The 63,404-nt window shown below is 41.6% G+C and overlaps 4 protein-coding genes and 1 long non-coding RNA gene across 7 annotated transcripts; 1 reads left to right on the top strand and 4 right to left on the bottom strand.

Annotated features, from left to right (window-relative positions):
- The first annotated feature begins 5,289 nt into the window (after window positions 1-5,289).
- On the top strand, window positions 5,290-7,011 carry LOC121055777 (F-box protein At1g67340-like). Its single transcript, XM_040528995.1, has 3 exons — window positions 5,290-5,586; window positions 5,700-5,862; window positions 5,964-7,011. The coding sequence occupies exons 1-3, from the start codon at window positions 5,354-5,356 to the stop codon at window positions 6,627-6,629; spliced, it is 1,062 nt and encodes a 353-aa protein (XP_040384929.1). The 5' UTR covers window positions 5,290-5,353; the 3' UTR covers window positions 6,630-7,011.
- Window positions 7,012-10,469: 3,458 nt separating this feature from the next.
- LOC102715252 (cytochrome P450 78A5-like) lies at window positions 10,470-13,546 on the bottom strand. Its single transcript, XM_040528916.1, has 2 exons — window positions 12,195-13,546; window positions 10,470-11,290 (listed from the first exon to the last, which is right to left on the bottom strand). Exons 1-2 carry the CDS (start codon window positions 13,242-13,244, stop codon window positions 10,685-10,687), a joined length of 1,656 nt encoding a protein of 551 aa, XP_040384850.1. The 5' UTR covers window positions 13,245-13,546; the 3' UTR covers window positions 10,470-10,684.
- A 4,108-nt stretch (window positions 13,547-17,654) lies between these two features.
- Window positions 17,655-19,408, bottom strand: LOC107305280. Of its 3 annotated transcripts, none has more exons than XR_005812785.1 (4): window positions 19,077-19,408; window positions 18,771-18,979; window positions 18,077-18,470; window positions 17,655-17,974 (listed from the first exon to the last, which is right to left on the bottom strand). It is a non-coding gene; the product is annotated as an uncharacterized LOC107305280 (long non-coding RNA). The 3 variants fall into 3 exon arrangements; XR_005812786.1 differs by having other exon boundaries at window positions 18,252-18,470; XR_001551411.2 differs by having other exon boundaries at window positions 18,771-18,969.
- An 8,012-nt stretch (window positions 19,409-27,420) lies between these two features.
- LOC102714966 (6-phosphogluconate dehydrogenase, decarboxylating 2, chloroplastic) lies at window positions 27,421-29,296 on the bottom strand. Its single transcript, XM_015842604.2, has one exon. The coding sequence runs from the start codon at window positions 29,227-29,229 to the stop codon at window positions 27,709-27,711; it is 1,521 nt and encodes a 506-aa protein (XP_015698090.2). The 5' UTR covers window positions 29,230-29,296; the 3' UTR covers window positions 27,421-27,708.
- A 10,893-nt stretch (window positions 29,297-40,189) lies between these two features.
- On the bottom strand, window positions 40,190-41,515 carry LOC102714690 (cytosolic sulfotransferase 12-like). The gene has a single exon (XM_040528539.1). It carries the CDS (start codon window positions 41,513-41,515, stop codon window positions 40,379-40,381), a length of 1,137 nt encoding a protein of 378 aa, XP_040384473.1. The 3' UTR covers window positions 40,190-40,378.
- Between the last annotated feature and the right edge of the window lie 21,889 nt (window positions 41,516-63,404).

Here is a 63,404-nt window from a genome sequence, read left to right as displayed (position 1 = left end):
CTGTCAATGTAATCATTGAGTGGTCTGAGAAATTAATATCAACTTGTAGCAGATAAAACAAACCTACCTGCATGCATGGTTTAATAATTAACCAAGATCAAAGCCCTCCAATATGATTTGTGGAACAATTATAGAGGTCGATTAGCTGGCCAGCCTTTTCTTAATTTGTCCGGCCATCCGACAAATAAAAATTAACTTCCTCAAAAAGTATGTAAATCATATCAAGTTATCAACACTTAGATTTTAAATTAAGCTGTTCACCTTTTCAGCCTAGGTCCTATATATCGAAATTAGACTGGTGATATGGTGCAAGGCTGAAACTGTTATTGAGTTACAAAAATTAAAACGTACATCGATCAGGAAGATTTTTTTTTTATCACAGCATTAAGTTCATAAATAATCTTGATAAGTTCTGTATGAATTAAGAAATGAATAATTGGGTGCTGAAGATAATTTTTAACTGAAAAGAAATAAAAACCTTTGATTTGTTTTTGGTTTGAGTAAATTTTATTTTGCCGTGAACTTATTTATATACTCCATTATCCAACCGGGTGTTCTTTAAAAATCATGAAATTTTATCCTTGGTATGATATTTGATTTTTTTCGAAAACAGGTAAATGGTATCAAAATATTCTGATAAAACTCTAAAATGTACAATGATAGTAAATAATGATTTGAAGTGAAGTAATGTATTTTGTTCTATAAACATAACCTTTTAGTTTTGAACTATTTTTGCACACCTATTATTTCTTTACTACTTGTTAGGGGCGAATAATGGTTGGTATTTGAATTTAAATAATTGTTCTTCAGACTTTTGTAAAATTAAAGTCCAATATTGTAGAATTACTTCTACTAAACAACTGGAAAAATAAAATAAAATTTGGCCTATAACTGGAAATAGTCCTGAGGTGTGGATCTAGAAGAAAGCACGTGATACAACTACCTTTTTTTGCGTGTGTTTTCTTAGGGATACAGTGGTTGCAACGTGAGAGGGAGGGGGGGGGAGCTTTTTAAAGCAGCAAGACATATTTTAAAGAATGAATGGACTTCAAGCATTTGAAATTTTCAAAACTTTCAGCCAATTATTTAAACAAGTCCCTTGAATGGTGACTTGATGGCTCTCATGAATCCTCTGTTACTTATTTAAACAGAGTCCATTCTTTAGATTATGGGAGAATATACTTTATAGTTTATACCATTAAGTTTATCTCAACGATTTGTCATTGGCATTGCCTATTTTTAAAAATGTAATGGCTGGTTTACTAATTGTTCTACAATATATCTTTGGCCTGAGTATTTGTTTTTTTTCAAAAATGATCAAAGTTCTCTTACAGACATACAACTTAACCATTGATTTTTTTCCATTAGAAATTTTGAAAAATAATGAAAAAATGTTTTTGTAGCATCCTTACACAATACGGAAGTATGTATATAAGTTTCATGAATTTTTTCAATTATTAACTTTTATAAAATAATTTATTTCATGTGCTATATAGAATATTTTTTATTGCCATTTTAATGTAAGTCATCTTTACCATGCTACATGAAACTTCAATGTCGTGCAAGAACATTACACAAAAAATTTCATAATTTTCTGACAGTTCTATCAGGAAAAAAAATAATTGTCAACACTTATATTCTCTAAGGGTACTTATGGTATTTATAAAAAATAGTTGTACAATGACATATTGTAAAATAGATGGTAAATAGGCGGTATATTAAACAAATGGACATGCAAATCGCTAAACTAGGACAAACTATTTTTAACACATAAAATTTTATTGTCACCTACAACTTATATATTACATAAACTTTTAACACATATTTTTTTTAAAATTACACGCAAACAATCAACGTAGATAAAAAACCGTATATGACAACAAACTTACAGGTATAATGAACTAAAATTAAGCATTTTGTAAGCACTGCAATTTTGAACTTAGCAATAAATAATGTTAGAAGATTGAATTTATAGTTTTTTAGGGATATAAAATCTACTCCCGCAACCGGATTAAGAAAGATTATGATATCTTTTAATAAATAAAGAACATATTAAGGTAGGATCAGATAATACATGAAGATAAAATAGAAAAAAAATTAAATGATAAGCGATTGTCGGATAAGCATCACTGCAAATCGTGTTAGGAATACAAATTATTATGACAAAAGGCTCTCATCGTTTCACTTTTTTAAAGAAAAAAATCTCCCATAGCGACCCAAAACCCAAAAGCAAAAGATGTAAAGCAAACCACGGTAAAAAAAGACATAACATTAACTCCATTAAATTCTAAAATTTAAATTCTGGCTTATAAGCAGTTACAACTTGAAAACGATGAGAGCCAAATATTCAAATGCTTAAAACATTTATAAATTCTAGCTTATAAGCAGTTACAACTTGAAAACGATGAGAGCCAAATATTCAAATGCTTAAAACATTTATAGTTAAAACAGAGTGGGTAGCAAAATCGAGTCGAGTCGATCGATCGCAGACAGAGTGGGTATTCCATCTAGGTAAGCAACCCAAGACAGGAGGCCATGTTCTGCGGCGGTTGCTTAATTGCTGCTGTCTTTTCGGTCTGCTTATCTAAATCCACCTTAATATACTATATTATGTCAACCTGCGCATGCCGTTGAAACTCTTGTCCTTCGCTAAAACTACACGACAGCATTCAATTTATATTTGATAATTAAAAATCTATGTGTAGTGTGGTGATATTCTTTAAGATGGCCATCTAATTTCGATCTTGCCAAACACGATGGAGACCTTAATTAATTTAATTAATTAATTTGGTGTTAATCAAGCTAGCCACCCAACCAACCATGCATCTACACACCCCCTGCGTGATGGATCACGGATGGAATGGTGCCAACTTGGCTAAAAAGTGTCAAACTGGAAAGTTACTGCTCCTGGGCTCTTATCTTTTCGCTTCTGCTCGCTTATGTTTGTAAGATAATTTAAAGTTAATTTTATAGTTTTCCATCGTATTTTATTTTTGGGTTAATTTGATCCATGCCATTATAATTTTACTAGGTTTGAAATATGTCATTATTATTCGACTAATTATAAGGATGCCATTATAATTTCAGAACTATTCGAAATATTCCACTCTATACTCCTTCAGTGTATTTTTAAAAAAAATTGGACCATATTGCCCTATGATATTCACTGCGCCCTTGATATGCGCAAGGCAATATGGTCCAAGAATAACATATTTGAAATAGTTCTAAAATTATAATAACATCCTTATAATTAGTCGAATAGTAATGACATATTTCAAAACTAGCAAATTTACAGTGGCATGAATCGAATTAACCCTTTATTTTTTTTAATTTTGGTTTTTAGATCGCTAAGAACATGTATATATAAAGTTTTATTTATAAATTATTTTTTGTTTGCAGAAATACCGTCCAATGATCACCCCTTCTTATTAGAGGTTTGACTTCGACTTAATTCGACCGTAATTCCCTCGAGTGGTTTTTAGGAACAAGTTAAATTGTGAAACTTTACATCTTCATCTGTCCTGCACACAACTTTAGTCGATTAACCATTGCTGTTTGAGATGGAAATATGGAGTAGATATGTTAGTGAAATATCTGTGAAACTGATATACCACCATTAAAGTGTTTGTGTAAATGAAATTATACATCATATAACTTTTTTTTTGGATAAAAACCGGAGTCATCATCGTTCCGTCCCATCTTCCCACTACGTTCATCCGTTTGTTTCTTTTCATATCAAGAGTTCATCCTACTACATGATGCTGTGCTTTATTCTCAATGCACACTTCCAGCCAATCCCCAATTATGACACGGGCATGTCACTAGTTATTTTGGATAAAAATGGATCTTATTTATATATACTGTCCATAGGTTCCCATTGGCTTGCTTATGTTTTTGTTGTTAAGCCAAATTTTGATGTTTAAATCTTTACTTTAGTGTTTATTTTGTATTTTTTTTATCGTAGTTTATTTTATAGCATTTGATTTTTAAAACACAATGAATATGTTATAAAAAGTTTACCAATGAATTGTTTTTCTTCGCTAATAAGTTGTCTCGCTTATTCTTCCGAGTCTTAGGGCAAAAGCAATTGATTTATACTAAAATTAAAGTGGCAAACTCTTTGATGCCAAAACGTGAAAAGAAAACGTTGTTTTTTTGATAAAATTATTTTTTATTTTATTAAATCCACACAAAATTTCCAACATGAAATTGAGAACGAAAATTAAGCATGTATTACTAAGATATGAAAAATATTAATATTTTACATGTGAAAAATGACGTTACATACTTGTCATGATAAATATTCCAGTGCAGTTAGATTTATTTGTGTTCTATATATGAATATATAATTAAAAAATCAATTTCCAAATATTTGTACTGTATATACAAAGTCAAGAAAAAAACGTTGAACTGATCGACGAGTTGTTTCCGGAATAAGATTGCTTTCTTCTTTTGATCAAAAGAACTAATAAGATTATTTTCATAGTAAGAAAAGGAGAAGATTATGGTATTTTTTTATCTATAGTAATTTTTAAGATAGAATTAAATAAATAGAAAATGAGGATGCTATTTTTTTATTAAAATTAGGAAAGAAAACCATCGGCTATAGCTTTTGATACAAAAGTAAGGACTGTTTCCTTGGTTGCTTTTAACAGAGCGCGGTAAAAGATGAACACCCTGGTCTGGTCTGATCGCTCCGGTTTATAATTCTAATTTGTAGTTTTTTTAGATAGTTTATTTTCCGGTCTTTATGATTAGATATATAAGAACTTATATAATAATCTTATTTATAAATTATTTTATTTCTAAATATACCAATTAACAGCTTTCCGAAATAAACTAAATAATAGTTTCCAAAACTAAGCCCGGTTCTTTCCTCCTACGAATAACCCAAATACCTTTGTTTTTCGCATACACACGTCCAAACGATTTTTAACTAAAATTTTGTATGAAAAAGTTGTTTTAAAATTTTATTTAATTTATTATTTTTATAATTAATAATTAATTAATTAGGTACCAATCTATTAGCGCGTTTTTAGCCCCGGTTAACAACCGGCCTGCGCAACGCAGCCTAATTGACCTAACGACCACGAAGGCTGCGGCGGTCAAACTCCAAGTCCGGTGACGCCGGCGACCTCCCCGCCGGCGGCGGCGGCGTCGGCCGGTGAAAGTGAAAACCCCAAGGGCAAACCCGTCCGTCCACCGCAGTACAAAACGCGAGGATGCGTGCGTGCGTACGTATACTTGTGTGTATATATATATATCATATATGTGTCCCTCTCCCCGATCCGTCTCTCTCCCAGCTCACTGCCCCGATCACCGCGCCGCGCGCCGGCCGCCGGCCAACTTCGCCATGCGGAGCCCCAGGAGGCGACGTGTCCATCCCACGGCAATGGCGCCGTCGCGTTCCATGGCGACCGACCCTCACCCGCCGTCGCCGGCGGCCAAGTCGAGGAGGCTGGCCGATGGTGGCGCCGGCGGCGTCGACGTGTTCGACCGGCTGCCTGACGATGTCGTCGTCACCGTGCTCGCCAGGCTCGCCGCCGCCGCCGCGTCCCCCGCCGACATCGCCTCGGCGGCGCTCGCGTACGTGGCTGCTCTGGTTTTTTTCTTGCCATGCCGTGTTGTTTTGTTGGTTGGTCGTCGTCGTGGTGGTGTCGTGAGGAGATTGTGAACGGTGTTTGTGGGGGGGCGTGCAGGTGCAGGAGGTTCCGGGAGCTCGCGGCGCACCCGGCGGTGCTGTCGCGCGCGTCGGCGGCGGCCGTCGCCGTGCGATGGGCTGCGTGGTCGGAGACGGCGCAGAGGTTCTTGCGGCGGTGCGCGGCCGCCGGCAGCCTCCACGCGTGCTACTTCCTCGGCATGGTGAGTAACGAACGACCCAGCCCGTGCTCTGCTTCTCTGCTGTGTTTCTCAGTGATCTCGTCGGCTCACTTGGTACGTCTTCGATGGCGGCGGCGGTGCAGGTGAGGTTCTACTGCCTCGGGAGCAGGGCGACGGGGGCGGCGCTGCTGGCGCGCGCGGCGGGCGGCGGCCACGCGCCGGCGCTGTACGCGCTGGCGGTGATGCAGTTCAATGGCAGCGGCGGCGGCAAGGGCGACAAGGACCCGCGCGCGGGCGTCGCGCTGTGCGCCCGCGCAGCGTGGCTCGGCCACACCCCGGCGCTCCGGGAGCTCGGCCACTGCCTCCAGGACGGCTACGGCGCGCGCCGCGACCCCGCCGCCGGCCGCCGCCTCCTCCTCCACGCCGCCGCGCGGGAGCACCTGTCCTGGAAGCACAAGCACAGGCACCACCACCACAGCGGCGGCGGCCACGGGCACGACGACGGCAGCGCCGCCGAGGACGCGGCCAGCCGGTTCATGGTCGACTGTTGGGACTCACACAGCAGCAAGACGGCAGCTCGGGGATGCCTCCCCGGCCACCACGCCGACGCCGCCGACGACGACGACCTGCGGCTGTGCTCCCACGCGCGGTGCGGCCGGCGGGAGACGCGGCGGCACGAGTTCCGGCGGTGCTCCGTGTGCGGCGCCGCCAACTACTGCTCGCGCGCGTGCCAGGCGCTCGACTGGAAGCGCGCCCACCGCGCCCAGTGCGCCGCCGCCCGCTGGCTCGCCGCCGGCGACGCGCACTGAGCGCACGACATGTCGCGCCACACCGCCACCTGTACATGCCACCACTACAACTATCTAGCTAGCTAGGTTTAATGATCTGATTAGTGAGGGATAATGACGAGTTAGCCACTTAATCACACCCCCATAATTATAATTAATTTCTTGTACATATTTAGCTTCAATTAGTCGCTTTTGGTTAGTGGTTAGGGATAGTGATTAGTGAGCTGTTTAGATGTTAATGATGATGGTGTGTGTGTGTGTGAGCTAGCTGTCTTGATGTTAGGCGATGCATGCCATCGGCGTGTAGGGTTTTCTTTTTTTCGTGTAAAGGAGAAGAAAGAAAAGGTTTGTGTGTTGCATTTGCACAACATTTATATAATTAATATGGTTTTGTTTGTGCAAAGGACCAACCTATGTAATGTGTGTGTGTCTCTTTCGATCGAGTAGACATAGGTTAGATTTGGTGTTGTCTCTCTCATAATTTGTTTGATTAATTTTCTCTATAAGAAAGTATAAAAGAATAATTTGCCCTTATATAGTGTGGACTGGGTTTTTTTGACCATATCTATAGGGTTAAGTATAAAGTACCTAATTAAGTTATTATATGATAGTGCCATCTCACATTAATATTCATATGTGGTCATGTGGAGAGCATATAGGAACATGTGTGCAAATTTGCAAAAATGCATGAAACTTATGATAATGTATGTGTACACCACAAGAAACATCAATTATAAATGGTTGATCATCATGTGACATTTTATTTTTCAGATACATGGTCAAGGGCTCAAAGTTTTTTTTTCTGAAACTCATGTCTATTACATTCATGAATGTATTGACATTTTTTTTGAAGTGCACAAGTGTACAATCCTAAAAAGAAAATTCCAGCTATTGCACAATGTTCCTACATTTTCAGTTTCCAACTTTAATTTCCCATGTGGAATACAGCAAACTCATACAAAGTTACCCAAGATTCAACAATTAAAATAAAATAACTACATAAATTGTGTATCCACTTGGTTTACACTTCGTGGTCAAAGACAACTTGGGTAGCGAAACTACCGAGAATGATTGGAACACTAGCATTCTATCAACAACTTCACTATTCATACAAAGTCGACTAAGATTCGACAATGAACTTTAGGATAACTACACGAATTATATATCCACCTGGTTTACACTTCGTGCTCGAACACAACTTTGGTAGTGAAAGTATCGAGCACGATGGGTACACTTGAATTCGAAAAACAACTTTATCATTCATACAAAGTCAACCAAGATTCAACTATTAACTTGGGTAACTATACAAACTATGTATCCACTTGGTTTACACTTCGTGGTCGTCAATTTTAAAAGATGGAGAATACATGTCCAAACTTCATGTGTTTAAATTCCAAGTTGGAATCGAGTTTTCGAATTTCCAAGTTGTAAACTTTTCATTGAACCGTTCCAAACTGAGGGCTTTAGGTTTATTAATCATATGCTAAAAATGTCTTGAGATCCTTGTGTTTGCTTTGAGATAAAAACTTCTATCTAAAACTTTAAATATATGTATGTGTGATAACAAACCTTCTATTATATTTTTTAACCATGAGACCTAGTGGGAAAAAAACTATATATGAATCCTTCTATCCTGTTAGGTAGAGGATACGGCTGGTAGGGCCTCCCTTTCGTTAATCTTGTTTAGGTTAACTTCATGTTCACAGCCTAATTATAAATTAACTGTGAGGCTTATCCACAATTTTTTAGCATGTAAGTGTTAATGATTATCGGACTATATGTTGATCGACTTTTTGTCTCATACGGTTTAATTATGGGACATGTTGATCGACTTTTGTGACTTTTCTCTCATAGGGTTTGTTTGGTTTGCAACCAATTTTTAGCGTACAAATTTTAGTAACTTCAATACTGAATACTGTCAACTAGTGCTTTGCTACCAATTTTTGCTCACACTAGTTAAAATTCTATAGAATCAAATTTGGTTGTGCCAAAATTTGCTAAGTTTTTGACACTATCAAAAATTTAGTAGGGCATAAATTAGCTCCAAACCAAACGAGTCCACAAACTTTGGTGGATCTTGGGTACGTTGACCTATGATATCTAGGTTTAGCTAGCTCCTTCCTGCTACATTGACCTATGAATGATCTTGGGTATTCACAGGCATGCTTTCCAAGCTTTTAAAATGTGTGTTTTGCGTAAAAAATTTATACCTCATATGATTTTTTTTCTAGAGCAAACGTTTAAAAGGGTGATTGTTTGGCTTTTTCATGGAAAAAGTCAAACGACATATTTATAAATAAAAAATAATTTATGATTAAAACTTTTATATATGTATTTTTAGTGATCTAAAAGTCAATGGTAGAAAATAAACTTCGGTGAAAAACCTCAAAATTAACTCCAAATTGAAGGTTGAGAATTCAAATTTTGACATATAAACGTAAGCAGAAGTGAAAAGGTGGAGGGTGTAAGTTTGTACTAGTTAAATCATCCATTATACACTCAAATAGCTACAAAAATCAAACAACTCTATAATCCTTCGATCTTAGTTATCTTAAGCAAGGTTTTTATTATAGAAGTGCAGAAGCCTCTTCTGATTGAGAAACCGTGGATGCAGCAGAATTGCAGATGCATGCATGGAATGCTGTTTGGCTAAGGAAACACCTTTGTTAAAAGAGAATGAGCATCTGATTCTGTAAAAAAGTGTGACTCATTCGTTTTTCTTTTGTGTGTGTATTTGGGTGAAAGCAAATCAAATCTATTAATTTCTTACATATACACATATGCTGTCTCTCTTAATTTCTTTTCTAGACTTCTCTCTCTAACAAGGGAATAATTCCTCACTTTTGAGGTTGTATATATATCTGACCATTAATTCTTAATAATGAAGAACCTGGTCTGGTTCTGGCGTGTTGGTGTAGCCATGGAATGATTCTGAGGTGAAGTAGCAAGCTAGAGATTATATGCTCTAAAGATGTTCTGCTCCTATGCAGCTGATCTGAACAGTGAAGGAATCAATGGTGTTGGGAGAACTATTTATATAGAGAGATTTGCTCCGATCCAATAAAAAGTATCTCAAGGTACCAAATTATTTCTCACCATTGGATCTAGCTGAGTAGGATGTGCACTGTTAGATCCAACAATCAGAAACGATTTGGTACCGTGAGATACCGGTATCTCGAGGTATTTTTTGTTAGACTGAAGTAAATCTCATTTATAGAAGGCAAAGTGATTATGTTACTGTACATGTAGAATTTCCTATGGACTTTAAGACCATGCATATTCCATGAATATCATAATATTCTTGCACTAGAACAAACCAAAAAGTAAAAGGGAGAGAGATATATTATATTCTTGATTTTAATTTGTTTATAAAAAAAACTTGTGCTAGATGACATGATTAACGACTCCTTCGATCCGGTTTCAATTATTACAAGGATAAAAAGGTGTTAAGCCAAATAGCATGATGTGGCATGACACGTCATCTATAGGTGGCATATTTGGCAAGAATCTTTGATTAAGGATGCACTGGCCATTCTAAAAGGAGGAACCAAAAAGGCAAGCAAAAAATTGGATCCAAAACCAAAACAGGCTAGATCATGACATACATATTTGCAACTAAAAAATCTACTAAACAAAGTTGCAACAAGCAAAAAATGTTATACCTTGTGTTGCGTCTGAAAGATTATCTTATTTTTGTGATAGTCATTTCATGGTATAAACAATTGAAATAATTGCTACAAAGTTGAACATGTACTTTAAAAATATGAGATTATTAATAAATATAAAGTTGAAAATCTACTTTAGTATTTTTTGAAGCGTGCGTGCAAAAGCCAGGGGAAAAAATGTAGCCAAGTGCAAAACTTAGTAACATGCCGCGATTCATATATAAAAGGCTGATTACACACGGAATAAATTAGTCAGCCCTAACCACCTTTTAATTCCATGTTTACTCGACAACTTCGTCAAGTCATAAACATGGTTTCGCAAATATATATTAGCAAGACCATCCATGTAGATATGTCTAATTTACATACACAGCATTTAGTCTTCGGTTAACACCACCCATGCAAACCCAGCTAATAGACTGTTTTGTTACGATGAACCGCACGACAAACCAGAGGTTTCTTCATCTCCATAGAAAGACGGAGGCACTCTGCAAGCTTAACAGGCTGAGCCATCAACCACTTATACTCCTGCAACAGCCGACCGAACCACAAATAGGCGGTGGAGAGGCCCATCATTCGGCCAGGGCACACTCGGCGACCTGACCCAAAAGGTGCCAACCTCAAGTCCGATCCCAACACATTAACGTCTTCCTCCATGAACCTCTCTGGTCGGAACACCCATGGGTCACCCCATATAGTCTCGTCATGCGATATAGCCCACATGTTCACCATGGCCGTGGTCCCAGCGGGAACAAAATACTTCCCCACGCGAACATCTTGCACCGCCAAACGGGCCCATGAAAGAAGTGGGCCTGGCGGGTGCATCCGAAGGGTCTCCTTGATGACACAATGGAGAAAGGGGAGGTTGGGGATGTCGGAGTCGACCATGGGTCGATGGCCAACCACCATGTCCAGCTCTTGTTGTACCTTGGACTGGATGTCTGGGTGAAGTACCATCCTGGCCAAGGCCCATTCCAGGAGTATGGCCACCACATCTGTCCCACGAAAGATCATCTCCTGCAGGAACCAAATTATGGACATGATCGACCAAACATTAGAAGAAACTAATAGTGATGTTCTAGCTCTCTACATGAAGAAAACCATGTTTCTTTATTTATTTTGCTATTAGTGTTTGAAAGTAGAAACGTCAAAAGGACATATATTAGAGTGGTACTAAAGTGCTGTCTGTCTCTTCACTCAATCTTGTCTCCATGTCTCAATCGATCAATTGGTCGAATGAATTTGCTCCTAATAATTAGGAGCTTCTGCGAGATGACCCACCCATTATTTTTGCCTTTCGACGTGTAGGTCAGTTGATTGCATGTATTATTGTAAAATAGTCTAGATCGTGTAAAAAATTGCATGAAAGTACAAATTTAGGTTAGAAAAGCAATAACAAGCTAGTGAGTTAAGAGAATACTGATTTATTATAGGTAAAAAAACAAAAGATCAATTACTTAATGTAAATTAAAAAAGACCAATAAAATTAAGTAACAAGCTAGCTTAAACTAACTTTGATGTTTTGACTAAACTATTAACCTGATTGTACATAAAGTACACTTTTACTGTACTACCTTGGATATATCCAACTTTATGCATATTATCACTTATATTTACTAGGTGCACTATGCACTAATTTATGCAACAATTATCAATACAATATGAACACCCATGCCACCACCCTTAACACACTAAAAAAAGAAGAAAACAATGGCATAAATAATTTGATGCATAAATAAATTAGCTCAGCCCTTGAATACCACATTTTGTCACACACACATAATATATATATAAATATATATATATAAATATATATATATATATATATATATATAGTGTGTGTGTGTGTGTGTGTGTGTGTGTGTGTGTTAGCAAAAGAAGATAGAATTAAGGTGTGTGTATAAATATAAATATAGCTTACCCAGAGGACAGCAATTAGATCAGAGTCCTGAAGCCTTTCATCCTCAGGCATGGCAACCATGTAGCTAAGAAGATCATCCATCTTGTGCAGCTCATCCTTGTTGATCCTCCTCCTCTCCTCCACCACCCTCCCAAAGAGAACCCTAACCCTAGCTGCCAGCCTCTGACACCTGGGCCCCACCCCATGGAAGTCCAGCAACCCCCACAGCCACATGCTGCTGCTGAAGTGGTCTCCTAGGTTGAACATGCCCACCAGCTCATACCCTTCCTTCACCATCTCACCCATCTCCTTTATCACCATGCTCATGCTCATGCTGCTGCCGCCATGGCGGCCATCTTCTTCTTGTTGTTGTGGGTGTTGTTCTAGCCCTAGCACGCTGCCGACCATGTTGTCAAGGGAGGCGGCCTGGAGGAGGGCTCGCATGGACGAGGCCTGGCCGGCGGCGACGTGGAGGGACACGTTCTTGGACATGCGGTCGGCAACGCGGGCGCGGAGGGCGGCGAGCGCCGCGACGCGGCGAGGGGAGAGCATGCCGGCGCCCGCGGCGCGGCGGAGGAGGCGCCAGTAGCCGTCCGCGCCGGCGGCGGCCGGGGCGAAGCCGATGGAGCGGCAGAACATGAGCTCGCGCGCCGCGGCCTTGGCGGGCCGGTCGCGGAACGCCGCGCCGGCGAGGATCTCCCGCGCCGTCTCCGGGTGGCTGCTCACCACCACGGGCGTGGCGCCGAGGGACAGCGACATCAGCCGCCGATCCCCGTGCGCGTCGGCCAGCGCCGCGAGGCGGCGGTGCATGAGCGGGCCGGACACCGCCGGGAGAGAGCCCAGGAGCGGCCACCCCCGCGGCCCGGGAATGGCGCCGCCGCCGGCGCCGCCATTAACCCGACGTCGTGCATCATGCGCATGGCGCTTCAAAAGAAACCGCAAGGCGAGCAGCGCCATGGCCACAGAGAGATACAGGAGAGAGAAAAGCCATGAAAGCTGTGCAGAGCTAGGGTTCATGGTGGAGAAGAAGATGAAGAGCAAGGAGATGGTGGTGAGTAGTTCTGTCCTCATGGTATATAAGCTATAGCTAGCAAGATGAGGAGGAAGAAGAAGAAAAAAAGACAAGCTATATATAGTTAGGGTTTAATTCCTCTCTAAGCACTATATCTAACCTTAACTTCTAGCATAGTTAATAACTAGAGTGACTAGTGAGTGGTGATAGATCTCAGTTACTAATGGATGAAGCTAATGCTAATTAACTAGTGCAAGAACTATGCTACTTAGGAGGGAACAAGCTAGCATTAGCAAGCACAAGAGAGAGCTAGACTATAGTTAATTTGTGTGTTGGTTAATATTGTTGTTTGGTTGGAAGCTAGAAGTGGGCACAATTGAGCTTTGCTTGGGACAAATGGGCCTATTTATAGTGAGAGGGAGGGGTTGTGGTTGGTTGGGGTAAAGCTCAAGCATTTTTGCTAGTGCTCTCTCTTTTGGGGTTTCATTTTCTATCTAATGGTTGGATATGTAGGCAGAGATAGTAATGTCAATTGGGCCTCTAAGGCTCAACACTACATGTTGTGACCATCCATGGATATGCAAATGCACTTCTAGCTAGAGCAAGTTACTCCATTTTCATGGCAGGCACAAAGACAGGGTAGGGTAGTATCAAGGACATCTCATCACATATGGTTTCTTGGAGCTATCTTAAATAATTTTATTATGGATGATTCATGATGATGAGCCATGTTTACATGAGCTTTTCAGGGAAACTATCATCTCTGAAGATGCATTTTTACAGACAGTTTTTTTGTTTGGATATATAGCTATCATGCATGCATGTATGCAAGTCTTTTTCTCAGTGCTAATATCCTTTTTTTTTGTTGGATGGAGGCTTTAGGGAGAGATGTTTACATTTCAAAAGAAAAAAAGAGTTGAAGGTTTTTTTTTCTCTTCAAAAGAACGGTGTTCAAATCTAATTTTCCATTATTACTTTGGATTTTGTGGGTTATCAAATTTGAAAAGGAAAAGCATGAGTACAAAGTGTTGCCTACATTCCTTCCCCTGCCTAGAGCTTAAACGCCTTGAAAAATCATTATAAATTTGAAAGATTTCTTTTACTACATAACTGATTTTTTTTGTGTGTATTTATATAATGATGTCCATCACTACACCCATAATGCAACGGTTGCAATTGTCTTTAGTTTTATTCCCCTGAGTGGCTCTTTTCATATATCTTTGGTTGAGCACAATACAATTATGGCATAACTTGGTTGCTAGAATTGTACATATTAATTTAAATGATAATAAGTATTTGTTTAGAGGAAATTTATATCAAAATGGGCATTTGTCGATCCATTCTTTGTGTAGAGCAGTGATTAATAATGGTTATATAGACAATAATAAGGTTATGTGGAAATTGACGATGCATCTTATAATTCAGATTTTTATGTTATATTTATATTAGTATGCTGACTAAAGATAATTTAAATGACAGAATCGGAATGGGAGTACGTACATGGTGTTGCTTTTGTATACGTAATGAGTCAAATCAATATTTGTTGTTTGATTGTCAATCGGCTATTCTTTGGAGAGCAGCCCAAATTGATTTTGGTTTAAATCCACCAAATATTATCTCCAATATGTTTCAAAATTAAATCTTACGTGTAGAGACTCTATTATGGGGCAAAACTAGATTAAGGTTCGAGCCAAAGGTATGAAGAGGACAATGAGTCAATGACTGCTAATAATGATAAAGAACAGATTTAGCAATACGTACGGTTGTATCCTATTTAATTTTTTTATCCATGACTTTATTTTATTATGGCATTTATCTGTTGTTTTGATATTATCAGCATCTACGATGTAATAATTGGTTGTAACCTATGCTGAAGCGAAGGCCGTATTTACCCAATTTTTTCACCGGCCTATACAGAACAGATCGACCCGTACGTGAAATTTTGTCTCCTTTTGTCTGAATATTTAGACGATTCTTTTGTATATCAAACTCACGTTCCATTTTTGGAAAAAAAAAAAGGTGCACACGTTTTTCCAAAAAGTTTATGATTTTCTTCATGGTGTTTTTATGCTGGCTGAGAAATACGTAAATAATCCATCCGATTTTTTTAATTGACGCAGTTAACTTTTTGGATTTACATATGATTCTTCGTCTTATTTAAAAATTTTGTCCAAATATACCAAACTATAAATCATACTTAAAGTTATTTTAGTAATAAATCAAATTATAACAAAATAATCAGTAATTATATAATTTTTTAAATAACATAAATGATTAAACGTAGATTTAAAAGTTAATGACATCAATTAGAAAAACTAGAGAGAGTATATTTTATCTACCCCAATATACTACTAGTATTACCTTTGTTTTAGTTTTAGGTTATAAGATGTTTTAGCATTCCCTACATGGATTCATAGATGAATCAACCGAAAAACGAAACATCATATAAACTAAAACAAAAGATTGTATATAATCAAATTGTATAAAGAGGCTAGGAGTCAACAAAAGCAGCTATTTTAATTGGTAACAAATGGCGCAAGGCAGATGATTACAGCTAGTTTCAAACGGGTTTTTCTCATCCATATGTCATACATATGTGTCAATAATTGGTCAATATTGGAAGTGCGGTATTACAAAGATATATAAAAAGATGATTATGATATATATATTATTGCCTTTATACAGTGAAAGAATACACGGATGAAGAACCACAAAAGAGGTGAAGCACATCAGAGTCGACAGCAACTTAACGCTGTTGCAGCACTGTAATTTGCTCCTCCAACTTGCATGGATTTGTCCTCTACTCGTGACATTTTGACCCTCAAGACATGCAACTTACGATGGCTGAAACTAGCCTTTGGCATCCATGCAAGGGGTCAGCTGTACATGATCAACTTGCCACTTTTAATTTGTGCACACGCTAATTAATTAAGCCCATTTGTAAATATAAAAAAGATTTTAAGGAAACGTTAAAGTGCTTTTCGGAATAAACAAAATTCTATTTTTAGTGATACTTAGTTTAAGATAATAAACAAAATTCTATTTTTAGTAAAACTTAGTTTAGTTAGCTGAACTAGAGTAGTCAACCTTAAATTATCCGCGAGTCAAGCCATGTCCATCACTGGTATAAGATTGACAATTATTTTAATAAGCATGTGATCAAAATCGTATTATTTTTTTAAAGAATTAGGCCTCCATGAGAGTGCTTTCTCAACTTGCCTTTTGGGAAAAGCTTAAGCCGCCTTACATACAGTCCACTGTAAGCAAATCCAAATGAACTCTCTTTTTTGGCCTCCTTTGAGTTTGAAACAAAGGATTTAGGAAGGCCAGAGTCATATAGAATTCAAATTCTAAAGGAGATATCTTATCTAACCATTTGAAATAAAGGATTGGAGTTTTAAAATCCTGTATATATCTTTGGATTGACTTGATACATGAAGAATTAATTTGACGAAAAATTAGCATATGCCATACTTCAAAAAAAAAAAACAAACATCTAGTCTCTCTCACGTCCAATTCATGCCTGTTTTCCTCTATCTAAATGGTCATTGCTATATTTTCGTCGTGTCGTACAATCAGTCTTGCATTATACATTACTACCAAAATTTTGTGTTTTTACTATTCCAACATTTTGCCATTCCTGCATTTCTAAAGAAGGTTTATACTGTGGATTAGACATCAGTTTTTGCTCATTTAGTTCTCTTAGAGCAGATTATATAAAAACTAGGTTTTAGTGCATCCGTATAGGAGTAGGCACGGGTCGACCATTGGTGCATGCACAATAGAAAACATCAGCTGTTGCAATTTGTTTCAAGGAAACACAGGTTTTAGCTCCAACATGTTTCATAAAACCATATGTTTATGTTTTATAGCATCCATTTGAATTTAGAAAAAATAAACTGAAATCCTGTCTTTTTTTTGTATTCGCTCACTTAGGGGGTGATTGTTTGGGTGTTTCATAGATAAAAGCAAACATTATATTTGAAAATCCAGAAATAATTTATGAATACAAAATTTATATATGCACTCTTAGAGATTTAAAAGCCAAGGCTAAAAAAATAAACTTCGGTGAAAAACCTCAAAATCAACTCCAAATTTAAGGTTAGAAATTTATATTTTGTCTCATAAGCATATGCATAAGCGAAAAGATGCGTTGTTAGAAATTTATTTAGTTTTGGTCTGTTAATTTTACATGAAAATTCAAAATCACAAAGTTGTAATACAGTTTAGAAATGATGCACCAAATTAAATTTGCAAAATTTGAAATATGCAACATCATTCAACTTTTGTTACACTTTGTATAAAATCCCAGACAGACATTTCAAAGGATATTTCAGTTTTTTTAAAACAAAATAGCCCTCAAAACCTCAAAGGATATTTCAGCGATTTTTCTGCAAAATAAGCTAAATTGTTATCCCATAAAAAAACAAGGTTGCCAAGCATAGGAGCCAGGCTTTTAGGCCAGGACAAGATAATATGTTTTTGTTGTACATAAGCAACTTAACACCCTGGTATGACCACAGACAAAGAGGGCTGTAGGATGAAGCTGAAGCTCGTAACGAGATCGGCATGTAATATTGTAATGTGTGGGCTGTACACAGATTTTTGACGTATTCAAGCTAAAAAGGCTATTGGAAAATATAGAGTGCTGCCAATGATCAAACCAATTGAAACATAACATCCAAATCAGAGCATTTCAAACCTAGAAAGCAGTTTTCAGCAGAAATGTTCCCTACGGTTGCACTTGCATCCACCCACCAGGCCACCATCCTTGATATGCTTGTCCATTCTAGCAGGGGACAAAGGTAAATAAAATGAAGGAATAGGAAGAAAACAGTAATACCCTAATATATTAGTGAATTATTATGCAGAGTTGCTGAAAGAACCTCACATGGGTATTTTGGCCAAAAAAATCAGATGCACGCGCGGCACAAAAGGCAGATCAAAAAAAGGCTCTAGTTAGTAGGCTAATAGAGCGTGGAAAAGGACCCATCACCCACTACCACCATCACAAGCTCCAGGGGCTGCATTGCAGCAGACACCATCCATCAACCAGGTTTACTCACCAGATTTACTGGTAATCTCGCCTCGGATTTGCCGGGTCGGCCATTATGATCATGATTAAGGCCCATAATGAAAGGAACAGTGTGCCACTCCCTAGCCGCCCAGCGCGATGAACTCACGGTCAGCATCAGAGGGCCCTGGATAAGGTTCAGCCGCCGGCAGAGTACATCTCATGAGTCATTGCCCAATCTCCGTGGTGAAAAAGCCTCGCTTGGTTGCATCTACACAAAGTCACAGAAGGTACATCAGTTCGTCTCTTGTATCATATCACTTCGTTCCCAAAGAAAGCAGGATTAGCACTGATGATACTTGTATGACAGAAACAGTTAGGCTAATATCACTCTTATTGGAGAGTTTGTATTATAGTCTAGTACGACTCCAAGTTCATGATAGAGATCAACAATTATCCCGTGCACCGTCAAAAAAGAGTGGAGGGGTTTCTTTTTGCTACTCTAAATAGTTATTACATCTAATGAATACCCCTGAAAAGGCAAAATTTCATTAACATGAGTGTGGATTACCTGCTCCTGATCTTGGTTGCAGTCCATTTTCTGCGTACAGTTTGATCATGAGTGACATCATAAGTTCACATAAATGACCGTAGGAAGGAGCACAAAAAACCAAGCGCAGACAACTTTGGCGTCGTGTATGATCCGTCTTCTCAACCAAAATTCAATATGCCTAGACAGTGTATGGTGTATCCTTGACCAAATCTTGCACCTTGATTCAGCTTTCCAGCAATCACCATGGATAATGTCAACACCAGTAGTAGGTCTTCACACAAAGGTTTGAAAAGGTAAGGACCGAAGGTTGCGAGAGTGACTCACGTCCGCCTGGTCATCGCAATGTGGAAATTCCCAGGAGCAATGTCAGCACACCCCAAGTCCCTTTCTGGTAGCCGGGTGTTGCGGTCCTTGTAATGCCCAGCTGCTGTCTTGATTCATGAAAATCCAGTTCAAACTTTAAGCCAGTGTCATGAAATGACTGCATCAAAGCTGCGTTAACGGCACGCCTCCATGGAAAATTAATATGGATTCATGAAGGAGATTAACTTGCATGGTAGACAAGAAAATGAATGCTCACTCCGGAATGTGGTATCTGAATTATCCTAACGAGAACTGTAGTAATAAGCCAAACCTGGTTTCGCTCCAGTTTTTTTAGAATCAACCTGTAGCAAACTGTTTGGCCTGGATCCATGAGATTTAATAATATATTCTGTTTTACAATATTAAATTATGGATCTGTCAAATGACATACAATATTCAATTCACATTGGTCCAACAAAACATAATTGATGATGCAAACTGTGGACACTCAAATGGCAGCTAGCACAGCGGTACTACGCATTGCTACCTAGTGAAATCTAATCAAAGACTATTATTTTTCCAAAAAAAATCTCAAGAACTGATACATTGTACAGATGGACCATATTGGCTGTAAGTAGCAGGCTGTAACCATCAGTTCTAGGTGTCCAACTGACATTCATGGATGCATGCTTGATGGGACTTATCAATATCAAGATTATGAATATCGGTTTGGCGGAAAATACCAGGCCTCTCCCAGTGCGGTTAGTGAAGTGTTCAATTTTTCTCTTAATTCAAAAACTGGTGACTGGTGGCTACCAGCCAGAAGAATCGGGCACAAGCGTAATTTTTCATAGATCTGAATATGTTAATAAGTATAGATATATCGCAAATTTCTCAACATAATCAATGCAATCATACGTAGAGTAGGGGAATAACAACGACCAAGCACATGGGGTGAATGAAATAATTCGAGGCATGTTTGTTTTCCCCTTTTTACTTCTTCTTAAGTGTAAAGAAATATGATCCTTGCAAGAGTAGAGATGATGCAATTTACAAGTTTAAATTTAAATTATACAGACCAGTAGACAAATGTAGGATACGTCATACGTGAAACGGATGGTAACCAGCTGCAACCATTAACAGTTTGTTTTATTATACTAGTTAGACTAGACAACGCTATGACCCATCGCATCAAAATATACTCTCCTTCAGTAAAGAATATAAACCCTCAATATGCTCAAAATAAAAGAAGGCATGATAATTCCACTGACAGCAATCCTGATAGTGGGTTTGATGGACTTCGGCCAACTCCTACTAATCTATGCACTAGGTTAGACTAGTTTTGCTCACGTTTGTGTTGGTCCGTCACAAAGGTAGTACAGTTGTTATTGTCTGTGTTATTTATTCAAAGATTTTTTTAAAAAAATCATGAAAATACTATTAGACCAAGCCAAGTACCACTACCAGATGGTGGTCAGTGATAACCGTGGTTGACTTCTAAATAATCCAATTTGATGCTGGGGTACAATTAAATTCTACCTGCTTGCCAATATTGATGATTTTCTCAGAATAAAGCTTCAGCTCTCTTTCTCTTTAGAAGAAAACAATACCTTTGTGACTAAGATGGAACAACCAGAGTAAGAACTCATGAACAACAACAAATAAGGTCTCAAATACCAAATGGACACGATTGCTAATTTAGAACTCAAAATTTTGTGCTAAAAGCCTAAAATCTCTGGAAACAAACTTCCAGGTAAAAAAAAAAAAAAAAACTACGTCTACCTCGCTGGTATTCTGCCAAGTTTTTTGGTTTCAAACTTTCACACCAAACATAAATGTGAATATGGATAAGCTTAAGATGTGTAGTTTTTTATGTTGTAACTATTATAGGTGTTCCCATGAGTTGTTTTTGTGTAAAAGTAATAGTGCAAGAGTAGCTTATAAATTAGGGAAATGCAGTGATGTTCTCCTATCTTCAATTAATTTTATTGATGAATTATGCCTCCCAGAAAATAACCCTAATATCTTAAACCATTGCGATGCAAGAAGCTGCATTAAGAAAAGATTGAATATAAGTAGACCAAAACTCCAGGATAAGGGTGTGCCCTAGCTAGTGTGGATATTTACAAAAAATGTGGGATGATCATCCTATGGTCGATCTTTGATTTTTTTTTTTTAAAAAAAAATACAATGGGTGTTCACACCAAAGAGTAATCTGGACCAAAATATAAGCAAATTGTCCTTGTAACTTCTTTTGAAGTTCATATCAACTCACAGTAAAGTCAAGGACTAAGGTTGATTGCTCATGAAACTTAAAAGAATCATTAGAGATAACGGCGAGCATGAAAAAGTATGTGCACACGCTTGCTTAACAAATCAATCATGAAGGTAAAAGAAACTTTAATCAATCATCATCGTACAAGCCAACGAATCAGTACAAACCTAATTGGCTCTTCTGTCCTCCATTTATTTCATCTTCCACATTGTGCAAAAGTTGCTTCTCTTTTGCACATTAAAAAATATATATATCAAGATAATTACAAGTATGTTTCATATATGGATCTAAGAAGCTAGCATCTAGACTTGGAGTGGGTAGTGATGAGCTCTAGCTCTTTATGAACACAGACCCACTCAACAAATGGTTTCCAGTTCTTTTATGTTAAAGTTTGTTGATGAGATTCAGTTCCACTAATAGAAAAGTCTAGCCAACTAAGGACTGTGTGGCTGATACTCTTCCACCACCACATCACATTATAAGAATAAACAGCAGAAGAATCCAGTGAAAGGACAAACCTTAAAAAAATAAATCTACCGTATAATACATCATTACCACAAGTGTGTCCTGAAGGTGAACTTACACCAAGGAGCATCAAAAGAACTCAATAATAACCATATCCTAATGTAATAGTTACCAGCAGTCAATATTACCTTTGTTTCCAGCTGGACACTGATCATCTAGGGCCCTCACTGACACGTGATTCACGAGGTCACCACCACTGCAATCCCACGTGTGAACCTGAAAGAGAAAGAACCAGCTCCACCATTGTTGTTTGTGAGAACCACCAACAAAAGCAGATGCTAGGTGTAAATGGATATCCTTTTCCTTTCAAAGGGCTAGGTAGCACTGCTGTCTCTTGCACAGGATGTAGCTGACCAGCTGTGGTGGTTGAGCTCAGCATAGCAAGAATGTAAAACAGCAATTGAAAAAAGAATTAAGCAAATTGTGGGGGTATAGTGCTCTTGATCAATGGACAAGTAGGAATTATCTAGTGGTCACTCATCCTGTGACACATGGAAAATTTGATGCAGCTTGAGACATAATTATACAATAGTAATCACCACAGGTACATTAGTAATCAAGAATCTAAACTCCTAATATAATGGTAGAGATGGCATACATCGCACAAAGTATTGAGACTCAACCAAAAACTCAACATCACAATACAATACTGATAAGCCACTAATTATTCTGGCATAAAAATTAATGTACTGTTTAGAGACTAGGAAACTTGGAGGTCTAAAGACAAGAAACCTAAGGATCAAACAGTTGGTTATGTGGTATGCAAGTACAGATGCCTCATCCTTGTGATTTACTTATTAATAAGAGAACAAATTAAGATAGATCACAGGAAAGAACTAGGGAAGCCAAAGTTGAAAAGGAATTAGAAAGGATGCGATCTTACAAAAATGTCAGTATGTGCATTGTACACTGTGCATTTCTTACATTACATCCAGGAGGGATAGAGAACAACCAACTCTCAGGAAACAAAATAAAAAAGCTCTCCTAACAAATTATAGGTGTTTCAGATTAAAAAAGAAACAGTTTTTCAAACCCATCTTGCTCGGATTGGGAGCATCTGCTTTGCTACTGATCTTACAGAATGAAAGAAATAAGAAAGAGTAAAAATGGCTGTCAAGCAAAAGCAAGAATATTCTAATAGGTCTCCACCACTTTCCACGCATCAACCGAGCAGCCATTTCAACAGTCGCCTAGGATCATATATCTTTCATTATTTAGAGACCAGGCATCCAATACTGACATTTCTGGTATCAACATATGCTACCCTGCCTAAAATCTATTCCCTCCGTTTCAGAATGCAAGGTAATTTTGTTTTGTCCTAAATCAAACTTCTCATAATTTTGATCAAGTTTATAGAAAAACAATTAAAATCGATAATACCAAAGAAATACACTATTAAGAGATATTTCATGGTTGATTTTAATTATACTGATTTAAGGTTGTAGACGATGATATATTTTTATGTAAACTTGGTCAAAGTTAGATAAGTTACTTAGGACAAAACTAAAACACCCTGCCTTCTGAAACAAAGGAAATATCCTATAAAATCATCAAATGAAGATCCATCAGTAAGGGTGTGTGAATTAGTCCACAATCTGGTCAGGAATACAGGAACAAGACACTAGTGGTGAAAGAGGAAAGATAACCTAAATATCCAATATAGCTTACTGTTTAGACCAGGCCCCTCAAACCAATCCTGTCCACAGCCAACCAAACTTCACACACAAGCTCACTCAGGGACGAAGATAAAACCCAACCCCTTCTCCCCAGGGCCCAGAGTCCCACAGTCCACAGACCTCTCCCACACAATCCTATCATTACCTTTTTTAGCACTGACAATCCTACCATTAAATAAGACATCATGCCTTCCACAATCATAAAAATAATGTCATTTGCAACAGCGCACTGACCAATCAAATTGTATTCTATTTTTTAAAACGTGTCTTTCAAATTTACATTAACAAATGGCAAATGCTATCTAATCTTTTGTTTGAAAAAGATAAACCTGAGGAAAGAAAATCATAAAGCAAGTGATCACCTGCTTATGGGAAATAAAGTAAATCAGACTCCATGTGTTTTTGTCAACATCTCCACAGCCTAAAGTAAATGAACAGATGTGTTAGTTGTTACATCTATAAAATCATGCATATCTTTCAGAGGCAAACCAAATCACGAAGTTAGCCTTTCTTTTAATCATATCATGCAAAATGAAATTAAAAAAAAAAAAGCTGTGGCACCTGTATAATTGGACTGAAGAGGTTAACTCCATACAACTAAAGCCACTGAACTTGGAATAGATGCTTTGTTGTGTATTACTGTATTCCAATTCAATTGGAATCATACAATTTGCAACGTTGTGTAGCTCCTTCTGCAGACAACATGTTGTGTAGCTCCTTCTGTTTGTCATCAGTGGAAAAACCGTGTGGAAACCACATCTTTATATACTAATTGGGGGCTCACCTAGAAGCCCCCACATTAATCCTACAAGACAAATTAGTTAGAAATTCCCACATTAATCAAAAATTCAAGAAAATCTCACGTTAATGGGGGAAAGAAAAAGAATCTTGACCACCCAATGCACATTAAAGATACAATTGGTGGCTAAGATTGCTTTAAATAAACATCTCTACTCTATTGTAGTTTGATTGGATCATGTTAGAGTTACATGCCATATAGAAGTTAATATAATGTACTATTTGGATCGGTTGTGTGGTCATATTGAAATATCAACCAGAGTCTTATTGTCATGAGGAAATCGAGGCTTTGAACGGCATTGAACAAATTAATTTGTAGCATACAGTACGGTTCACTCACAAATCCAAATAGGCATCACTTTAGTCAGACTAAAAAACTGAGTGTGGTAAATAAATGCATGTATGTTACTGTATGACATCAAATTAATAGCGGCTGTTCAGTCCGATTAGAAATCAGCTCAATTATTACAGTACACTCAATCAGTTTCTCAGTGGTGATATATTGTTTTGATGCATCCTTCCTGCCCTCTCTAACTCAAACACAAAGTATGCATGCAAAGTTCCTCAAAATCTGCAGTAACTCCCAGCAAGGTTGCATGCGCTTCCATGCAATGTGGCATATGTACCACATCTGTCTTCTTTGGGTAAAATAAAAACAAAAACAATTAACTTTTGAAGGACTGTGACCGACTCAGATTAACTGATTATGCACCCCAATCCTTCACATAAGTATGTAAGTTCAATGTTTTGTCTTGAAGTTAACAGCTGACAATTATTATTACTCACCAGTGGAGCTACCATGAAGCAAGCATATTTTAGGTATTACATTTATACTTCTTTTTTTTTTGAGAGATACATTTATACTTCTGACAAAATAGAAAACAATTAAAAAAACACCTGGACTGATTTAAAATTAACTGCACAATTGCCTACAATGAAGCAAGCATATTTTAGGTATGATTTTTATACTTCTGAAAAAAAAAACAGAATATGACTAAAGAAACATGGACTGATTTAAAATTAACTTTCACAATTTAAAATTGGGCTATAACTTATGAGCTAATTAACAAGTTAATCTACAATTGAATTTATATTATAAATCTATTAAAGTATTATTGGCGTGTTCTACATGTAGAATGGAAATTGCCCTTTATTTGGATCTCCCATAAATTTTCAATGTCATATCTATACAAGACTTAACCAGAATGTGTCAAAATATGAAATGTATATCATTGTGTTTATTGTATATAAACTAGAATTAAAAAAATAAAAAATCCATGCAAAAAATATATAAGAGAACTATAAAACATACGTAAAACTACAAGCCCGTGCAACTGCAAGGGTTGATGACTAGTACTAACAAAACAAAAGTGCAGCAGAGATTTGAGAACTTATCTGTTCCTGCGGTACCATATAATCCTACAATTAGCATTAACGAATGATAACCATGTTGCAGCACTAGACTCAAATGAACTGCAAAAGAAAACTTTCTTAATGATTGTTTTGTCATCTAGCAAAAATAGCAAACTACTAAATCAAGAATCATGTCAGCTTGATATTTTTCATGTAAGAATCAGGCAAATGTGGAGTGCAGAGTGCTATAGGCCCATTAGCACAAGCAGGATCTATATCTGGCACATTCATATATAGGTTACAAACCAGTGGGCTGGCCAATTTACTAGTTAGCATAATGTGATCAATCTCAGGCCCAAATCTAACCCCAAGGATTCAGTTTCACCACCACAAAATAACATGACACTCAAATTTTACTGATATACTCAAGTTCAGTCCTTACGTGAGATGCACATTAAGTTAATCAGAGGACAAAGTGATAGCATCACAAATTCACAATGTCATATTTAGCCTGTACATCAAATGGAGCAGACTCAAGAGATTTAACAGTCAAAATCTTGAAGACAACAGTAAAATGACAACAGATGGATAGGTCAAAACCTGTAAGTTAGGATTGAAGCAAGTTTGACATGATAGCTATGTTAGTACTAACCACAGTTCTCACAGGCCAAAGTGGTTTTACAAAATTCTAAAGTCATAACATAAGAAATGTGCAAAAGGACCTTCTTTGACACTTCTTTTTGTTAATTTTGCATCACTTAGTCTGCAGACCTATGATGTCAGGCAATCACTTGCCGATTGGTGCAAGAATTGAGCCTAACATTCTTTAGCTCTGCTCCTGCAAAACTGAAATGAACTTACTGTTAGTTTTTACATGAGGAAATGCCATAATAAACTTGTTGCCTCTACAACGTTTTATATTTTAACCAGTTATACAATACAAGTGGCGATTACAGCTGTAATCCGTCGTAATGCCACTAGAGATGACCATGTAGGTGAATTTATTATGAGTGCAATTTCAATCATAAAAGGATACCCAAAACTGACACAAGAACTTAGCTAGCCCAAGATGGGAAAACCAATTTGATCGAACCGCACTGATAGCAAAAATAGGCCAATATTTTGTAGGTTCATTAAGAAAAGCACTTAAACCTGATAAGATGAGTACATGATATGATGAACAAAGTTTGACATGACTCATTGACAACTCTAGTATGAATGAGTCTGTCGTCCATTCATTAGGAGTGGTTCCATTTTACAGTGAATACAAAATAGATAACACCAGGGTTACCAACCAATAATGAGCAAAAATATATGGCTCAATGTAAAAAAAAAAACAACTTAGCAATAAGACAGAGAACTTAATATTACAAATTGTTAACTAGATCTCTAGATGACATAAATGCTTAATTACATAGTATAAGTCACATTACTTTAGTCAAAGAAATGAGTGTGTTTATGGTGAGCATAAAAACCAATACACCCAGAACAGTAATATAGAGAGATCTCCCATCATGCCAAGCAATCCAGCCTTTCATCATACTCTTTTTTTTTTATTTGATGTTGGTTAGTTCTGAACTAACCAACATCAAATAAAAGAGAATGGACAGCAGAAGCCATTATGGGGAGATATTATTTGACTTATCTTGGAACTGGAAGTAGCTCTTCAGGTAGAATCACAGCATGCATTTTTTAAGGTAAACATTCAATATTCTAACATAGATTCATAAAGGCAGAAAAACATCACATTTCTTACTAGCTATATTGCCACAGTCCAGATCAAAATTACAGGGATTTGATGAGGAGTAAAACCATTGAATTCCAAATTTATGAGTAAACTGAACTGGGTGCACCTAGACCATATAAAAGCGCAAGCTACATGAATGTTCCTTCTGTGCATACCGCACATGACACATCATTATTCGAAGTACAGAATTCAGATCTAGAATCATAAAGACAACAATAGTGAATTCAAAGAGAACCCACAAAGAGACATCACATAGAGTTACTGATACCATTCAAGTCCTCAAATGGCCGCACCATTGCTCTTTCTCGCCAGCTTAGTCCACTCTGTGTGGAACGAACCTGGGCGGTCAACGCGCTCATAGGTGTGCGCTCCAAACAAGTCTCTCTGTGCTTGGATCAGATTTGCAGGCAGCCGACTACACCTGTAGGTGTCGAAGTATGAAAGGCTAGCAGACATCCCTGGAGTGCTGATCCCAGCTTCCACAGCACGAGCCACAACCCACCGCCATGCATTCTGCCGTTGAACCATCTCCCTTGCAAACTCCCTGTCCACGATCAGATTGGCCAGCTCAGGGTTCCTGTCATACGCCTTCTTGATCCTATCAAGAAACTTTGCGCGGATAATGCATCCGCCCTTCCAAATCCTTGCAAGCTCTGCAAGGTTAAGATTCCACCCCTTCTCCACACTCTTTGCTCGCAGAAGGTTCATCCCCTGCGCGTAGCTGCAAATCTTTGATGCATAGAGTGCTTGCCTCACCCTGTCCACTAGCACCTTCTTATCAACATTAATCGTCTCAAGTAGGCCTGATGGCATCCCCTCCGCCTCCAGCACCCCCGCGGCTGCTACACGCTCGTCCTTCAACCCGGACAAGTACCTCCCATCAAGCGATGCCGCAATCGTGGGTGCAGCCACCGCGAGCTCTGCCGCCTGCTGCACCGTCCACTTCCCAGTTCCCTTCATCCCCGTCTTGTCAAGAATCTTGTCCACCAGCCCCCCACCGCCGCTGGCGTCAAGCGGGTCAGCCACCGTGAATATATCAGCGGTAATTTCAACCAAGAAACTCTCCAGCTCCCCCTTGTTCCACTCCGCGAAAACGTCGGCGATCTCGGAGTTGGACAGTCCCCCGACGCGGCGGAGCACGTCATAGGCCTCGGCGATGAGCTGCATATCGCCGTACTCGATCCCGTTGTGCACCATCTTGACGAAGTTGCCGGCGCCGCCGGGGCCGACGAAGGTGACGCAGGCCCCGTCCTCCGTCTGCGCGGCGGCCTTCTCGAGGATGTCCCTGATGTTGTTGTAGGCGTCGACGTGGCCCCCCGGCATGAGCGAGGGCCCGTTCCGCGCGCCCTCCTCGCCGCCGGAGACCCCCATCCCGAGGTAGAGTATCCCGCGCGAGGCGGCCTCCTCGATCCGGCGCTCGGTGTTCTGGTACCACTCGTTCCCGCCGTCGACGATGGCGTCCCCGGCGTCGAGGTAGGGGGCGAGCGCGTCGATGGTGGCGTCGACGGCGCGCCCGGCCTGGACGAGCAGCACCACGGTGCGGGGCCGCGCGAGGGAGAGCACGAAGCCCCGCGGGTCGCGGTGGCCGAGCACGGGGAGGTCTCCCTCCTCCGCGGCGCGGGACACCGTGGCGTCGACCTTGGCGGCGGTGCGGTTGTAGACGGAGATCGGGAACCCCTTCTCGGCGATGTTGAGGGCGAGGTTCTGGCCCATGGTGGCGAGCCCCGCGAGGCCGATGCGCGGGGTAGGCGACGCCCCCGCCGCGGAGGCCGCGGGCGGCGCCGGCGCCGGGGAGGCCATCGGGTTCGTGAGGGCGGCGGCGGCGGCGGCGGCGGAGGAGGAGCGGAGATGGGAGAGAGAATGGTGGAGAGATAGAGGAGAGAAGTTGAGGGGATATAGAAATTTGGTTGGGGTTTTGGATTTGGTCCCTTGATTTTTAGGTTATTTTGGAAACGTCCCCTTGTGCAAATTTTGAGTGTTTTTTGTGTTTTCTTGGTGTTTATTTTATTCGAAATTTGGTGTTTGATTTTGACTTTGAGCCGTTGAAACTAACACACCAATGTTTTTAGGGACGCATATGAAACACTATAATTATCACATCTACAAAAGGATCCGTAACTCACGCGTAGGAATGTAGCCTAACTACGGTGTGATCATCCAAAATATAAATGATTTTGGAATTAGGGTAAACGGGGATGTTATAATATAAACTCTACACAAAGGTGTCCTGTCGAACAGAATCAATTGATGACCCATTCTCTTCGTCTTCCTAGCTTCCTCCCCGCGCCAACACCGCATGCTCATTCGTCATCGGTGTTGCCTCTTCCACACCAATCCCCAGCCATGTTCGGCTTCGGCCCGCACTCCACCGCGCCCTCCGTGCCGCCTCGCTACAGGGGCGCCAGTATTACCTGGTTTATAATTTATCAGGTTCGGACGTGATCTCATCCCTCCAGTCGGTCTGATGTTATAAACCAGAAAAGGCGAGGGTGTTCTCCGCAAAGAAGAGAAAGGAAACGTCTTGCTCCCCACTGCTCTGCAGTAGCCTCCTCGTCATATTTGATTTTTGGTTTTTGCTTGTCCGCTGGCGCACGGGACGGGACGGGGGCGGGCGGACTCGTCGAGGCGTGCAAGGCCAAATTAGCCCTCCGCCCCCTCCAAAACCTGGATATTGTATGGGCATCAAATCGGCCCAGCCTCCTGGCCGCTCGCTCCGTCCAAGGGCCACAGGCCACAGCCGCCCTTGGGTTGGATCCATCGGTCTCACTTCTTCTCCTTCTCCATTTTGTTTTTCCTAGTGCCCTCCGGCTTCAACAAGGGTCGACGCCGGCGTCGTGTTTATGGCCCTCGTTGCAAAGGCCTTTCCAGTTTAAGGGGCTTATTTGACATAAAAGAATTTTAAATATTAGATTTGTAAGGGGGAAAAAAGGTGTAGATATATAATGCTTCGGAGGAACGAAGGAATGTCTCTTTTAAATTATTTTAAAATTCCTTAAAGATGGCTCAACAGATGGAAATTTTGAAGGATTTTCAACGTGAGGTCTAGCCTCTCTCTTCTAATTCTGAATTTGGCTTATAAGCATTAGCATGAGCTGAAAGACGAGAGTGTAGCATTAATAACAAATAGTAATATAAACAATGCTACAAATGTTTATATTGTGCAATAAGATTTAGATTTATATTTTTCTAGGAGGATATGTTATGAGATTTAAATAAATTTTGGGTTATATAATTGAACAGAAGTGGACTAGCCTTCGCTATGCGTGTAAGCTTAAGTTGTTTAGAGCCTCTTCATTTTACTTTTAAAAAGCATAAGTGAAATCATTTTTTAATGATTAAAAAATAATTTATAGGTAAACTTTTTATGTATGTGTTCTTGACGATATAAAAACAAATGCTAAAAATAAATTAAGATAAATAACCCAAAACAAACAATTATAAGCATATGCGAAAATACGAGTGCCGAGGAAAAAAAAAGACAGTCTCCCAGGACGATCCTTTCCAGCGTAGGATTTTTACAGGATTAAATACGATTGCTTTACCAATTTTTTTTTAAAAAAAATCTCCGATCAAAGGCGTCCGATGCCGTTAGAAATATCAACATCGTTTCAATATGCAATCTAACTATTTCTTTCCTTTTGTTATGTATTTGTCATAACTGCAATCTAACTTTCTAAAGAGGACTGTGCATTCGATTTTAATGCACCCAATCTAATTATCTAAATGTTTTTAAATATGGAACATGTTTTTGTTGCTTCACTACTACCACAGGACATCGTTTGCGTACCTTCACTTGCAGCTTGGCAGCGTGGTTGGACCCCAAAAGAAGCGCTATACGGTTTGCAAAATAGGCGAAACATACACCAAAAAAAAATAATTTATAAATAATTTTTTTATATTTATGTTGGATCATATTTTTTATCCTTCGTCGTCTATTTTATGATTTAAGTAGAATGAGATGAATAACCCGTTGGACCTGATCTTAAGGTTCACGTTAACATCAAAATTTGATTTACAGTCACGGCAAGTGCCGCCACCCGGTGCCATTTCCAAGCACCAACTGAAAACTCTTTCCACAAAAAGCACAAAACGGCAGCATATGCTCACGGCTTTTTATATGATGATGTTGACTTTTATATTTGTATTTAACTATTTGTTTTATTTAAAAATTATATTTAAATATGTAAAATTATAAGCCGTACTTAAAGTTCTTATAATAATAAATCAAATTATAACAAAATAATTAATAATTATATAATTTTTAAATAAGACGAATGATCAAATATAAATATAAAAATAAAAGTTACCGACGTCATATAAAAAATACATAAATACATAGCACTCCCAACCCCACGGGTCAACGTCGTCATCTCCCGTCCAAAGCATGTGGAAAGAAAAAATCTCGCATGGCGACAATTAGTTGTCCAGCAAAGAGTACGAAGTTTCGCCAAAAAATGACGAAATGAGTTGCAATCAAGGTTTACATCCATCGCCAGGTACAAACACATGCCGTATCCGGATGGCCTCTTCCAACAGCGTGCGTTACTTGTTATCACTCTTTCCGTTCAAAGGGAACCGCTCTGTTTTTTCGCTTTTGCTTTGGCTTATAAGTTAATATTTGAATTTTTAATTTTAAATTAAAAGTTGATTTTAAGGGTTTTTTCACCAAAGATAATTTTTCAGCATTGGCGATATTTTTTTAGCATTAGCTTTTACATCACTAATAATACATATATAAAAGTTTTATTTATAAATTATATTTTGTTTGTAAATAAACTATTCGCCAAACAATCACTCCTAACCATTTATATGATTCAAATATGTGTACTCCAATACAAGTGTTTTTCTACTACTTAAAAAATTTAAATTTTCTCCGAACGAGCTGAGGTGTTACAAGATAGAGATCATCCAGGTTCAGGATCCCGTTGTTACCGGTAACTGCGTGGTCCGCGGGGGTACGGTTTCAGTAATCCGCGGTAACCGAGTTTAAATTTGAGGAGAATTTAAAAATTTTGAGGAAATTTAATGGAAAAAATATATGTTGTATAGGTTGATATATAATGTAGTTTTGTCAAAGAAATTCATGAAAAATATATTTTTGGTGTAATTAAAAATTATAAACAAGAATTTCAAGAAACAAAATTAAAAAATATTGCAAATAATATTTCATAAGAAGATGGTTAAGAATATTTTGTGTTGAGTCACTATTAATTTACACTAGACACTATGGTACATAGTGTTGAAATACAAATATATATCGATGGATATATAAAAAAATATGTATGGAGAAAATTTACGCGTGCATGTTAATACATACATAAGAGTTGTATTCGTAATAATGGGTAGTTATAATTGTGATGCAGCAATCAAAATGAATTTGTTGTTACTTATTATTGTTGTGAATTATTTGGTGAAGAATGATATGACGGTGTATGTTTGTATGTTGCAATATCAAGAATTTAGAAAAGATCCCGTAAAAATTTTCTTGTTTTTCCTATAACATATCATATTTTTTTTCTATGTCATAAATATAGTCACAAAATATTTTTCCTATTTTTCTTGTATTTTTTTAGATTTTTTAAAGTTTTTTTGCATTTGACATTACACCCGCGGTCTTCTCGCGGTAACCGCGGTTTCCTTATGGTACCTGTGGTTTCGGTCACAAAAACCGCGCGGAAAACCACGGTTACCGCGGTTTTCATGCGCTGTTTCAGCAATTACTTACCGCGGTTACCGCGCGAAACCATGCGGTAACCATGCAAAACCACACGGTAAGCCGCAAAAACCACGCGAATTTAAATTCAAATTTTTGGATTCAAATTTATCACGGTTTTTATGTTTTTTGCGGTTTCCGTACAGGATCCGCGAGAACGCGGTACCGCGGTTTTGACGATTTACACGGTAAATGACACCCTGGAGATCATAGCTCCGAATAAGCATCCAGCGCTACAACGAAAAAAATGAAGCAAGTGCAATGTTCGCATAAGGCCGTAGCAGCCTGTTTATTAAATTTTCTCCAAGCTCATGGAGCAGACTGAGGTCCAGCTGAGAAGAGTCACTTATCGTCCGTTGCAGCTCAGTTATATTTTATGTTAAAGGCCGCGTTTGTTTAATATGTGGATAATATAGTAATAGATTAGTACATTATTATTTAATTATTAATTATTAAAAATATAAAATAGATTAATATGATTTTTAAATTCACTTTTCTATAGACAAGTTTTGTAAAAAAATACGCCGTTTAGCAGTTCGGAAAACGTGCGCGCAAAAAAAGGGTGAAAAAAAAGGGTTAAGGCAATCTTTGGCTAATCTATTAGTCCCTCCACTTTAGTCTCATTTAGTCTCTAAAAACCCAATCAGGAGCGACTCAAAGAGACTAAAATTGTATTACTCTATTAGTCCTTTCTAGAGATACTTATTGGGACTACAACTTCCTTTTATACCTACTCTCTAACCAAAATTTCTATATATGATACATTTTTAGTCTCTTTTTGTCCCTCTAATCAAACAGTAGGGACTAAAAACCAAACACCACCTAAGTTAACCATAGGCGCGTTCGGTCTCCTCGGTAAGTTAACTTAACCTCCTCGTTTTCCGCACGCACGCTTTCCGAGCTGTTAAACGTTATATTTTTTATAAAAATTTTCTATAGAAAAGTTATTTTAAAAAATCATATTAATCTATTTTATATTTTTTTAATAATTAATAATTAATTAATCATATATTAATCTATTACTCCGTTTTCCGTACTGGATAAGTTAACTTATCCGACATCTACCGCAGGAGGCCTCTAAGTGTGGTTAGAAAAAGGAGAGTGTTGAAGACTGGGGAGCAGACAAGGGGGAATTTAACTATTTGCACTATTAAAAGTGACAACTCTTCAAATATCATTTTATATTTGATTTTATATTTTTGCTATCAGAGAAAAGATTGTCTAATATTTTACCATTCTCGCCTACATGCCATGCCATATCATAGTGCCAACATGGACATGATGCCAAAAAAAGTCTATTTTGCCTATGGTCCAAAGTATTTGATCTCACTCTCTCTATAGTGGCGTATTCGGGATTTTTATTTTGGTGATTCAACATATATAATTTTTAATTTTCACATATATAACATAGAATATATATATATATATAACTGTAATATAAAATTGATCAAAAAGTTATTTTACATATGTAAATAAATATAACATAGAATATATATTCTATATTATATTTATGACAATTAAAATACTATATAAGTTGAATCACCAAAATAAAAATCCCGAATATACCACTGCAAAGAGGGTGAAGATCAACTACGTTGGACCATGGGTAAAATAGACTTTTTTGGACATCATGTCTATGTTGTCACTGTGATGTGGCATGCTATGTAGGCGAAAGTGACAAAATATTAGGCAATCTTATCTCTGTGATGGCAAAAATATAAGACCAAATATAAAACATTTAAAGAGTTGTAGCAAACAGTTAAATTTCCCGCAGTCAAGAGGAATTTTATTCCTGTGTGTTCTGTCAAGAGTAGTACTGGCACGGTGGCACCGTGATTTTGTACCAGATAATAATAAGATATTGAAACATGGAAAGCATCAATACAGCTGGGTTCATTTCCACCAGCGGTTGATTAGGATGGTAACTGACCCATGGGTTTAGGGCCCAAAGGTTCTGTACCCAATGGGTGTGAGTATGGGTGAAGATTTGTCCCATGGGTTTGTGGGAATGGGTATACCTGAAGCTATGGGTTGGATACGGGTTTTAGGTTTAACTCGTGGGTGCTCATTAGGCCCCAAATATCTAGCAACACTTTGAAATATTCGATATAAAGCATGCTTATTATTCAGTATTATAAGTCAGGAGCATGAGAATATTGTTGATGCATGATTGATCGTTTGTGTCATTATGATTGGATGACTGAACGTTAGAATTCTTCGAGCTTAGTTTTTTACTTTCTTACTATTGTACCTTTTTGATTTTCTTGTTGCTATATTAATCAATCGACTATGTTTATTTGCTTATTCCCTGCATTTAAATATTAAAAACATATTAAAAAACCTTAATATACTCATAGAGATGTCTCGTTTAAGATATTTTTTGTTTGACATGGTTTCACACGTGGATACCCATCGGGTTGCGGGTACCGAGCGGGTATGGGTACGGGTTTAGTTTTACACCTAAAAAGGTTTACGGGTATGGTTTACCTTATAGTCACGGGTTTAGTGACGGGTGGGTTTTTGCAAAACCCTCCCCAAACCCGACCCATTGTCATCCCTACGGTTGATTGTTTAGCGTTTTCAGAAAAAAAAAAGTCAAAAATATATTCGTAAACTAAAAATAATTTATAAAAAAATTATATACATGTGTTCTTAGCTATCTAAAAGCCAAGGCTGAAAATAAATTACGATAAAAAAATATGTGTTCTTCAAATTAGAGACAGTCCTGTTGGCAGAAAGAAGATTTACATAACTACTGTTGATTAGATGAAACATGCTGTAATAAGGACTAAAGGGGCATTAGTTTCTTGCATCAAATAAAAAATCTCATAACAGATTAAGAAGATAATCAGAAGACGCAGCTAACTTATGTACAGTACAAGAAACAGCATAGTTCATGAAGATTTATGTGGAAGTGCATAAGAAAAGGAATATTGTAAAGTCCTCAGGACTATGTTTACTGGCACTTGCTCTCGTTTTGTTCTTTTTACAGAAGAAAGATAAAAGATTATTTGATTTTTTTTAATACGTATGTGATGATATAAATGATGAAATTAACTACTATAAATTAAAATCTACAATATATGTGAGACGATGAGCATCTATATATGAAAATTTTCAAAAAAAAACATACCGTCTACCACGTCGAACAGGTAGCATACGGCCAAAACCGAGAATCAATATGGGGATCAGCTGCAAAAATAACGCAACCTAAGTGACAAATGGATTTTTAGCACACCTCCATTCAATATAACTATGGCACTATGTCATCAACATGAAACTATGGCTTGCGCTAAACAGTAACTCGATAAGATTAGACCATAGGGTAATCGAGGTTCCGGAGACATGACTTAAGGGTGATCGTTTGACTTAGTGAAGAAAAAAGACAAATGGCATATTTATAAATAAAAAATAATTATAAATAAAAAATTTATATACTTATTCTTAGTGATCTAAAACCAAGAAAAAAAATAAAATATAATAAAAAATCCCAAAATCTACGTTTCGCACTCGGGAGTGGTTATCACAGAAGGCGCGGAGGGCGAAAGCTCGCGACAAACATCGGCGCCAGCGCAGCAACGCGGACGGCACGTGTGTCGGGTGAGCTACAGTAGTTTCGGCTTGGATTAGGGGTATTTAGTTGGGAAAATGAAATTTTTTTACGTTAAATCGGATTTGATCAGATATCGGAAGGGGTTTTGGACATGAATGAAAAAATAAATTTCATGGCTTGCCTAGAAACCACGATACGAATCTTTTGAGCCTCATTAATCCGTCATTAGCGCATGTGGGTTACCGTAGCACTTATGGCTAATCATAGACTAATTATGCTCAAAAGATTCGTCTCGCGATCTCTCACATAACTATGTAATTAGTTTTTCGTTTCGTCTGTATTTAATGTTTTATTTGAATGTCCAAAAATTCGATGTGATGTTTTTGAAGGAAAATTTTCGGCAACTAAACATGTTAGTCAATTGTTATCCCTTTTCCGTAGCATTAATTAGTCTGTTACATATGTACGCTTAATTAAGAAGCACGGGGAAATGAGAATAAGCAAGGCGATTCAATCTACCAATCTCATCTCGATTTCTCTGTTTCTCTCATCCCCTCTGTTCGTCTCCGTTGCCACCACGGGTCGATAATCTACCAAGCTCCCGAGGCCCAGACCGCCCACTACCCACTCATATCCTATTTGATCGATCCCTCGCGCTCGCGACACTCACCAAATCTAAAGTTGAGTATTTTAATTTTGGTTTAGCGATAAAAAGATGGGGCTGTAGGTACAAGATAACATGCCACAAACTTGTGCAATGATGCGCTGTGTTCGCAGGTGCCAATGGCGTATAATTTTTTATCGTTTTTCGTGCGTATGTTCTCCGAACTGCTATGTGAGATTTTTTTAAAAAAATATATGAGAGTTGTTTAAAAAATTAGGTTAATCTATTTTTTAAGTTTACAAAAGTTAATAATCAATTAATCATATACCAATGACCTTCCTTGTTATAAGTGCTATGATTTGACTAATATCAATTATCAACTTCGAACGGAGCCTTAAGAGAGTAGGATGCAATGCTGAATGGAATACCAAGTCCCATATCAGCAGATGGCTGATACATCTGGCATGATAATTCCCCGCTCTCAACATAAAACTAGAAAAGGGCAATTATTTTTTTTTATGAAAAAGACCGAGCGACGTACTCGTAAACGAAAATTAATTTGTAAATAAAATCTCTATATATGTTTTCTTACCGGTCTAAAAGCTAAAGTTAAAAAATAAACTTCAATTGAAAACCAATAATCCTCACTTTGGATCGGCGGTGGGGGACAAGGAGGAGACGGGAGGGAATAAGTTCATCGGAGGTCACTCAACTAAACGTTGAGTCTGTTTGATGTCCGTTAACCCTAAAAATAGAAATGTATATCACTAAACTCATATAATCCATTTAAAAAAGGTCTCTAGGTAGTATTGACTTATTATTTTTTGACTGGTTTTACTGACACGGCGTTCAGTGGTTCCACATGTTATTTTTTATAATTTTTTCTCTCTCTCCTTTCGCTCCTCTCGCTTCCTCTCATCTCTCTCTTCTTCCTCTATTCTCTGCTCACCCACGTCCTTCTAGCTCGCGGCTGGCGGCGGCCTGCGGATTGGGGCACGGACGGCTATTTGCGGGGAGCGGCGGGGGCCGGCGGGTTGGGTACGGTGAGCGGGTGGCGGCCGTCGTCTTGGCCTTGGCAAGCTTGCACACGTCAGGCGTTGGCGGTTGGCCTTGGCGAGTTTGCGCCCAGGTGCGTACGTGCTTGTGAATGCATTATGCATGTTTGCTTCTGAAACCTAGCTCGTCAGCCGCTGCATGCATTTTCGTTGCATTATACTTGCGCCCAGGTGTGTACATGCTTGTGAACGCATGCAGAGTTGGAGACCATTTACTTCGGTGCCGAGAAGCTTAGGAAGAAGGTTGAGAAGGGATGCCGGAGGAGAGTTGAGCTGGTACCTCCGGACTGCCAACGCCGCCGCCATGACTGCCACGCGCGCCCCAACCATCCGTCGCTATCCGCGCCCAGCGCCGGACGGGAGAGAAGAGAGGAAGAAGAGAGCCACGCCCGGCGTTTTCTTTTTCTTTTTTCTCTTCCTCTTTTCTCTCCCATATTGTCCTCTCTCTTCTTCCTCTAATCTCTCTCGGTGCGCCAGCGACTCACGTGAGCGGCGACGAAGTAGGCCATACGCGTAGCCGAAGGCGTTCTGCATCGGGCGCAGGAAGCGGACGGCGTGGTAGATCTTGGGCAGGTATTCGAACAAGAATGGCACCAGGAGCACCGTCATCACCGGCGTCGTTGATTCGACGCGTATCATTGCTGGTGCTGCCGCCCAGATGATCACCTGCGCACTCATGTACAACGTGACTGTGTGCATTGGAAGCAGTCAAGGCAATGTATTGCATGCATAGGCAAAGAGGAAAACAAAAACAATACATACAGAAACAAATACATGCAGGGAGACATTTCGCGCTCATGGCTTCACTTGTGGATTTTTTTTGTCTAGCTACCGCCGCAAGACTAGCCGCCGCCAGCCCGGCCGTCGCGGGCTACGCCGCCCAGCTGCCTCGGCCGCCGCCAGAGCCCCGCCTGGCTCCGCTCGCGCCAGCGTCCTCTAGCCTGTTGCTCTCGCACCCTAGCCTGGAAGAGATTAGAGAGAGGAACACTGAGGAGAAAAGAAAAAAAGAAGAAAGAGAAAGAAAATAAAAGAAATCTGACACATGGGACCCACCATGCGCCACGTCAGCAAAATCGGATAAAAATTAAGTCAAATACTTGCAAGGGACCTTTTTTAAAAAGATTTATATGAGTTTAGAGATACATATTTCTGATTTTTGAGTTAAAAAACTTCAAATAAACTCGACGTTAAGTTGAGAAAACCTCGGGTGAACTTATTCTACACGGGAGGAGAGCAACGACCACCACCATCACTTGTGGGCCAAGTTGGCTGCTGGGCTTACGTCCGAAACTAGGCGGCCCACGAGGGAGTTAATGGACAGAGCAAGTGTTTTGAGCTTATTTATTTTTTTTATTTTTATTTTCTTTTTCAGCGCCTATTCCTAATTTCCCATCCCACATCAACTTAGGCATATACTAGAAAGGCCGTCCGGCTTTGCCGGGCTGAAACGTAGGGTCAGAGCTGAAATGTACTCTTCCTCCTGTTCCAAAGTAAATCAGTTTTATCTCTCTTGAACAATTATTCTATTGGAGTTTGTAAAAATCAGATACATTAGATCTATATAAATTAATGTATAATTATATTAAAACTTGATAAAATGAAGGGTATGGTAGTCCTTTTCATTTCTATTGACTCGTGTGGGATGGATAGAAAATATATTTATTTTGGAACAGTGAGAGAATGAAAGTTAATGTGCAGACATCTGGTGAAACAGCCTATTTGATCAATATAACATATAGGCAAAATTTGCTACAAGACATCGAAAGTTTGCGCTCTTTGGCATAGCACACCGTAGGAATGCGTTTCTACGGGACGACACTGTAAAAATGTGGTAATTAGCTGCTAGGCAACCGGTAGCATTATTTTATAATATCCAATATAAATGAAGAGAAAATACGGTGAAAGTTATCTCACTCAGTTTGATTCGACGATAGAAATATGTGCTTTGGTCGTGATCTTTGCCTGGATGAAACAAACATGATTAACAAACATAGCAAAGCACTCAATATAAGACAGGAGATGCATCAACGGGAATTTTCTCTGCTAATTAAGCCTGGTTGCATTGCAATGCATGCTTCCCGGCGCGGCCGGCCGGCGTCGTCAGCAACGGCGGTGGGCTGGCTCTCGCCACTGGATGCAAAGGTAAACCCGGTTCCTCGTAGGGCCTCCTCGCCGGCGCCGTCCAGCCGCGCCGCCATCTCCGGCGACATGTGGTTGCTCCAGTCGCCGGCCACCCCGTTCCGGAAGAAGGAGTCGTTCGCGACGGAGTAGTAGCGCCAGCTCGTGGCGCCGGCCTTGTTCGCCTCCAGGCTCGAGAGGTGGCCGAAGCTGCACAGCTCGACGACGTCGTCCGCCACCCCGGCCGCCTCCTCCTCGCCGGAGAACGGGCACCCCATGAACTCGGCCAGCCTCCTCACGTGGCGCGCCGGCGCGCGCAGCATGTCCTCGTAGCGGAGGAAGAGCACCTTCTCCGGCCGCCTCCGGCTCTCCTCCCAGTACTCGAGGGCGTGGTGCCACGGCGGGCCGGCAACGCACCGCCCCGCGCAGAACTGCTCGAGCGCCTCCTCGATGGTGTACGACGGAGCCAGGCTCTTCTTGACGAACAGCCACCACGAGACGAGCGTGTCCTTCGGGTCACGGCAGACGTAGACGATCCGGCAGCCGGAGCCGCCGCCGCCGCCGTCCGCCGTGACGCGCTGCGGCAGGAGGGAGTAGGGCAGGTGGGTGGAGAGCAGCCGCGGCGAAGGGAGCGCCGCGAGCGCGCCGTCGCCGTCCGGGTACGCGAGGGTGAACTCGAAGAACCGGACGCAGTCGTGCGGGCCGCGGCGGCGGAGCGGGTGGGCGCCGCCGGAGGGTGGGTGCTCGGCGCGGCCGGCCGTGGCGAAGGCCAGCGCCTTGAGCCAGGTGGTGCCGGACTTGGGGACGGTGGCGAGGAAGACGTCGGACGGCCTCGGCTCGAACCGCGCGTGCGCGGCCGCCACCCCGGGGAGGGCGTACTCCGGCAGCCAGAAGCCGCTGCACCGCCGCAGCGGGAACGGCGGGTACCGTGTCTCCAGCGGCAGCGAGGGGGCGAGCTCTGCCACGTTGGCAACGTCGAATCCGGCGTCCTCGCCGCCGGTGTGGATTCTGACGTCGTCGTCAGCGGCGGCGGACGCGGCCATAGCGTGCGGCACATGCATGCGGCATGCCAATGGTGTCCGTAGCGTGGTGGCAGCTGCTCAGTCCAATTATATTAATAAGCCATCAATTAGAGCTAATTATGGACGGTTTGTTTGAACCTAATATCAAATATTACCTTCGTCCCTAAATATTTAACGCCGTTGATTTTTTCATGTACGTTTGACCATTTGTTTTATTCAAAAAATTTACATAATTATTAATTATTTTTATATCATTTCATTTATCATTAAATATACTTTTATGTATATATATAGGTTTACCTATTGCATAAAAGAATTTGAATGAGACGAATGGTCAGACGTATATAAAAAAGTCAATGACGTCAAACGTTTAGGGACGAAGGAAGTAGATTATATTATAATCCATAGCTCAAATAGTCAAATTACGGTTCCATCAGTTCCAAGGTATAAGTATTTGTAGGATTCGAATTAATTTTGTATCATAATATAAACGTTCTTGTTTGGATTTCCATAAATTCAATTATTCCAGTGAATTCCAAACCTAATCGGATACCTAGAAACAAAATCTAATTAATTAAAAATTCAGAAGTCTACCGAATTGACGTACTAAAATAAATATTTTTTTGACGTCTCCTTAATTTATCCTATAACCTAAAAATACAAATATTTTTGGAACGGCGATAGTATAACAACCGTGTTTCTTTTTAAGATTATCAAATGGGTAAAGACGCACGGTCTTTGATAAACTAACCAAATTATGATTTATTGCAAACTTCACTTTATAACAGTCTAGCTTATATATGTTAGCTAAAGAACTAGATTACAATAATCCTAACCAAAACAAACATGGGCCATAATCTCATGGGGTTATTGTTTGGCCACATGACATATTTGTAAATAAAAAATAATTTTATGATTAAAAGTGTATATATCCATCTAAAAACAAAGGCTTGAAAGTAAACTACGGTAAAAACATCTCAACTCTAAATTTAATTTTATAATATTAAATTTTAGCTTATTATAAAAAGAAAACGATGGGGCTCATACTATCGAGAGGATTCGGTGACAACAGTAACGACAAAAGATAGGAGTCACGCGCTCACTGTAAGCTCTGGAAACAATTAATTAACGGAGGCGCGACATCCACGCAGACAAAAAAAAAGAGTAATTTATTTTTAAATAATGGTCCCTCCCCTTATCTTGCTATTCACCAGGTCATCTATCCAGCTGACAGACAAATCAGAAAAGCATTATTAGCTTTCTTCTCCAACCAACCATATATTGACAGATGTGGCAGGATCAGTATTATGCAACTAATATTGAAACGTGTCAATTAGTAATATATTCTGTAATGCACAAACTTATTTATTTATTGAACAAATCTAAGAGCTCAAAACATCTATATCAGATTGAACGGTCCATATTCCATTTACGCTCTTTTCCTTTACCGTCTCTCCAAATCACGCACACTTTCCATTTACCTCTCATCATCTGCTTAATCTAGCCATCAATTCAACAATCAACAGCTGCTTGTAGTAGCTCCATCAATATGATTAATTAGCAACCAAACAGACAATTAGATCTTTCCTTTACCGAAAAAATTAACATGATTTTTTGGTGGCAAAATTATCGTCTAACTTATAATATACCAACTCCCCTTTATTGTGTTCATATCTCACTTCATGCCCCTCTCTATCGTATCTCTCAAATATCACGCTCCAAATCACGTGCCTTCACCTATCTAAGGTTGACTATCGCGCGCTATCACTATCCGTCCCACCGCCGTTGTCACCTCGACGACCGTATGCATGCAAGATAGTGTTTATACATAGGATCCTGTTGTTTCCCTCAGACGACATTCCCCTTCCTTTCAAGTTCAAGATAAAACAATTTCCAATACATCTAGGTTTTGCAATGACCATAAATAAATCAAGGACATGTCATCCCAAATATTGAGATATATCTTATAGATCCCATCTTCTCATCTGGACAACTTTACATTGCATATTCAAGGGGCATGTCAATGAAACAGCAATGATTTTAGCCAAACCAAACCAAAAAAGGAAATATAAAGAGCACAAAGAATACTATGTTTAAAAACGTTCTTGACTGGCAGTTAATGATGATGTTTTTTAATTATTTAAATGCAACGTAGAATATAAAGTACATTGAAAATGCAAGAGTTTAAGTTTTGTAACGCAAAAAATATATGTTTATCAATTTAGAAAAACTAACCACTATCATTTAATATTTTTAGAAAAAGTTCGAGCCGTTGGTGGGTACTATATGATGATCGCTGATATATCAAATATGGTGCAAGGGTATTAGTTATGACATACATATTTATGGCACCGCTGAGCATATATTGTTTGGTAGCAAATAGATGATAGTTATCATATTTTCCATTATCACGTCTGATCGTTCTTTGTGTTATTATGGCTAATAATCGCTCATGTGTCACTCTGAGTTACTCATGCTAAATTATTGAATATGTCAACTACCCTACCACCAACCCCTCATATTTTTTGAAAGAAAAAATAGACCTATATATCAAACTATTTTTTAACTCTACTTTAATAAAATACTAATGATATTTTTTTAATAAAATTCTATTGCAACGCATGGTTAACATGGAGTTTGTATGAAAAAGATGTGTTCAGTTGGGATGGAATTGTGGATGAATAGCTCAAGCCGTTCTTTGATCTTTTTTTTTTTCTGTCTTGCATGATTCGTCCTCTAATCTTGCTTGGTTAAATATCGTGTTTTTACATATAGCGTTGTCTGCAATATAGTTTTCAACTAGTTGTATGCCGGCGCATCAATACAAAACATATCTAATGAGAAAACGGTTGTCTTCCTGAGTTAAAAAATATTTTCTCATACCAAAGTAATCAACCAAAATAAAGCAATCAGGTGCAGTAGCTGCCATGCCCTCAGCAGCTCCATATGTTATTCTACTTACACGTTTAAAAACTCCCATCAGTTGCACTTTGCTTGATATTTCCATACTTGTATAGATCACAAAACAACATGATCTTGGATCTGATACATAGAAACCCTCGCTCTGGTTTTCCCGTACATGTGCTTAGAAATTCAATCTTATCTACTGCCTCCATTTCGTAATGTAAGATGTTTAACTTTTTGGGTGCAACGTTTGACCATTCGTCTTATTCAAAAATTTAATACAAATATAAAAAATAACAAGTCGTGCTTAAAGTTCTTTTGATAATAAAGTAAGCCACAAGAAAAATAAATAATATTTCCATAATTTTTTGAATAAGACAAATGATCAAACATTGCAATTATAAAGTCAAACATCTTACATTATAAAACGGATGGAGTAATTCAGATGATAGGGAGCATCAAACTACATAAACTTAAACTCGTCGTACACGTGCAAAGACAAATTAATATAAATGAGCCAAACTTTAATTGGTTGCAACAATCATGCATATTGGTAATTTAAAAAATAAATCTATGTAATGAGGAAGCGTAAAATAAGACGTGTTAAATGTCTATATTTGAAATGGATCGTATGGTAAAAAACGTAAGTTGTGCGAAGTTCTGCATTTGAGATAAATTAGGATAAAACACATAAATTCTACAAATGCAATAACCGACTTTCCCGAGGGGTTGATTCCCTAGTTGTCACGGATGCCGAATTTCAAATAGTTCTTTTAGTCATCTTGGTATAAAATTTTATATTCAGTTAGTCACAACAATACAACAAGTGCTAACCTAAAATGGTCTACTCAATATGGCAAAGTTTACGCACCTTACTCACAATATCCAAACAATTAAAGCACCAATGAGCTTGCCTTACCTCCCTCGTCATCGATGGAGAAACATTTCTGGAGGTCACTGCCTGTCCACCTCACCACCTTCCATCATATCCCTTGTAGCTGCTATTCTTGTTTAATTCAACATACTGCCTGTGAAAATCATCGTCTCCGTTTCACAAATCCATGATACTCTCTACCAGAAGATGACACTACCAAAAAAAAAAAAAAGGGCGAACAATCAGTCAAACAAGGGCAGACAAAATAATGGTGTCGAACTGCTAATTATCTATCTCTACGGTGCATAAACTGGATTTTCATCGTCCGTATGCGATTCAGTGATCCAGATGCTTCTTCCCTACATTAAAGTATATATATATATAACGTGAGATCTCCTCCCCTCTTCCGCATCGATCCGGCCCCTTTCTCCCGCCTCCCAGAAGCACCAGTGTCGCCACTCCGCGTAGTACGTTCCCATCTGCTGGCCACCATCGAGATGGGTCACCACCAGTGCTGTATTCGCGGCCTTCCGAATTCCTTCCGGTAGTGATCGATGCTTTGATTTGTTGGCCGTGCATCACATGGCGCATGCCCTCCCAAGCATCGAGCTCTATGGGCGGCGAGGTATGGGTATGCTGATCTGAATACCACTTGTTCTCTGTAAGTTTTATGGACACGATTAACTAAAATTGCATGTCTTCTAAAAAGTTAAAAAGTTTGAAACTAGGATGAAACACCCCTCTCTTAATGTATAGCTATAGTTTCATCTATTGTTGTTTCCTATGTTACATGTAAGACACAAGTTGTGTAGGTAACCGTGCATAGAAGGTTTCATCTCTATGAAACTCATTTTATCTCTCTCTTCATTAATACTTTACCACATCATCAAAAATGCCTACATGGCATCCTATTTATTGCCCATAAAACTCCTATTGAGATTGGCCTAAGTAATTATGTACCAAGATTTGTGTGTATTTATATGGATAATTCTATCATTTCTGATGTTTTGGATAAGGCACGGTTTGCACTCCGTATCTTCGACTACAATATTCTATTATTGAATATTTCGTTATATATATAAAGTAATATATGCACCCATTTAGAATAAGCTATTCTATGTCTCTCCCCTCTCATAAGGCCCAAACCCTCTCCCATCCATTCTAAAGGCCCAAAACCCCTCTTCTAGACTGGTCAAAGCTCTCTCCCGCCGGTCAAACCCATCCTTTGACCTTCCTTCACACCCCACCTTTGTTAACTCCCGTCTATCTGAAAAGTGCAGTAACACGAAGACCAAAATACAGCAACTTATCTTATAAAATGAAGTAACATCGTCAAAATATAGTCACGACGGATTTAGTTTTTTAAATCACATTTTTTAACCAATGTGGTGAAAACGGTTTTGTAAAATAATATAAAATACATGAGATATTGATCTCTAAAGATTAGGAATACAATATTTTAGCTCTCTCACATGCATTACTTATACTGTAGCAATAGCATAAAGTCATAATGTTAATGTACCTCTATCGTGATGTTACTGTATTTCTATCATGCCGTTGCTGCAATTGTGCAATACACATATTACTGCACGTATATCGCGATGCTACTATACTTCTATCACGACCTTACGTCAATTGTACAGTAACAATAAACATACTTTATAGCAACATAGCGTTATTACTACGTAAAAGACGTATCGTTACTGCGCTTATAGATATTTCTTAAGATTTCGAATTTTAAACAACCTTATCTCACACCTCATATATTATTTTTTAAGAACTTTGTACCATATTATTTGAAAAAAATGTTTTAAAAAGTAGATTCCTCATGGGTATGTTTTGATGTTGTTATTGTAAATTAGTCATCGTGTTATTGCATTTTTGTCGTTGTGTTACTGCATAATTTCTGTGAGACGAGATATTAGCTTAGATAGACATGAGGGGAAGCCCATAAGGGGATTGACCCACGTGGTTAACCTTTTGACCAGCGTTTAAATGAGGTGGGAGTGGTTTTTGGACCTTAGGAGAAGGATGAGAGGTGAGATGTGCCTTGTGAGGCCTTAGAAGGGAGTGGGCATAGAATAGTTTATACTAAGGGGTGCACATATTAGTCTTACCAAAACTTATATAGTGTCTTTGGACTAAATGCCTCAGAGACTCTTGATAGCTAAAGATGCAATAGTTTGATTTTAACCTTATATAAAACATTAGAATTATAGAACATAAACGAGTAATTATGAATTCGAAAGTACTCACCTTGTCTTTTCGTTTTTACTCAGCCTTATAAGCCAAAATTTAAAATTTTAACTTTAAATTTAGAGTTAGAGTTAATTTTAATGGGTTCTTTCCTGTACTTTATTTTTTATTCTTGACTTATAGATCGTTAAGAATATATATAAAAATTTTATTTATAAATTATTTTTACTGAAATATGTCTTTTGGAATCACCCCATTATTTGGTTCGAGAGATCTGCAGTTAATTTGGGTGAACCAGGAAGCTTTGATATTTGATTATTATCTTTGGTGTTTGAGCTCAATACGCGTCGCAACATTGGCGGTACTCCCTCCGAACCAGGATGTATGCATTTTAAAGATGATTTTAGATTGTCTGGTTTGGATGATTGGATGAGGACAATTCGTTGAAATTCCCATGCTTTTCTGTGCTAATTTGACTAGCAAACACGAGAGAAAACAGCTGGAGTAGTAGCAGCATATTTCTTTGACTTGATTGACTAGTAACAGCAAGTGTAATTAGCTTGGATGGAAATTAGATTGTCACTTCCCTGTGAAATAATATATTGATAATAAAGCTAATTTTCTTTTGCCCTATACTTCATTTTTGTCTATTAATTTCCACACCTGATCAGTTAGCTTGGAACTTAGGCCCTCTTTGTTTAGACTTGCCTTTTTATTTTAAAAGTTCATTGAAAAAGCTGCTTGTTTATTTTTACCTGGCGCTGTTGGCTTAAAAAAGTCAGTTCATAAGCCCAAACAAAAAGGGCCCCAGTGTTCACACATTTCTACCACTTATGGATTTCTTCTGTTTTTACGAATTAGTTGCAATTTTAGAATTCTTCAGTGCAAAATAGTCCCTCGATGATGAATATCCTGTCAAAACTTTCTTTTTGCAGAAAATAGATGAAATGTAAATCTGATGATGATTCAAAACAGTTTTTTTTAAATGCATCAAAACAGAGGAGTTCAACTTCCATCTGGGAGTACAGTCATGGCTATAAGGAAGATACTTATCTAATGGGCGCGACCCACAAACATGGGCCCAGTTGAAACACTTGGACCTGTCAAATACAGGGGTTTTAACTTTTTGTCACTGTAAGAGTTTAATCCTCTCACCAGGCTTGTGAGGGACCAGGCTTGTGAGGGAAAGTGATAAATTTGATGTCACTCGATATGTAAAAGTGGCAAAAAGTTAAATTTTCCTCAAATGCAATGCTGGGCGCTAAAAGCCACGCTTGCACATGTTGTGCACTCGTAAGTGCATATTCCAAAAGTTTTTTTTAGTAGACTGTATTTAAATTTGGGTACATTTAGAGCAGCAGTGTGTAAGAATTTGCTAGTCAGTACTACACGTGGATCCACGATCCCTACATATACAGTGGCGAGTTATTACACGTTACATTTAAGAGTAACAAAAAATAAATCCTTAAACATCCCTTTTAATACCTCTCAGTTCTAAATTACAAATTTTTCTAGATTGTTTAGCAAATGTTAAGGTTAAATCAACAGATTTTGTAGGTGTTTTAAACTTTTTACAAAAATAAAAACGTATAGATTACTTTCCAAATATCTAATTGACTCTACTACAATCATTGTAATGATTACAATCATGGAAACTAGTGTATTAATGCTAGGTACGAAATTTAAATCATAAAAGTGTTTATAATTTGGAACGGAGTAAGTAGTTGATTATATATTTATCTAAAAAAATATCTCTGTCCTAAAAATATAAGGAATGATGTGTTTGTCTAAGTCAAATGATTCTTCAACAATAATATTTAATTACTAAGCTCACATGAACATCATTAGATATGTATTATGAAATATATTTTCATAATTTAATTTTTTTCATATGGATCATGTTAATATTTTTCTCTACAAAACTTAGGACAAACAAATGATTTCTTACATTTTTTTATGGAGGGAGTAGATAAGAGATTATAATTTGGGTTATTGAAATTGGGCGATTAGCACTCAACCTTTTTTAGATAGTGAATGAGATTATATAACCTTTACTTCAAAACAAACTACTATGAAAACATAGTTGCAAACAAAACCTATGACTATTTCACATTTTAATGAAGACATAAAGAACAACTACACAACACTAACTAGAAAGGAGACACTTCATTTAAGATAACCTAGGCCGCGTTTGGCAGGTAGTGGGTAAGTTAACTTACCTCTGGCACGGAAAACGTAGTAATAGTAGATTAGTACATGATTAATTAATTATTAATTATTAAAAATATAAAATATAAAATAGATTAATATGATTTTTTAAAACAACTTTTCCATAGAAATTTTTTACAAAAAATACACCATTTAGTAGTTTGTAAAGCGCGCGTGGAAAACGAGGGGATAAGTTAACTTGAGGGGGGCAACGAACGCAGCCCTAGGCTACGTTCGGTAAGAGAGGAGAGTATCCGACACGGAAAACATAGTAATAGATTAGTACATAATTAATTAATTATTAATTATAAAAATGAAATAGACTAATATAATTTTTTAAACAACTTTCCTATAGAATATTTTCACAAAAAATACATTGTTTAGCCGTTTGGAAAGCGTGCGTGCGAAAAACAAGGGGATAAAATAACTTACGCCCCTTGCCGAACACGCCCTATTACAAAATAATCATCCAAATTGGATGAAAATTTGTGTAGCTAAACTTTGATTACTTCCATTAAATCCTGTTACGTGGCCAACTGATGAATGGTGGCAATGTTCTAAAAACCCTTTCCTCATCATCATTTCTATCTTTGTTTCTCTCTCAAGACTGTAGCACCCTCGATTCTAATTTGTTTAAAACCTACTTTTCAAAATTATAATTTATATCTCATTTGATTTTTGTCCGTTACATTGGGATTTCAAATCTCATACTTGAGTGCCTCCTAAAATTCTTTAGTGCATCAGGTTCAAATTTAAATTTAAACTTTTATTTCAAATTCTCTTAATTTCCAATTCCAAATCACTAGAAAATTCCTAAAAGACATTGTTCATTTGGGCCATTTTCCCTCCTTTTTGCTCATTCGGCACAAACTCCCTCCTTCCTTTCTGCTTCACCTTCTCCATAGCCGGTCCTTGGTTCAAATTCTTTCCTCTTCCTCACTCATCCGCTCGGCTACTGTCCATGCACTCTCTCATCACGTAACTCTTCTAGAGGGCCCCACTTGCATACCACAAGCTATCTTGGGGCCACCATTATGATGTGCTTGTGCGCTCGTCTCCTTTTCATTGCTGAGCTTGGCACTTTCAACACATGTTCGGTGAAATGTGTATCTGGCAAGTCTCGCCTCCGTTCACTTCACATGCATTGCAGTCACCATGTTTGTGCACCGCATGCCTCGGCATGTTGTGCATCTCTCTCACGCACAGAAATTTACACCTATTTCTGAACTATAGCATGCATTGAATCTCGGTCTAAGAATCAGTCCGAGTACACACTATGACAAATTAATACATAGTTCCACGACTTAAAAATAAATAAAAACAATTATCTATCGAAATGCAGTGGAAAAGAAAAACAAACTAAACCATCTAATCTTCAGCTTTAGCTAGCGATGATGGCGGACTGAACCTCACTTCAACCTTAGGAACAACCTTCTGACTGAAACTCTGGCACTTGCTCTGGTGGGGGAAAAATTAAGCAAGACTGAGTACAAACCACCATACTCAATAAGTAACACCCACGGGAGGAAGAATAATGAATGCAATACAGTATCAAGGATAGGCTAAGGTAAATAAAAATAGACTGAATAAAATAGTAAAATAACATTACACCATGTTGCAACAGGCTTAAACCGCTGTCGAACGTTACACCACGTAGCAACAGACCCGAACCACTACCAACGTTACACCACATTGCACAGGGTCAAACCAGTTCCAAGATTAATCAAGTTATTAAAGGTCTATCAGTTCGCCTAATAACCGCGGGCACGACTATTCGAATAGTTTTACTCTGATCAGAGGTGTACAACTTTACCCACAAGATATGACTCCCAAGTATGTTACCATACCCCAACATATCACCACGATACCTTAGTACAGAAACCATGATAAGACCTTTCATCTAACCCTCCCTAGACAATCGCACCATACTTTAAGTTTCGTCCCCTTCTTTACACCAAGTCGGGCAGCCCCCTCTTGTGCCTAGGTGAATCCGGAAGCAGCATAGGACCATCGTTACACCACGATTCCTATTACTCCATCATATCTACCCTTGCCTGAATACGTCGAATAGGGACAAGCTAGATTACGGATCTCACCGTTGTATACTACGGCTTGTGGTTAGTACGTGTAAGACTTCAAGGGTTTTCTGAGAACCGGTCCTTAATGGCCATGAGCACGACTCTCAAAACCATGCACACACAGCTCATCATAAGCAATGTTTTAGTTATATTTAATCCACATCGGGAAATTAATCATAATCACAACCATTAAGGGTATATCAAAGTCTAATAAATAATTAAATAATAATTGGTGAGCTAGTTGAACTAAGCATGGCTAAACATTGCCTAATCCTAGTTCTACTCAAATTAACCCTGGGATGACAATAATAATAAGTGGGAATCAACGGGTATAAAAGTAATTGCCCAATAGATAAATAAAATAAATAAATTTGCACAAAACAATGCATGTTTGAATGTAAAGTGGGGATTTTATAATCATGGAATCAATATGTTCAAAGAAGGGTGCCACTTGCCTTGCTTAGACCCACGAGAAATTTCGGCGACGACTTCGAGAACGAATAGCGCTTCGACGGGGTCAAAACCTACGACAAACAGAGCAAAACAAGCGAAAACAGACTATAAAACTACTGAAACAGAGAAAGAAAGAAACTATTTTTAATGGATTCTTGGTATTTTTATGGATTTAATAAAATTTGAATGGACTAAAACGGAGACTAGATGAATTAGTTATGAATTTTAGAAGTTTAACTATGTTGTAAAATAAACAGCAAACCTTAATGAATTATTACGTAATTAACTGGAGGTGATGATGTCAGCACAGGAGAGAGAGGATGCTGACATCCAGGGCCCACTGGCAGTGAGACAAAGAGGGGAAAGGGGATGACAGTGGGGGCCCACATGTCGGCGGTGGGGTGGATGGCTGGTGGAGCCCACTAGAGAGAGGAGAGTGGGGCATGACGACCGGGGCCCACTTGACAGTGGGAGAGAGCAGAGGAGGGAGGGGGAAACTGACCAAGAGGGCCCCCATGGCAGTGAGAGAGAGTAGTCAGGCGGGGGAATGATACGTGGGGTCCAATCGTCAGAGAGAGATGGAGGGGATTGACGGGCTAGGCCCACAGCGTAGAGAGGGGAAACAGAGAGGGGAGGGGGAGTTCTGCTCCGGCCGAATGACGCCAGGGAGCGAGCGGCCGGGCGGCGACGGTGCGGCGACATCGGGGTCTGGCGACCAGCGGCGGCGAACGTCCCGAGACGGCCGGTGACCGGCGGAGGCGGCGCGACGGCGCACGGCGAGCGCCGGCGGCAGGGGAGGAAGGAGAGCCGAGGGAGAGGCGACGTGAGGGCATTGCCTGATGGCGGCGGTGACGGCACACGGCGAGCGCCGGCGTGCTCGTGCGCGGGCGGTGACGGCAGAGGAAAGGAGAGGCGGTGGCCTCGACGGCGACGCGTGGGCGGCGGCGGCCTAGACGGCGTTGTGCGGCCGACGCCTCAACGGCGCGACGCGCATGAATGGGAGGCGGAAGAGAGGAGGAAGGTGGAAAGGGAAGACGGCGACGGTCGCCCGACATGAGAGAGAACGGGGGAGATGGGGACAGGAGGCTAAGGCGGCGGCATCAGGTCAGCCCAACGGCAGTGGCGCCGAATACTGATGGTGTCGACGCGTGAGGATGGGGAAGAAGGAGGAAGGGAAACGGGGAACGGTGGCGGCGACGGCTGAGGAGGGGACAGGAAGGGGAGCTTACCGGTGGAGGATATGACGACGGGTGGTGGCGTGGCAAGGCGATGCCGATGGTGGGAAGGGAAAGTGGGCAGCGGCGTGGGGGAGGCGTAATTTATAGGGGTGGCCGGCGTGTAGGGCGGGGAGGTGGTTAGCGGCGCGGCGGGACATAGTGTCGGGATGTACTGGTAACGGTTATTGGTGCCGGAGAAAGAGGAGGGGTGGTTGCACCGGTGCAAGCGGGATACGCGTGCGAACGCGGCAGCACAACGCACGGCACAAGATGGCTCGGGCTCGCGGGCAGGGTGTCGAGGCAGAGCAGAGCGGCAGCGATTGCGGGATGCGCGCGACGCGACGAGGCAGGCACGCGGTGCGGAGTGGCGACACGGTGAGGCGACGGCACAGCTCAGCTCAGCGAGGGTGCGGTGCCGCTAGCGCGGGCGAGGTGCGGCCGTGCAGCAACTCGACACGGCGCACGGAAGAGTGGCGGCTCGGTGGCGTCTCGGTGAGGAGGAAAGGTAGCGGCGCACGTGTGGCACGGCTCGACGGCTACGCGGCGGCGCATGCGCGGCCAAGAGGGCGGAGAGGCGGCCAGGGCACGGCGACGCTTGACCACGGCGGCGAGGCGAGGCTCGACGCGGCAACGTGACGTCGGCGCGGCGACGGGCGCAACAACGCGGGCGCAACAACGGCCACGATGCACGAATGCGTGGCAGCGCGACAGGAGGAGGACACGGCGGGCAGGCCGATGGCGTGGGCGCGGCAGAGCGTGTCCGGGGCAGCGGGCTGGAGGAGGACGATGGGCGCGCAACGGCAGGGCGACGTGGCAGCGCACGACATGGCGCGGTATGTGCTGGTGGAGCACCGGCTGGAGGTTGAAGGAGGTCCCGATAGGTGGGGCCTTGGGTCCCACCTATCAGGGAGATAGGAGAGAGGAGACCGGGGGAGGAGATCTAGACTCCGGTTGCGAGGGAGGAGGAATTGGGCCGTAGCTCAGCCCACGCGGGAGAGAGGAGGAGGCCGATGGGAGAGTGAGAGAGGGAGATGGGCCAGCAGGAGCTGGCTGGCAGACCGGCGGAGGGAGGTGATGGGGACTTCGGGCGCGGGTTGGGCCGTGGCTCGGGAAATTTGCGAACAACACACGTATTCATAAAATGGAACTAAAACGTGCACAAATCAGAGATTCGCATGACGAATCAGATCCGAAACGCGAACCTATGCACTGTTAGCGGGAAGACGACGGGTTTTAATGACCCGTTAAATCGTGATTTAATGACTCGCTAAATAAGAATCTCACGACATTAACGTAAAACCAATCTACGTGTACGAAATTGAACTCCGCACTATAGATCAATCTCACGCTAGCTAATAGATTAGAAAATCTAAGCAATTTCATGATAGATCAAAATAGATTGATTAGCAAGAATAAAATATATGCGAACCTAAAATTTGGCGAAAGAATAACCAGGGACGCTTGCTGCGAACAGGGAGCAGCAGGGCTGCCGACGGCTTCCTGTCATGCCGAACAGGGGTGGCAGAACAGTAGCGGGGCACAGAAGGCGCCTGGAGGTGCATGGCAGAGGGAGACAGGGAAAAGACGCGAGGCTCTAGGGGGGTATTTATAGGGGAGAGTGTTGATGCTGAAAATAATAATCAACGGTCACACATGTAGGCCTAGGAATCAATCTTAGACCACTCCAGTGCAAGACCTAATTCTTAGAAATACTGGGCGTGCCAGTCAGTTTGATCTTGTAACTGACAAGATACGACATGGAAAACCGTTAACTCTGAAATCGCTATCGGCCAGGTAGCCGATATCGTCCCAGGACCCTAGCCGATAGACTAAACAATCGGCTTTATAGGAATTTCATGACAGCAAATGTAAATATGCCCAATCGGCTTAGTCAGAAGCAAAACAAATACTAAACGGATCAACCAACCAATTAATCTTAAAAGATCGGACCGAACCGAGGAAGTCTTAAAATTAACCAACCGATCGGACCACTGCAGGGCTTATCGCACATGAAATCGACAGTCGATACAAGACTAGATATGGAATTGAATATAAGCCGGGATGCCATACTAATTATTAGCATAAAACAATAACAACCGACAACATGCATACTCATACCAGATCTAGAAGATCAAACCTAATCGAGACAGTATAGATCTAGGCATAATCATACGTGATATCAACTAAACATTATAATATGTGGACAACAAGATGGCAAACGAGCGTAATTCGCCAATTGATTCATCAAACCCGACTGATCGGACAGACTTCTATGGGCAGATCATACCAAACATACATAAATCAGACATAACCGAGACAGTATGTAATCTAGCACGATATAATCATAGAAACACGAAGATTGATGAGACTAACACAAACTAATCAATGGATTACTTAAGATAATGTTGGCTAGAACTCCAGCAATAAGTCCTCGCAAGCCCCCGATCTAACCTGATGACAAAACCCCGTTGAACCAGATTGATCGGACTGAACCGGGACAGAACCAGGTTAACTGGAATCATGCTAACAAATCAGACAGAAGAACTTGCGAGGCCTTGATCGAGAACTACTACTACTACTTCAAGTCCAAACAGATGAAAACAATAATAGAATTCAACCTGCCGATCAACCAGGCAGGAGATCGGATTTAACCGAGACAGTCCTATTCTGGTTGATCGACGGGTGTTGACGAACTAGATCATACATTGCGAAGCTGACAAACCTCGCGTCGAAAGCTCAAGCAAGTCGAAGATTTGAGGCGATGCGCTGTCACGCCCTGAGTTTTACCCTAGCTACAACTCAATAAAATAATGCATTAAAAATAATTTGTTAATTAAAGTTCAGGAGAAAAGCAGTGTAAATTAATTTAATTTAATTGGAAGCTTTTTGGATGTTCTAAAATGTTCCGAAAACATTTTAAATTATTAACAGGATTTATATTTGCATTGCAGTCGATAAAATTTGCTCAAATAAATTTAATAAAAATCGGCAAAATTAGAGGTAATTTCTTTTTTTCCTCCTTCCTTTTTCTTTCTTTCTCCCTTTTTCCCTTTTCTTTTTCTCTTTTCCTATTTTTTCTCCTCCTGGCCGAACTCATCTCCCACCTCTCCTATGTGCACGATCTCCACCGACCTCCCCCTGTCGTACTCCTCTCCCCTCCCTGCAATCTCTCCCCCTGTACGATCTCCTTTCCCCCATATCATACTCGACCCCAACTCCCCCTCCACAGCCGTGCAGCCCCACCTCTCCCTCACAGTACAAGCTAATTCCAACCTCTTTCTTATCCCTTTGAAACCTTATCTATACCTTTTTAATAGGGGATGAATAACAAGATTTATCTCTAGCTCTCCCCTATAAATACCCCTAGAGCCTCACCTCTTTTTCCCGTCTCCCTCTCCCGTGCTCCTCGAGCCGCCTCCTGCCGCCTCCTGTCGAGCAGTTGCGCAGCAAGCCGCTAGCAGCTCTGATGCATCTCTGTTTGCAGCAGTGCATCCGTCTACCGGGTTCTTTCCACCAAATCTCAGGTTTGCATATATTTTATTCTTGCGAATCAATCTAAATTCATCTACCGTTTAATTGTCTAGGTTTCCTATCCGAGCAGCGAGGAATAGCCGCATCCGTCGCTGATCTCTCTACCAAATCTCAGGTTCGCATACGTTTTACTCATACGAATCAATCTATCTTTGATCTACCGTGTAATTGCTTAGTTTTTCTAATCAATTAGCTACATGAGATTGATCTACAGTGCGGACTTTAATTTTGTACGTAGATTGGTTTTACGCTAAAGTCGTTTAGTTTAAAGTTTAGCGAATCGTTAAGTCTCAATTTAACGGGTCGTTTAATTCCCGTCGTTGTTTCGCTAACAGTGCACGGTTTCACGTTTCGGATCTAATTCGTCGTGCGAATCTATATTCACGCATGTTTTAGTTCTGTTTCACGAATACACATTCTGTTCGCAATTTCACGAGCTGCGGCCCAACCCACGCTCGAAGTCCCCATCACCTTCCCTTCGGGCCACTCCTCCTTTTCCCCTCCTCCCGGCCAGTAGACCGTCGGCCCAGCAAACCGGCCCACTCCCCTCGCCGGCCTGCCAGCCTGTCGGGGTCATCCCCAACCTCCAGTCGGGGCCTGCGTGTTGTCGCGTGCCTGCGTTTGCGCTCACCGCGCCGTGCCCTCGCACCGCTTCGTCGTCGCGTCGCCGCCCTCTGCCTGCGCCTACGTCACTGGTGCTGTTGTTGCGCCGCTGCGTCGCTCGCCCGCGTGTGTCGCGCCATGCCACGCGCTACCGCGTCACCTCGAGCTGCTCCACCGGCCTCTGTCTCGCCCGTGCCGGCTGCGCTCGTGCTGAGCCACGCATCCCACCACTCTGCCGCGCTGCGCCAACGCCTCGCGCTCGCCCAGCCCGCGCCCGCGCATGCGCTGTCTCCGTCGCGTCGTGTCGCCCGTCGCCCGCGTCGCCGCGCTTCAATGTCGCAACCGCGCCACGTCCCTTCGTCGCCTCACTCGCGGTAGCGCTGCCGTGCCCACGCCTCCCTGTCGCGCAGCGCCGCCGCGTCAGCACGCCCGCTCATTCGCGCAATGCGCGCCGCCTCCTGCAAACCCGCCGCCCGCGCCGGTGCAACGGCCGACGCCGTTTTTCCCGCACCGGCCGCCACCGAATCCGTCGCTTGACGTAACCACCTCCCCGCTTTTCCCGGCGCCGTCCCCTTTCCCGCGCCCGCCGCCAACCACCCCCCCCCCGTCCTTCCCGCGAGCGCCGCCTCCTCCCGCTCCTACTTTATTCCCCTGGCCGCCGCTCGCTCCCTCTACGTGTCTTCCTCACGCTCGACCTCGCCAGCGCGCCGTGCCGTGTCGCCACTAAACCGGGGATCGCGCCACCGCTTCCCCTCCTTCCTCAGCCACGGTGAGCCCAATCTCTCCTTCCTCCTCCCTCCACTCTCCCCGGCCATCGCCGGTCGTTGCTCGCGCCGCCTGCCTAGCGCCGCCTCCCTCGCATCGTTGCGCCGCCTCCCTCGCGTCGTTGCGCCGCCACCGCGCGCGCACACGCCATCAGTGCTCGCCTCCGCATCGGCCGTCGTTCGCCACCCTCCGCCGAATCCGCCGCTGTTGGCCGGCATCGCCACCTCCCCGTGCCGGCCGAGTCCAACTGTGCCGTGCCGCCACCGCCGCGCCCAAGTTCTGACACCGCCGATCGATCTCACGTGCCGCCGTCGCTCTCGCTCATCGCCGGTCGTCACCGCGTGTGCCACCGCCTCGCCAACGCGCCCCCGCCTTCGCCGCTGGTGAGCACTCCTCTCCCCTGTCCCCCTCTCTTTCCTCTTCGCCGCCGCCGCCGGACTCCCCGTTCCGTCGGCAGACGCCAAGGGCCGCGTGCCGCCGCTGGGTCGCCACCCGTCGTCGTCGTCGTCACGCCATCGTTTCGCTGCCCTCGCCTTCCCGCGACGCCGCCCCGCTGCATCCTCCTCCTCTTCCTCCGTGTGCACGCCGCCCGGCCATCGCCGCCGTGCGCCGCGTTCGGTCGCCGCCGCCCCGGCCGTCGTCGTTCCCAACGCTGGCCTTCACCTTGCGTCGCCTAGCGCCACCGCTCGTCAATTTTCGCCACCTGTCATCGGATCGTCGTGCACCGCCGATCCCTCGTGGCTGTCGCCGATCCCCCCTTGCCCTCGCTCCCCGCTCACTCGCTAGCTCTCTCGGCCGTGCGCCATCTTGCGCCGCTGGCCTTCGGCCACGCACCGCTCACCGCCGGTCTCCGTTCCCACCGTCGCCCGGCCTTCACCGCCATCCGCCGCCACAGCGCCGCCGGCGTCCTCCCTTCCTCTGTTCGGCCAACCCAGCCACTTTCCTCTCTGCTCGCTCTTAACGGGTCCCACCCGTCACTCTCCCTCCTCTCTCTCTTTGTGCATATGACCGTGGGCCCCACACGTCATACTCTGATCCCTCTGCCGTGCCACTGACTAGTGGGTCCCGGACGTCAGCTTTCCTCTCTCCTCACTGACTTCATTGCCTCCATTAATTGCGCAATAATTTCTTAAGGTTTTCTGTTTAGTTTAAAAACATAGTTAAACCTCTAAAATTCATAGCTAGTTCATCTAGTCTCCGTTTAGGTCCATTCAAATTTCATTAAATCCAGAAAAATGTCAAGAATCCATTAAAAATAGTTTCTTTCTGTGTTTCAGTAGTTTTATAGCCTGTTTTCGCTTGTTTTGCTTTGTTTGTCGTAGGTTTTGACCCCGTCGCGGCGCCGTTCGTTCGCGAAGTCGTCGCCGAAGTTTCTCGTGGGTTTGAGCAAGACAAGTGGCACCCTTCTTTGATCATATTGATCCCATGATTATAAAATCCCTGCTTTACATTCAGACATGCATTGTTTTATGCAAATCTATTTACTTTATTTACCTATTGGGCTTTTACCTTTATACCCGTTGATTCCCACTGATTACTATTGTCATCCCAGGGTTAATTTGACTAGAAATAGGCTTAGGCAATGCTTAGACATGCTTAGTTCAACTAGCTCACCAATTGTTATCTAATTAACTGTTAGACCTTGATAGACCTTTAATGGTTGTTATCATGATTAATTTCCTGATGTGGATTAAATACAACTAAAATATTACTTATGGTGGGTTGTGGGTGTATGGTTTTGAGAGTCGTGCACATGGCAATTAAGGACCGGTTCTCAGAAAACTCTGAAAGTCTTGCACGTACTAACCACATGACAGAATGGGCAACAGTGAGACTTGTAGTCTAGCTTGTCCCTATTCGATGTACCCAGGCAAGGGTGGGCTTGATGGAGTATTGTCACACCCGGAGTTTTGTCCTAAGCCTTAATTCGTAAAAAGAAATTCGTAAATAACAATTGACTTAATTAACTCAGGAAGAATCCCTCTAAAGAAATTAACTCAGTTAAATCGAGGCTCGCAAATCGACTAACTGGATTTAAATTCAAATTGCAGAAGAATAAAATTTGATCAAACAAATTAATTTAAAATTCGGTAAAAGTGGGGTTTTCCTCTTTCCCTCCTTTTTCTTTTTTTCCCTTCCTTCTCAAAATGGGCCGAAGTCCAATTTTCCTCCCTTCCTTTTCTTTTTCCTTTTTCTTTTTCTTCTCCTTCCTTCCCGGGCCGGCCCAGCCGAGCCGGCCCGTTTCCCCTCGGCCGGCCCAGCCGACCGACCTCCGGCCTCCTCCCCGCGCACGCCCCCGCCTGGGCCGCCGCCCGGCCCAACTCGCTCGCTCGCCCGCGCCGCGAGTCTGCGCCGCCTCCCTCCTCCCTCGTGCCACTGACAGGTGGGGCCCACCTGTCAGCGACAGTAAACCCGCGTCGCGCCGAGTCCGAGTCTGCGCCGCCACCGCAACCACCGCCGCCGCACCGGCCGCCGCCGAGACCGCGTCGTGCCCGACTCGGTCTCCAACCTCCGCCCCGCCCTAGCCGGCGCCGCCACCCTATAAATTCCGAGCCGCCGCGAGCCGCCGCCCACTTTCCGCCTCCGCTCGAGTCGCCGCCGCGCTGTCGTCGTTCGTCGTCGCTGGTTGATTCCGCCGTCAGCCGCCGGTCGTCGTCGTCCAGCTGCGTCACCGCCTCCGCCTCGCTGTCGCCGACCTGCTGCCGCCCTCGTCGCCGCCAGGGAGTCTCCCCAGCGCCACGCATTTCCTTCGCCGCCCGGTCGCCGTCGCGCCCGTTCTCCTCACCGTCGCCGGTCGATCTCCGTCGCCACCGCCGATCTTTCGCTCCTACCCGCGGCGCCACCTTCGTCTCGATCTCGCCGACTCGCCCGCGTGTTCGCCGCCGCCGGTGAGAATCCCCTTCCTCCTCCCCTCTCTCTCCCCCTTCCCGACCGACCGCCGCCGAGCCGCACGTCGTCGCCGGACGCGTGCGAAGCTCCTCCTCGCCGCCACTCGCTGTGGTCGTCGTCGCCTTCGCGACGCTGTCATCTAGCCGCCGCACCCGTCGCGCCGTTGTCGCCGTCGCGCCGTCGTCGCCGTGCACCCGCGCTCGGTCCCGCGCCGCGTGCTGCCGCCACCCGCACCCGTCGCGCCGTCGCGTCGCCGTCGCCGTGCGCCGCCGCCGCCGCGCCGCCCGTCACTCCCGCCGCCGGCCGCGTTTTCCCCCTCCTCTCTGTTCCAGCCTCACTGATGAGCGGGCCCCACTCGTCAGTCACACCGCGCCCTCCCTTCCTCTCTCTCCTCCCCGGGCCCGCGTGTCAGTCTCTCCTTCCCCCTCTCTCTCACCGACAGGTGGTCCCCACCTGTCAGCCGTCAGCCTCCTCTCTCCTCGCTGACGTCAGCAGCCCCATTAATTGCGCAATAATTGATTTAGGACTTTTCTGTTTAGTTAAAAAACCTAGAAAACTTCTAAAATTCATAAGTAATTCATCTAGTCTCCGTTTAGGTCCATTCAAATTTCATTAAATTCATAAAATTGTCTAGAATCCATTAAAAATAGTTTCTTTTGCTGTTTCAGTAGAGTTTGTGCCTGTTTTATTTATTTTTGTGCTTTGTCGCTTAGATTCGGACCCCGCCGAAGAGCCGGTTTACTTCGAGTTCGTCGCCGAAGTTCCCCAAGGGCCAGAGCAAGGCAAGTGACACTCATCCTTGATCATATTGAACCCATTATTGCAAATTTCCTGCTTTATTAATTCAAATATGCATTGTTTTGATTAAAGTATTTACTGTATTTATTTTCTTCGGGTAAACCCTATTATTATGCCGTTGTTTATCCAACTTTATTCGTTGATAGACCAGGGGTAAATTGATTAGAGTTAGACTTAGGTTAATGCTTAGCCATGCTTAAAACAAATAGCTCATGGGATCACAATTAATCATGCTTAGTTCTGAATAGCTGAGATAATGATTCATTACCCGGTTCGGGTTAATGTCAACTAAAATATTGATAGTGGTGGGCTGTGGGTGCATGGTTTTGAGAGTCACACCCATGGCAATTAAGGACCGGTTCACGGGAAACCCTGGAAGTAATTAAGTGCTAACCACATGCCGAAATGGGTAAGGTGGGATTTGAAGCATGACTTCGAACTATTTGACGTACCGTGGCAAGGGTAGGCGTGATGGAGTATGGACGGGCAATCGTGGTGTAACGAAAGCCTCTGCTGCTTCTGGATCTGCCAAGGCACAAGAGGGGACTGCCCGACTTGGTGTAAAGGAGGGAGTGAAACCTGAAGTGTGGTACGATTAAATAGGGAGGGTTGTGTAACGGGTCCTATCACGGTCTCCTTTTCGGTATACCATGGTGGTATGTCGGCGCACGTTCAAGTGTAGTGGAGTCGTGTCTTGTAGGTACAGTAGTACACCTCTGATCAGAGTATAAACTATTCGAATAGCCGTGCCCACGGTTACGGGCGAGCTCCCAGCCTCACTGTGATTAGTGAACCTTTAATAACTTGAGTAATTGGTTTCTCACTCGGGACTACTGCAACGTGGTGTAACGTTGAGTAGTAGTTGGGCCTGTTGCAACGTGGTGTAACGTTGGACAGTGTTGTGGTATTTTTACAACTGTTATTTACTTATCCTTTACTGTATTTCTTTTAATCTCTGTTATTTGTTTAACTGCTGCTTTATTGCAACTAACCTTAGCCTGTCCTTGTTAATCCCTATGCATCATTTATTTTCCCCCTCGTCCGTGTTACTTGTTGAGTACGGTGGTTTGTACTCAGCCTTGCTTAACTTTCCCACCCCAGAGCTTGAAGTCGAGTCCGATGGAGGTGCCTCTCAGGAGTGAGTTGTTCCGCCGTCGAAGCGTTGCCTGTGGACTGGAGCCGTACCCGCTGGAGCTAGTCTACCTTTTTCTTTCCGCTGCATTTCCGCTAGAATAAGTGTAATTTTCAGTTGTTTCTAAGAACGATGGTAATGTAATCAACATTGTCTTTTTGTGTACCCTGGCTGGTCATGGACAGGGAATTTAATACACAATTAAGTTCAGAGATTCGTGTGAGGAATTTTTGGGTGTGACAAGTATGGATGGGAATCGTGG

This window comes from Oryza brachyantha, chromosome 11, assembly GCF_000231095.2.
Source record: "Oryza brachyantha chromosome 11, ObraRS2, whole genome shotgun sequence".
NCBI classification, from domain to species: Eukaryota; Viridiplantae; Streptophyta; class Magnoliopsida; order Poales; family Poaceae; genus Oryza; species Oryza brachyantha.
The sequence above is the reverse complement of the archived record's forward strand: the minus strand, read 5'-3'. Positions and strand labels throughout refer to the sequence as shown.

Coding starts and splice junctions, on each gene's coding strand:
- LOC121055777 (XM_040528995.1), top strand. CDS start 5,354: ATGCGGAGCCCCAGGAGGCGACGTGTCCATCCCACGGCAATGGCGCCG. Junction 5,587..5,699: donor ATCGCCTCGGCGGCGCTCGC/GTACGTGGCTGC, acceptor GGGGGCGTGCAG/GTGCAGGAGGTTCCGGGAGC. Junction 5,863..5,963: donor CGTGCTACTTCCTCGGCATG/GTGAGTAACGAA, acceptor GCGGCGGTGCAG/GTGAGGTTCTACTGCCTCGG.
- LOC102715252 (XM_040528916.1), bottom strand. CDS start 13,244: ATGAGGACAGAACTACTCACCACCATCTCCTTGCTCTTCATCTTCTTC. Junction 11,291..12,194: donor ATCTAATTGCTGTCCTCTGG/GTAAGCTATATT, acceptor TGGTTCCTGCAG/GAGATGATCTTTCGTGGGAC.
- LOC102714966 (XM_015842604.2), bottom strand. CDS start 29,229: ATGGCCTCCCCGGCGCCGGCGCCGCCCGCGGCCTCCGCGGCGGGGGCG.
- LOC102714690 (XM_040528539.1), bottom strand. CDS start 41,515: ATGGCCGCGTCCGCCGCCGCTGACGACGACGTCAGAATCCACACCGGC.